This window comes from Poromitra crassiceps (assembly GCF_964638095.1).
Source record: "Poromitra crassiceps genome assembly, chromosome: 2".
Taxonomy (NCBI): Eukaryota; Metazoa; Chordata; class Actinopteri; order Beryciformes; family Melamphaidae; genus Poromitra; species Poromitra crassiceps.
Genome location: NC_139624.1, coordinates 38,567,762 through 38,639,850, shown reverse-complemented (window position 1 = coordinate 38,639,850; position 72,089 = coordinate 38,567,762). Strand labels below are relative to the sequence as shown.

General features: G+C 44.7%; 2 protein-coding genes, 1 long non-coding RNA gene and 1 pseudogene across 4 annotated transcripts; 1 reads left to right on the top strand and 3 right to left on the bottom strand.

Annotated features, from left to right (window-relative positions):
* Positions 1-17,591: 17,591 nt before the first annotated feature.
* LOC310799483 (uncharacterized protein) lies at positions 17,592-49,801 on the bottom strand (the record flags this gene model as incomplete). Its single annotated transcript, XM_083662074.1, has 11 exons — positions 17,592-19,233; positions 29,487-29,702; positions 30,216-30,339; positions 33,804-33,914; positions 34,092-34,184; positions 37,019-37,126; positions 45,013-45,215; positions 45,463-45,552; positions 45,897-46,847; positions 48,766-48,852; positions 48,961-49,801. The coding sequence occupies 11 exons, from the start codon at positions 49,799-49,801 to the stop codon at positions 18,326-18,328; spliced, it is 3,732 nt and encodes a 1,243-aa protein (XP_083518200.1). The 3' UTR covers positions 17,592-18,325.
* Positions 49,802-49,866: 65 nt separating this feature from the next.
* LOC310794471 lies at positions 49,867-52,862 on the bottom strand. Its single transcript, XR_014553567.1, has 3 exons — positions 52,729-52,862; positions 51,723-52,112; positions 49,867-49,980 (listed from the first exon to the last, which is right to left on the bottom strand). It is a non-coding gene; the product is annotated as an uncharacterized lncRNA (long non-coding RNA).
* Positions 52,863-56,371: 3,509 nt separating this feature from the next.
* Positions 56,372-67,503, bottom strand: LOC310790901 (uncharacterized protein). The gene is made up of 7 exons (XM_083652612.1): positions 67,405-67,503; positions 66,282-66,493; positions 64,744-64,836; positions 64,422-64,514; positions 62,510-62,620; positions 59,697-59,820; positions 56,372-59,158 (listed from the first exon to the last, which is right to left on the bottom strand). Exons 1-7 carry the CDS (start codon positions 67,427-67,429, stop codon positions 57,462-57,464), a joined length of 2,355 nt encoding a protein of 784 aa, XP_083508738.1. The 5' UTR covers positions 67,430-67,503; the 3' UTR covers positions 56,372-57,461.
* Positions 67,504-69,608: 2,105 nt separating this feature from the next.
* On the top strand, positions 69,609-69,893 carry LOC310789533 (mitochondrial import inner membrane translocase subunit TIM14 pseudogene; annotated as a pseudogene). Its single transcript has one exon. The product of its transcript is annotated as a mitochondrial import inner membrane translocase subunit TIM14 pseudogene (transcript).
* Positions 69,894-72,089: the final 2,196 nt, after the last annotated feature.

Here is a 72,089-nt window from a genome sequence, read left to right as displayed (position 1 = left end):
GTACTTGGCCAATTTCCCCCTGCTGCCCCAGTTGCTGCTCCATCCTCTGGCAATCTGGGGAGAGCCGTAGACTAGCACCATGCTTCCTCCGATACATGCACAGTTGCCAGACGATTCTTTTCACCTTACAGCAGGGAGCTTCACCGGCAGGACGTAGCACGTGGGAGGATCACGCTATTCCCACCAGTTCCCTTCCTCTCCAAACAGGTGCCCCGACCGACCAGAGGAGGCGCTAGTGCAGTGACCAGGACACATACCCTCAATCCAGCTTCCCACCCACAGACACAGCCAATCGTGCCTGTATGGAGGCCCGACCAAGCTAACACGGCGGCACAAACCTGCGACCCTCATGTTGGTAGGCAGGGAGTCTACCGCTACACTACCCGGATGTCGACAATAAGTAAAGCTACTTTTATACACTTTTATTGGAAAGTGTACCGAGACACATTAGTGTGATTTTGCACTAAAATAAAACTTTGATTGATTGATATGCCAAAAAGATCATATTGCAATTGTACTGACAGATATTCCGACTGTGATATGCGATACGATTTTAGTGGGAATGGTAATTTCTTTATTTCATTTTCTCACACACACAGTTATTTGATTTTTACTGCAGGAGTCTATACCATGGATCTATTGGGTCTATACCAAACAACCATGTTCCCTTATCTATCCCATAAGGCACTGACTGGGTCTGCCTCCACACCACTAGGCGGAGACAAAGACCCATGAAAATGCTATTTAAGCACTTCCTTGTAAATGTATTTTTCACTTGACACTGACGAAGGCCCGAATTGGGCCGAAACTGTTTGTCATCTCAATAAATGTCCGCCACGGGAGCTATCAAAAAATTGTGTTGCGAGCCCTTTTTTCGTTTATTTTCCTGTTTAGTACAGTTGAGCTCAGCACCAACCAGTGGATGTGGGTAAGTCTCTGGATGCTTACATTATACCTTTATCATAATTGCAGGCTTCTGCGATTTGGATATTGCACTTGGCCATATTGCAATTTCGATTTGATTAATTGTGCAGCCCTACTGCACAACCAGCAAATGGAAGTGTCAACGGCATCTATGTGCCGAAAGCCCGCAATGCCGATAGCCAACAAGCAGAACCAGCTGAGCGAGGCGGCGTGCAGCGTGTCGGTGGACCGGCTGGAGCTAACCTCTCCCAACCCCCACGCCTAAACCTAACCTCTCCCACCCCCCACGCCTAAACCTAACCTCCCCCAGACCCTAACCTCTCCCACCCCACCCCCCACACCTAAACCTAACCTCTCCCACCCCCCACACCTAAACCTAACCTCTCCCACCCCCCATGCCTAAACCTAACCTCCCCCAGACCTGTCCCTAACCCTAACCTCTACTACCACCCACGCCTAAACCTAACCTCCCCCAGAACCTAACCCCTCCCACCCCCCACACCTAACCCTAAACCTAACGTTGGACGCTTGACGAGTTGGGAGTGAGAAATGTGTTGGGCTGTCGGCATTGTGGGCTGTCGGCACTGCGGGTGGTCGGCATAGCAAGCGGACCCCATGTCAACACACATGTTCTGTGGTAGTAAATCCCTTGGTTATTTGAACCAAGTCTTCAAATAAGAGTGATGCAGCCATGGCTGAATGATGGTTTGCTTATTGTAGCAAACTATTTATATGATAGGCTATATATTATCCTAGCGCAGGGCTATTCAACTGGCGGCCCGCGGGCCAAATCCGGCACGCCAATCAAGTCAGACCGGCCTGCGGATGAGTTCTAAAAACAAAAACAAAAAAACAATTAAACTTAATTTTCTTATTACACCCAAATGGTTGTTTTTCAGATGTGATGTAGCTAAAGTGAGCTAAACAAGTCAGATGCACTATAAATGTTTTTTTCAGGAGATGCTGTGATGTAGCCACAATAAAGGTGCAATATTAATGTTTTTTTCAGGAGATGGCGCTGTGATGTAGCTAATCAAGAAAGATGCATTATAAATGTTTTTCAGGAGAAGTGTGATGTAGCTAGCTTCCATATAGGAAGATGGCGCCGGGAGAAGGCGACTCGCTAGGGAGCTCTAGTGACTTCATAGACAAATAGGCTTGTATTCCAGTGTAAACGCGTTTTGTTTTGATTTCGTTGCTTCGACTCGCTTTGTAAATACCTATTGTATATAACAGTGTAACTGAATAGTGTAGATAGTGGCGTCTTCGCACTTTTCTTTGCAAGAAACTGCGACGGCGGGGACCCGCTCTGCCCGCTTTGTCCGCTCGCACGCAAAAAAACAACAACAAACAACAGCCCCGCGCCCCCGCCATGGAGGCAGAGAACGGAGGCACGGACACCAGCGGATATAACACGGAAATCAGCGTCGGAATAAAATACAACAGGGACGCGCTGATCAAAATCAGGAAAGAACGGACATATCCCAACAGCAACTGGCAAGCTCCAGATCTTACGGATTTTCCTGAACTCAAAAAACAACGCTGGAGGAGGGGGAAGAGAGGGGGGCTTCTCGCCCGCTTGAGGAAGCGCGCGGATAAACCACCTCTCCCCAGCATTCTTCTGGCAAATGTTCAATCGTTGGAAAATAAACTCTGTGAACTAAGAGCGCGTGCACAATACCAAAAAGACATAGCGCGATGCAATGTTCTGTGCCTAACGGAAACCTGGCTTACTCCTGACACAACGGACCACTCTATCGCGCTACCAGGATTCAGTGTATTCAGAGGAGACAGAAACGAACAATCCGGTAAGAAGAAGGGAGGGGGCGTATGTCTTATGATTAATGAAAACTGGTGCGTGAACAACACAGTCATAGGAAGATACTGCTCGGAGGACCTAGAATATGTAATGCTCCAATGCGTGCCGTTCTGGAGTCCTCGAGAATTCAGTACAGGTCCTTGCACATAGAGTCCGTTTTTTCGTCCGAAATTGACGCACGAAAAAAATAAAAATACGACCTCATTTGTGTCAATCATCTTTGACACACCGAGTCCGACAATTACGTCCGTCATTTAAGTTTTCGGACGAGGTTCGATTTTCTGCGTTTTTCCGCATCCATGAAATCGTTTTGACAGGTGTTTGACCACCCAGAGCTGCCGTAGTGTTGCTATTCACAATGAAAAATGGCGTCTGAGAAGTTAATTCAGTTCGTCTCCCAGCACAAAGCATTTTATGGCAAAGCCGGAATACAGAGATTCGGAATTAAAAGACAGAATGTGCCGGGTGATTGCAGACCAGCTTGGAATGCGGGACGCGGTGTGTGTGTATGTGTGTGTGTGTGTGTATGGGGAAGGGGGGGGGGAGGAGAGAGACAGAGAGCCACACAGACACACTGCCAGTTGTGGATCAATAGGATCGCGGTAGTTTTCTTTTCGTTGCGAATCTTCGCAACGAATATTGGATAATTAACGCATCGGACTCAGTGGGCAAGGTATCTGTGCGTGACGTTTTTTCCGCGGATGACGGATTAAAAAAACGCAGCGAACAATTCGGACTCTGTGTGCAAGGACCCGTGATGGGTGTATACATCCCCCCACAGGCAAACACTACGGCTGCGCTGAAAGAGCTGCAACGAGCGATCAGCGCACATGAGACTAAACAACCTGAAATGGCCCTGGTAGTGACCGGGGATTTTAACAAAGCAAACCTGAAAGTAAGAATGCCAACGCTGCACCAGCATGTTCACTTCCCCACTCGAGTCAATAACACACTGGATAAATGTTATACAAATATCCGCCACAGCTACAAGGCCGTACCCCGTTCACCCTTTGGCAAATCAGATCACGCCTCCATTCTGCTGTTGCCCAGGTATCAACACAAACTGAAAAAACAGCCCCCAGCATTCCGAACCGCCCACTGCTGGTCAGACCAATCAGACGACATCCTGAGGGACTGTTTTGACCAAGTAGCATGGGAGGAGTTCAGAGTGGCAGGAGACCTGGGTGCGTACGCAGAGACGGTGTCATGCTTCATTAAGAAGTGCACCGACGACATAGTCCCGACAAAGAAAGTCAAAATAATGCCCAACCAGAAACCCTGGATCAACAGCGAGGTCAAGGCAGCCCTGCACGCCAGGACCACCGCCTACAGTTCTGGCACACCAGATCAATACAAGCAGGCACAATATGCCCTCCGGACCGCTATTAAAAAAGCACAGAGAGACTACGGAAGGCAGCTGGAGTCAAAACTGGACACAAACAACCCCAGACACCTGTGGAAAGGCCTCCATGCTGCTACAGACTTCAAAGAGGTGAAACGACAGAACCCCAGCACGTCACCCACCCTACCGGATGAACTCAACGCGTTCTACGCTAGATTCGACCCCTCTGCCAGAGCGCCTCCCATCCACCCCCCTCCCACCCCTCTCCCACTCCCCCCCCCCCCATCACCTCCCTCCCTCCCCTCACCCCCCCCCCCTCCTCCCCTCCCCCCCCTCCCCCCTCACCATCCCCCCCCTCTCCGTCCACCCTTCCTCCCCCCCCCCCGACCACCATCCCTCCTCCCCCCCCGACCACCACCCTCCCCCCTCTCCCCCCCCCCCCAGCTCCCCTCCCCCCCCTCAGCACCCCTTCCCATTCACACCCAACCACCAACCCCCCCCACCCCCCACCCCCACAGATCCAGACCACCCTCTCACCATCACTGAGGATGAAGTGTGCCGGTCGTTCCTGCGTATCAACCCACGCAAGGCGGCCGGCCCGGATGGCATCCCCGGGCGGGTCCTCAAGGCCTGCGCTCACCAGCTGGCACCCGTATACACAGACATCTTCAACCAGTCCCTCTCCCTCCGACGAGTCCCCCCCTGCTTCAAAGCAGCAACAATCATCCCCATTCCCAAACAACAAAAAGTGACCAGCCTCAACGACTGGCGCCCAATAGCCCTCACGCCAATAGCCAGCAAGTGCTTTGAGAAGCTGGTCATATCAAAGATCCGCCCCACACTCCCCCCGGACCACGACCCGCTGCAATTTGCATACCGCCCCAACAGGAGCACAGCGGATGCAGTAGCACACGTGCTCCACACCGCCCTGTCCCACCTGGAGGGGAAGGACACCTATGTAAGAATGCTGTTCGTGGACTACAGCTCAGCATTCAACACCATAGTACCCTCCAGGCTGGTAAGCAAACTCAGGGATCTGGGACTAAACACAGCAATGTGCGACTGGATCCTGGATTTCCTGACAGACCGCCGCCAGGTGGTGAGGGTGGGCAACCTCACCTCCTCCCCACTGACCATTAGCATAGGAGCGCCCCAGGGGTGCGTCTCCAGCCCCTTCTGGTACGACCTCTACACCCACGACTGCGTGGCGACTCAAACTTCAAACACAATTGTGAAGTTTGCAGACGACACAGCGGTCGTGGGGCTGATCTCGGGGGGCGACGAGACGGCCTACAGAGAGGAGGTGGGGGTACTGGAACAATGGTGCCAGGACAACCACCTCTCCCTGAACGTCTCCAAGACCAAGGAGATCATTGTAGACTACAGGAGAGGGGGGGGCGCACACCCCCCAATCACCATCAACGGCACAGTGGTGGAAAGGGTGGACAGCTTCAAGTACCTGGGAGTCAACATCCACCAGGACCTGACCTGGGCCGGCCACACCGCCACTGTTGTCAAAAAGGCCCAACAGCGACTACACGGACTCAGGCGCCTGAAGAAATTCGGGCTGAGGAAAGAAATCCTCGGGGACTTCTACAGAGGCACCATTGAAAGCCTGCTGACAGGCGGCTTCACCGCCTGGTACGGGAACTGTACCACCATGGACCGCAGAGCGCTACGGAGGGTGAGGCGCGCGGCCCAGCACGTAACAGGAGGTGAACTGCCAGAACTGCACGAACTGTACAACCAGCGGTGCCTCAGGAGGTCCCTGAAGATCATCAAAGACACAAACCATCCCCACAACAGCCTGTTCTCCCTGCTACCCTCAGGGAGGAGATACAGGGTTCCAAAAACATGCACAAATCGCTTGAGGAACAGTTTCTTCCCGCAGGCCACGAGACTCATAAATATGCACAAATAGTGCAGTAGTCGTACCGTACCGTACTGCAGCTGCTACTATTACGGATGCCTAACGCTTAATTGTAAATTTAAGTGTATGTTTAATAAGGTGCCTAACGTTTAATTGTAAATTTAAGTGTATGTTTAATAAGGTACATGCTATTTGCACATGTATGTATAAAACGTCGAATTTGGAATGTCTGAACACGTCTAACGTATGCACATGACATGTGCACCTATGTGCAATGAATATGCCACTGTCGTATAAGCCACCGACTTGTCTTATTGCTTATAGATGCCTATTTCTTATTGCCTTATTGCTGTCTTATTGCCTATTGATGCCTATTTCTTATTGCCTATTACTTATTGCTTGTTGCCTATTTGTACTATGTCGTAAACGGAGTCCACTGCACAAGAATTTCACACGTGGTACTTGTACCATGGAGTGACAATAAAAATCTTGAATCTTGAATCTTGAATCTAGGTTCTAAACAAGAAATATGGTTAAAATGTTTACAGTAGTTTTCCTTTCTTGCTGCAGTACGTTACAATGCTGTGAGACGTAGCTAAACACAAAAGATGCAATATTAATAGTTTTTCATAGATACTCAGTATTTAATACTGTGCTAGGTTCTAAATCAGAAAGAATGTTTACAGTTGTTTTCCTTTCCTGGTGCACTATAAATGTTTACAATGCTGTGGTGTAGCTAGGTAAGAGATGTCAGAATTGACCAAATTATATTTCAAATGGCTGACATGTGTTGTAGAATACTTAGATTTGTTTCAAATATGTGTTTACTTTTGGGGCTTTAACACAGCTTTTGTTGCACAGAAATTAAGCACTTTAAACGAAAATTTGCAATGTAGTGAAATAAAAGTTTTGAAAATGTGGTGGCGTGTTGTGTCAAGTGTACATATAATGGGATTAATAGCTCGGGGGACAGTTTTCTGACAATGTGGCGCCCTGAACAATTTCGTTGAATAGCCCTGTCCTAGCGTGATATCAGACTGAATTGTGAACTCGTTACACTCCATTCAACTTAGTGGAGTGGGCTGATTCGAGGGTCTGGATCCAAGCAAATATTATGCTGTCTTCAATAAAACCCATAGTGCCCCAGTAGTGGGCAATATTGATCCATAAACTCAATGAAAGAGGTAGGAGGAAGAAGACACATACAGTCTACCATCCACCGCATGTCTTGCACTGTCCCTTTGCAGGGTTTGAGGTCCTGTTGTCCTTGCACTATGTGTCAGGATGAACTGAAACACGTAGTATCTATGAGAAAATGGGGGAGCTGGCGTGCTCTGTCGTATGTGTGTCTGTTTGTTTGTTTGTTTGAGGTGCTCTTGGTGAGGGAACTATTAATAAATATAGTGCCAGAGGCCACTTACTTGTGCAGTGTGGTGGCCTCAAGCGCATCCAAGGCGACACTCGTTGAGGGAGGTAAGAGGAAGGAAAGTAGGAAAAGTAGGGAAAAGAACTACCGTAGTTGCCTACGCGTTTCGGCCGCTGTGGCCTTCGTCAGGGCAAATGTTGTGTGCTCAGGTGTGCACGGAACTTGTAGTGGTTTATGCTTCCAGTTAGGAAAATAAGTGTTTCCGGAATACGTGAAAAAAATGGTATCCAATTCCAAAATAAAAGTATGGAAAAAAATTGCGTGAAATAAATTAACATTAAAAATATTTTTGGTAATGGGACAGTATTTATAAAAAAGGTCTATAATCGATCTCTTCATTTAAGCCAGGGAGAGCCATAGCATCAAATTTGAAGATCCAGAAAGTTTCTCTCTGAAGAAGTTTCTTGAGGCGATCCTGCCCTCTTGTGGTCTGCTGTATGTGTTCAATTCCCTCTGCTCTGAGTAAAGTGTCATTGCTGTCATGTGATTCACTGAAGTGCCTAGCCATAGGGTAGTCTGTGTTCTTGGATCTGATAGCATATTTATGCTCGCTGACGCGGTCTTTGAGTCTACGTTTTGTTCGTCCAATATAGAAAAAACCACAAGGGCAGGTGAGACGGTATACAACATAAGTAGTGTTGCAGTTAAAGAAATGTCTATGTTGGTAGGTGTGGTTGGTTTTCAAGTCTGTGAAGGTTTTGGTACGTATGATGTTGTCACAGTGGTTGCAATGTCCACATCTGTAGTTGCCCATAGGTCTTCTGAGCCATGACTCTTTTTGTTCGCCCGGCAGGCAGGTAGCTGTGGACAAGTTTATCTCTGAGGGAGGGAGCTCTTCTGCAGGAAAAAATGGGAGGGGTGGGAAAAAGTTGTCTGAGCGTGCTGTCACAAGTGATGATGTTCCAATTGGATCTGATTATTTGGTTGATGTGAGGGGCCTGGGTGCTGTATGTTGTAGTGAAGAAGGTCCGGTTCTCATTCTCCTTGGTTGTTCTGGTGCTATATACTAGTGTGTCTCTGTTTAAGGTGGTAGCTGACACTCGTGCTCTTAACACATGGTGAGGTTTGTAATTGCGTTCAATAAAACGCTCTGCCATGTTGTGAGACTGTATAGTAAAATCTTGATCTTGATCACATATCCTTCTCAGTCTTAAGAACTGGCCCTGTGGAATATTTTTCTTGAGATGGGGAGGGTGGAAGCTGTCTGCATGTAGAATGGTGTTACGCTCTGTGGGTTTTTTTGTAGATGGTGGTGTGCAGCTGTTGATCTTCTCCCCTGGAAATAGTGAGGTCCAAGAAGTTAATCTTTTCTTTTGAGTATTCGAGGGACAGTCTGATGTTGTTGTTGGTGGAATTCAGGTATTTATGGAAATCTAGTAGATCAGACTCACTGCCTTTCCACAGGATAATGATATCGTCGATGTAACGTCCCCATCAAATGATGTTTTGAAAGTATTTGTTTTTAGCTGGATCCTGTATGTATTCCTTCTCCCAGAGGCCGAGAAAGAGGTTGGCGTAATTTGGGGCAAAGGCCGCCCCCATGGCTGTGCCTTTAAGTTGTTTGTAGTACTCGTCTCTGAAGAGGAAAACATTGTTGTAAAGAACCCAGCGGGTGAGGTCAATGATGAAGGAGTGAGGTGGGGAGGTTTCTTCATTCATGTTAAGGAAATGTTCCATAGCACGGAGGCCCTCGGTGTGTTCGATGTTGGTATAGAGGGAATTCACATCACAGGTAATGAGGAAGTCAAAGTTAACCGTTTTAAGGGAATGTATTTTTTGCAGAACCTGGTTTGTGTCTTTGATGTAAGACGGAAGGAGTGGGACCAGAGGTTTAATGAAGTGGTCAATGTACTGGGAGGCAGGTTCAGTGAGAGAGCCATTGGCGGAAATGATTGGCCGACCAGGAGGATTGTCTTTGGGTTCCTTGTGCACCTTGGGCAAGTAAGTGGCCTCTGGCACTATACGTAGTATCTATGGCTGAAACACTTATTTTTCCAATATGCCTCTGCACTACAAATTCCTGTACATTTATTGTACTGGGTTATTCCTGTAAGTGATTCCAGCTGAGTTTGTCCTGCCTGTACTGTACTTACACATCTTTAAAGGCTTTTGCTGATGGCGTTTCACAGAGAGGGTGTTGGCAGGTTTCTCACACACTGACTGGGCCTTTGTGCTTCTCCCTTCACTGTTCTTCCCAGCTTCCAGGCTGGAGCTACAACATCAAAAAAGCAATGATTGAGTGCTTCAGAAAACGTAATTTGCTTATTGGTGACAAGCAACACAAAGTATTTGTAGATATGGTTTTCAATTTACCACTCAATAGCTATTCCATCTCAGACATAAACTTGGCAGATAAAATATTTAACATGTTTAGGAAAAACACTATTGAAATAACATAATCATGGCTGCAACCCCATCACTTTAGATAGCCATGAATGGACTGAAATAAAAAATCTTACTCTCTTGACTTCGACAGAAACTTCTTGTAATACATCTTCCAGTTTTGAGGGAAACCATAAACAAACTTATCCAAAAGCCACATTGGCAGCTCATCTGCAAAAGAACAAAGACAAAAGGCAGCAAGGAAGACATTAGTCCATATCATATTTAGCATGAGTTATCTTGTTGTCTTGCAGTCTTGAATTTGTGGAATATATATTCTTCGGTTTACCAGAGGCATTTTTCATGTCCATCTTGCCACCCAATCTGTAAACGCTACCAGTGACTGTCTTCAGCTCATAATTGGAAACCCTCTCCACAATGGTGTTACTGTGCCATAATGTACTATCATCCCTAGGTGGAAAAGACAAGTAAAAAAACAGCAGTGTTCAAATGAATCAAAACAAACATAAAGAGCATTAAACAAAAAGTATTGCATTAGACTTTTGAGCATATCAGAGAACAGCAGCTACAGTATGTAGTTATAGACGGTTTTCACCAGCTGCAACCCCACGGCATTTCCTTTTTCTCAGCTTCTTCTTCTGTGTTTTACTGTATGGCGGTTGGCATCCTTGAATGTTGCATTACCGCAACCTGAATTGTATCAGCTTCACAGTGCTAACTATTTACAGTTTCTCCACTTTCTCAGCTATTCGGGGGGAAACACTGACATAGCCTACTTCTATATATTTTTTTTTATGTAAAGATAGGCGTGCAATAACGTACTGATAGTCAGCTTACTCTGTAACATGTTGTTTTTATTAGCCTCTCAGGCTACCTCCAGACCGGACAACAACGCTTCCTACTACCCAGCGTGTGCACGTCTTTCCGACGGGTGGTTGTTATGGCAACTATCATCAAAAACAACAACAACAACTACCGTACTACTAACTACTACAATACATAAAGACCGAAATAGGCTAACTTGTTAATGTGTCTGTCGGAGACACAGCGTAACGTTCAAATTTAATGAGCCGAATATCAGCCTGCGCTCAGCTATGTATACAGGAAGTAAACCGGATATCCAGGTGGGTTGTGATGGTTGTTATTGTTGTCAAGTTAAAACCGTCTATAAGCAGTTTGAAAACTAGCTCTAGCTTTCCTATGAAAAATAAACATCTAATTCTTCTAATTCCTTGTATTCCCTGTGGAAACTTCTCAGACCTTCACAAAAGGGTAACTCCTAAGTTATGGTACAGTTTCCAAATGTGCTTACCTGCGGAATCCTTCAACATAGAGCCCGTTAGAAGCAGAGCTCAGGAACCACTTTTTGAGATGAATGTCCTTCACCTGCCAAACAGAAAAATAAACACAACTCACTAAGGAAGACTGAACAAAAGCACAAATCCTTAATTATATTCATTCTCAACTGAGGCTCTACTCACCATAGCAGAGAAGCACGGTACTGATTTCACAGCAGCGTCGTCCATCTCGCCTGCATCTACAGTTGTGGAGGACCTGCCGTCTGGGCACAGATAGGTATGACCTACGGGGGGGTGGGGGGTTCGACCAGTAGAGCTTTTCTGCATGTCATCCCCTCTCTCTGCCCTGTCTTTCCTGTCTCTCTTTACTGAAATGGTCCAATAAAGAAGAACTGCTCAAAGAAATAGCATCTTCAAAAACAAAACTAAAAAACAAAAACAAAACAAGGGTGATGTGACTTCAGAAACAAGACAAGAGGGTCTGCAGCACATGGGAAAACCAAAACTTATGCTGCACATTACTTTGCTGGATTGTAATCGTAAACCACCGCCAGTATTTGTATTATGACACAATGTTCCCTCTCACACTCACCCCCACTCCTCAGTGTCCTTGTGCTATTGCTGACTTTGTGAACCTGTTGCTGCTGTCTCTTCCTCTCAAGCTTCTTCATGGCAGCAAACATTTTGGCAGGAGACATCGGAGGAAGTTTAGCCAGGGAGACACAACACCCTGTGCAAAAGGCAAGACCACATACACCAGTGAGGTGTGATTACCGGTACTTGACAGAATATTGCAATTGTGATTAATCTCAGAAACTTTCCTTCTCATAACATTTTTAGAACTTTAAAATTGTTGATTTTGGTTAAATAAATAAATACATACATATATAAATAAAGGATAGATGTCAGTGTGCATGATTTACTGACTAAAGGTTTTTGCACCGATACTATTTGATTCATGAAACAAAGATTGAAATCCATTTCCTCTGATTTCGAAATTGCAGAAGTCAGGGTTCCCACACCTTCCTCAACATCAAATTCAATGACCTTTCAAGGATTTTCAATGACCTTTTCCCCAAATTCAAGGACCCAACATGGCATAATTTGAGACATGGATCAAAGTTAATTACTGTTACAACAATAAGAATTTGTATGATGAGAACTAGCAGAAGCTCACAGACAATGAAAAAGAGAGAGGCTTGAATGTGTGAACACTTCTTCTCAACTGTGCTGTGTTAGTGATGGCAGAGCAGGTAGACTATGTGGTCTTTTTTGACACAAAATCGAATTGTGATTACCGGTAGTTGACAGAATATTGCAATCTCAGAAACTTTCCTTGTCATAACATTTTTAGAACTTTAAAATTGTTGGTTTTGGTTAAATAAATAAATAAATAAATAAAGAATGGGTGGAGGTGTGGGTGGGTGAGGAGAGAAATTGTTTCACAAACAAACAACAAATCAGCAGCAAACGCTTGCTGAATGAAGGCAGTCTCACATTTCTTTGAGACGGAGGTCCGCGGTGAGTCATGTTGCAAGACAGGACGTCGCTTCACCGTGGGTGCTGGTATGGTCCCAGGGTGGTGCTTCACCGTGGGTGCTGGTATGGTCCCAGGGTGGTGCTTCACCGTGGGTGCTGGTATGGTCCCAGGGTGGTGCTGGTCCATCTCGCCCGCATCTACAGTTGTGGAGGACGTGCTGTCTTGGCACAGATTATGACCCCCAGGGGGGTGGGGGGTTCGACCAGTAGAGCTTTTCTGCATGTCATCCCCTCTCTCTGCCCTGTCTTTCCTGTCTCCCTTTACTGAAAGACACATTCATCATATTTCATCCTACTTTTATCAAGTTAATGTAGGCTACACGAGGCTAGCAATAAAGTAAAACAAACTTAACATTATTGTTACAGTTTAACTTAGTGTTCATTACCGCCCTCGTCTGGTAACTAACGCTAACTTAAAAGTGACAACGATGTAGCCACCATCACACAATCACGTGTATTTTCTGTAATCATTTTACAGTATAGCATTGTACGGAAGCAGGCTAACGTTACATTACACAGCGTAGTTAGCTAACTATACTAGCTAGTATCAGTTTCTGATGCTAACAAGTACCTTTCAGATAACGCATGTATCGCTGACAGCTTCTTGTTGGTTTGCACATTTCAAATTTGAGGTTTACGGCAGCTTGCATATTTGCGCTACCACCATCTTCTGGATTTAATTAACATCCATCACTCACGTGCACATCATGAAACGCTCGGCGGCATGCCGGAGATAGAGCAAGACAGCCTATCAAGATGCAGCGTCAAAGCAAGGGCCTTTCACAGGAGGCATGCCGCCGAGCGTTTCATGTGTACGAGGCGTTAGAATACATCCATGGTTTAGAGAGGTAAAACATATCAGCCAGCAAAAACTGCTTTATTGTGGGTTTGGGGTTATAGGGTTGACATTTTGTTGTTATTCCCAGCCAAAAGCATTTGCATGTGTGATTGTGACAGCTACAGTATTACGACTTTCCGGATGTAGGAGTTTACGAACAGCACTTAAAGGCACCATAAGACAGCGTTGAGTTTCTCGTTTTGTGTGTGTGTGTGTGTGTGTGTGTGTGTGTGTGTGTGTGTGTGTGTGTGTGTGTGTGTGTGTGTGTGTGTGTGTGTGTGTGTGTGTGTGTGTGTGTGTGTGTGTGTGTGTGTGTGTGTGTGTGTGTGTGTGTGTGTGTGTGTGTGTGTGTGTGTGTGTTTTAGCGTTGAGGGCTGTTGAGGCGCCAATCCTCATGTGCGTTTTCGGTAGTCAGGGCAGGCCAGGGGATATTTTTTAACCACAAAAGATCAGCAACATCAGCATGCTGCATGGTGTCTGATGCTCCATAAGCTATATATTGTAACGTTCCTGGTAACTCATGAGGCAGAGGCTTCTTGCTGGTACAGGGTTCTTTATTATCAGTTAGCCATATTTACAACTCAGCGGTTGTCACGCTCATAGCTAGCAGCTTCCCCTCTAGGCAGTGTCTGGAGACTGACCGCGCATGCTCAGACTCCCCCGGAAGTATCCCCACAGCATAGTGTTCCCATGGATGTATTGAGTGTTCCCCAATATAACACTCCCACACACTGATTCGCTACAATATATACATGGACACGTGAGGATCATTAACCTACCTCAGTGTTTTTCCGTTTTATTAAAAATGAGTGAGCCTGTATTAGGCTATTTACAGGTGGTGCATTGTGCCTACAGCATGTCAGCATTTGGACTAGTTCACTTGATATTCTTCTTCTTACCACATTTTTAAGATTCTAATTTGATAGATCTAGACTGTTACTGAATTCTGTATGAAAGCCAAAGCATGTTAGCCTGATATTCAGACTGAATTGTCAACTCACACTCATTTCCATCTTCAAGGCAAGAGCAGCCAAACCAGAGACCTTAATATAGACGGTTTTCACGGAATTGTCAGTCCTGCTCTGCTTCTCTTTTTTCCTTTTTCCTGTCAATAGCAAACACTGCAACAGGAGGTGAGCTGGGGTTCAATTTAGAATGTTTTTGTTGTCAAGTTACAACCGAATAGACACCCCACGTCAGTGGGCGTGGTTCTCGGCTTGTGATTGGCTGTCTGTCAATGGTATGAAACTTCATTGACTGACCAGTCTCCTAAGGGGGCGTGGCAGTGGCGAAACCTCCATGGCAGATACAGGAAGTGACTGCAAGTTCGGGTGTCTCTATCTATCATCATCATCATCATCACCATCATCATCAGTATATAAATGGGAGCTAGGGCTCTGTCTCTCTGTCCCACTGTGATGTCATAAATCCCACTGTGACATCATCAGTGATGTCATAAATCCACTGTGACATCATCAGGTGATGTCATAAATCCCACTGTGACATCATCAGTGATGTCATAAATCCCACTGTGACATCATCAGATGTCATAAATCCCACTGATGAAATCCCACTGTGACATCATCAGTGATGTCATAAATCCCACTGTGACATCATCAGATGTCATAAATCCCACTGATGAAATCCCACTGTGACATCATCATTGATGCTCATTGGCCACACAGCAGCCGAGCTGTGGGCAAGGCCGCACAGCGGCCGAGCTGCGGATGCGAGCTGCAGGGCCAGTCCCTAGTATTATTAAAGGTTTCTGGCCAAACTCAACTCTGTGGAAGTGGACGGATTCGAGGGCCTGGACCAGGCTAAAACCATGGCGACCTAGCCTGCAACAGACAGTGAATTCAAGTCTAATGAGCAATGGTCTCGCCCCAAACTTGAGGACCCCAAACCATGCCCCAGGCCTAAACTGATCAACTTAAGGGCAGGGCCCTCATCTTTGGGGTTGTTTGGCAGGCTATTAGGCAGGCTATAGGCCTATGACTGGATTAACTATGTAGGCTATCCTAACGGTGAAGATGGTGAAATTCTGGTAACACTTTACAATAAGGGTAGCCTATAGCAGTGGTTCTCAAATGGGGGTCCGTGGCACTTTGCCAGGGGGTCCGCGAAAAGTTTTCAAGTAAAAAAATAAATAAAATAAAAAATGAATTAAAAAATAAAATGCTACATGTTACTTATTCCTTCTCAAACTACTTCCTACATGGTGCTAGTCTATCAAAATATCTTGGCTGTCATTGATTGTGTTGCATAGTGGTTTTCTGTACTGTTGACAAATTGTGATATTGAAGTCGCTTTGGACAAAACAAAAGTGTCTGCTAAATGACGTAATGTAAATGTAATGTAATAAAATATATATATATATATATATTTTGCAAAATCTTCATAGTTCAACGAAAATACTTTATGCTTTAAATCTAAAATGGTTCATTGATTACATTCTAATAACAAACCTATCAAATTAAAAGTCAAGCACGTTATCGTGGAAACAATTAAGCTTAGCCCAAAATAACAAATCAGAATGAGGGGGTCCCCGGTATATTTTCTATCTTGTAAGGGGTCCTTGGCTGAAAAACATTTGAGAACCTCTGGCCTATAGGCTACATCAGAGGTTTTAAAAATGGGAGGCGGGCCTCCCAGGCGGGGAAAGGGGGGGGGGGGGGGGGGGCAGCAGTTTAAGGGGAGGCTCAATGAATGAAAGTGAAAAAATATTGCATTAGAGATCTCATCGCCAATGTGTGTGATTTGGTTAAATAGATAGTTCAGAGATTCAGTCGTTTTGTGGAATTTTACAATTTCCCCCCACTTTCCCAGTCAGAAACAAATAAATGCCTTCAGACAGACATTTTTCTATTTGGTGTAGTCATGCCAAACAGCAATATCAGGCTATCTTGGCTCAATTGTTGAGTGTCTATATGGGATCAAATAACAATCATGATCCAGGCATCCAGGAATTGAGCGAGCGAGGGGGGTGGGGGTCCTTTTTCCAAGTTTTGTCTGGAGGGAGGCACACCGTCTCTGACTTTGAAAACCCCTGGGCTCAGTTCTCTAAACTAACCCAACCATCAACTAACTCTAAACTATAAATAATTATTAATACTTGTAAACACCATTAGTAAATGATTACTAGATGATATACATATAGTTGACTGTTAATTGAGGGTTAGTTAATTATTAGGTAACGCTTTAGAATACAGCCCGCAAATAAGCATGTAGTTAGAGTATAACAATGGGGTTTAGGGCTGTAGTTATAGTCTAACTACGGGGTTTAAGGAGTGAATTATAAGATCTGTACTTATAGTCTAACTACGGGGTTTAAGGAGTGTAGTTGTAGTATAACAACAGGGTTTAGTTATGGTATAACAACGGGGTTTAAGGAGTGTAGTTATAGTCTAACAACGGGGTTTAAGGAGTGTAGTTAGAGTATCACAACGGGGTTTAAGGAGTGTAGTTAGAGTATAACAACGGGGTTTAAGGAGTGAAAAAATACTTTAACTAGAGGGTAACAAGATCTGTACTTATAGTCTAACTACGGGGTCGCGGGCTGTATTATGAAGCAGGGGACAAATGTTTGTACTTATAAGCTAATTACGGGGTACCACACTATACTTACAGGGTAACTACGGGGTTTAAGGAGTGTAGTTAGAGTATAACAACAGGGTTTAAGGAGGGTAGTTAGAGTATAACAACAGGGTTTAAGGAGTGTAGTTAAGAGTATAACAACAGGGTTTAAGGAGTGTAGTTAGAGTATAACAACGGGGTTTAAGGAGTGTAGTTAGAGTATAACAACAGGGTTTAAGGAGTCTAGTTAGAGTATAACAACGGGGTTTAAGGAGTCTAGTTAGAGTATAACAACGGGGTTTAAGGAGTGTAGTTAGAGTATAACAACGGGGTTTAAGGAGTGTAGTTAGAGTATAACAACGGGGTTTAAGGAGTGTAGTTAGAGTATAACAACGGGGTTTAAGGAGTCTAGTTAGAGTATAACAACGGGGTTTAAGGAGTCTAGTTAGAGTATAACAACAGGGTTTAAGGAGTGTAGTTAGAGTATAACAACGGGGTTTAAGGAGTGTAGTTAGACTATAACTACAGCCACTTCACTACAATTCACTTCATTAAAAAAAAACTGCGACATTTCACACAACTTTAACATTACAAGAATAAACTCCTGCACACTGTCTCCACATGCAATTAAAAGTTTAATAAGTCAAAGAAAAAGAATAACGTTTCGGTCGTAAGACCTTCATCAGATTCCTTCTCACACAACTTTAACATGACATACATATATTATACATCAAACCCTTGAGCAACTTCTGCTCTAAACTCAGAATGTCAAAATATAAGTGATGTAGGCTATAGTTTTTGAGATATTAACATTTTGTTTGGCACAACCCATACTAGTTAACTGCCGATTCCTCCTATAAGCCACAAGATTTAACACACCAATCAATCAATGTCAAAGCAAAGCATCAATGCAAGTCCAGCAGCACTATTGATCCGATATCCTGGGAAGTTATTCTGGTAAGCAACAAATAAAGCATGTCTTTTCCAGCATGGGTGGCCAGGATATGACATGGCTGGTGTCTTTTACCAATCAGATTGCCTGTTGTTCTGCATAAAACAGAATCTATCATTTAACAGTGCTCCACTTATTTGCATCCAGTGTAGGGGGGGGGGGGGGGGGAATGGGGGCAAATGTTGCCCCATGGTCTAAAAAATGGGGGCATTAACAACATTTTGGGGACACTTAAAAAAGTAATTACTGCATAAAGTTGCTAAAGCAGATTGTGGACAACAGCGCACTGTTTGTGTGAGTAGGTTTTCTTTGTCTTCTTCTGGAAACCAGCTTGCAGGTGTTGAGTGTGTGTTAGAGATGGAAATTAAATTAATTGGATGAAAATAAAAATATCAAAATCATGGGGCAATTTCTGCCCCTGGATCATGGTTTTTGGGGGCATTCTGAGATTTCTTAGGGGCATTTTTGCCCTTGCCCCTGGCTAAATTCCTACACTGTTTGCGTCTCCGACTATGCAATTTCATATCTTGCGCTCGCTTGAATGCTTTCCCACATCTGACACACTTGAAGGGTCTTTTGTCGGAGTGGATGAACGTGTGTCTTTTCAGCGCTTGAGTCGTGGTAAAGGATCTTGCACACTGACTACAACTGTAAGGCCGCTCTCCTGTATGAGTTCGCATATGAATCGTCAAGCATGTATTTTTGTAAAAGCCTTTCCCACACTGCTTGCAGGTGATGGGCCGCTCGTTTTTGTGATACCTCATGTGATACTTCAGCTCGAAGGCAGAGAAAAAAGCCTTCCCGCATTCTGCACACAGGAAGTTCCTTTCCCCCTTGTGCTTCATTATGTGTCTCGACAGATGGTAATTCGCAGTCTTCCCGCATATGTGACATTTATAGCGTGGGACTCCCGTGTGAGTGCGAAGGTGCTTCCTGAGCGAGGCGGAGTCATTGAAGGCCTGGCCGCAGTGCGAACACAAGTACGGCTTCTCGCCCGTCCTATGAACGTGCTGGTGCTTCATCAGCAGCGACTTGTAGGAGAATCTCTTGTCGCACTGGTCGCAGTGGAATGGCAGAGTGTGGGTTCCCATGTGGCGAGTCAGGTAACTCAGATACTCAAACACCTTCCCGCATTGTTTGCATGTGTGCAGTGTGTCGATGGGCTCCGCCTGGCTGGGCTCCGCCTGGCTGGCCTCCTGGACCAGATGCTCCCTCTTGATGTGCTGCAGAAGATCTGCCACTTGGCTGTGAAAGTAGGGGCACAAAGAGCAGGTGTGCACTCTTAATGGTGCCAGGCCACAGGTGTCTGGAAGAAATAAGATTATAATAAGATTGAGGTTATAGAAATGAGCTTTGTGTTCAATATAAATAATCAGGGTTCATACACATTTTGACCAATGGATTTCCATGACTTTAAACCAAATTTCCATGACCAAACATTTTGTAAAGTAGTAAGTAAAGTAAAAATATTCTATGTAATGTAACTACTAACAGATGACAATAATTGAAAAATGAACATGGTAAAGGTCATTTAGTACTAAAACACGTTACTAGCTCCAACACTGACGACAACAAAGATCTTGAGTAGGGCTGGGTGATATGGACCAAAAATCATATCTCAGTATTTTTAGGCTGAATGGCGAAAGATGATATATCTCGGTATTTTCCACAAAGTGGACTAGATTTTCAATTGTAAATTGGGCTGGGCGATATGGACTCTTACAAAATATATTTACACAATGTGATTTTTGATAAATAATCATCAGTGAATAATGATATAATGAATAACGTTAAGTGGGTAAAGGCAAATAATAGAACAGCTAGAACAGTCTGGTAAGCTCAGAAAATGAGTTCACTTTAGTGTAGCCTTTAAAACCAGGAAAAGACAACTATGCAATATCACGATATTACCATAACAAAACGAGATCTAGGTCTAATCTAGTCACAATATTGGCCAGCCCTAACCTTAAGTGTCATGCTGAAACGCTGAGACACAATTTGCAGGAAAAACATTAAAGTTGATTATCAATCTGCTTCTTTAAATGGTATAGTGACGATCAATAATTTTGTTTGAGACACAAGCGCGCACACACATGCACCTCTCTGATTGCTGTGTTGACTGACTGGTATTTATTATGGAGCTGACATTCTGGTTCACTGTGGATTTATTTAACGCTACCGTAGTTTGACTGTCAAAATCCCTTTACCTCATCTTTTGTTGAAACGTCCAAACTTGTCTATTTCTTTGCTGTGGTAAGGCAGGGGCGCTAAGGATAGCATCGGTGATGAATAGGGGTGCTTGCAACAGCAGCTCTCGTGCTTTTCCGCTTCACAGCAGCATTTTAGAGCACACATTGCATTTAGCGCGTTGTCTGTCTTTCGCGAGCCATAATTGGTACCATAAATTCCGGACTATAAGCCGCGGCTTTTTCCCCGTTTTTTGGCCTTTTTTGGCCCCTGCGGCTTATATAACGGTGCGGCTTATCTATGGATTTTTTCAAAAAAAAAAAAAAAAAAAAAAAAATCTCTCTTTTTTAGCACTCTTTCTAACTATAAATCCACTTCTGTTTTAATTTCCTCTCTTGCCCTCTTTTCACCACACCACGGACACTGTGTGCACTGTAAAAAAAAACACAGGTGGTGTTGTGTTATGTTGTTTTGTTGAAATGTTAACTCATTGAGTGCCATGGACGAACATGTTCGTCATTTCAAATAGTAACGTAGAGTGCCAAGGACGGACATGTTCGTCAATTGCGTTTTTTGACGGGGGGGTGTCGATCTAAGCCTCTTACATCGCCTCTTACAATATGAGAGCTATTGGATGTGTCTAACCTATTTTACAGAACCCTTAGGTGGCGACAGTGCTCTCCACATAACAGAAAGGCAAGGAAAAAACAAAGAAGAAGTCGTTATGGAAACGGAAATCGCATCGCATCCGTATGCATCGATATGCTGAAGCACGTTACTGCAGCTGTGCCTGCAGCAGCCAATCTGCTCCCACAATTGAGCCGCTCCGTGTCGGTTGCGACAGCACATCCGCACATTAGTCCGGGAGCCAAAGGCTGTTTTTTTGATGAACCTTGTTTCGTCTGATAAAGTTTTTTTCTCTGCTGATTCTTGTACCTTGGGGCTACCTATTCAAAATACAGGAGGGTGCCCGGTGAGCACCCTTGAGCATTTTTAGATATTAACCCCTTATGTGCCAAAATCCCATAAAAATCGGGATTTATGAGATTTCATGCAAAATCAAATGCATCAAATTTGCTTTCTCCAATGTTTATTCATAAAGGAGCAACGAGGTCATGTATAATGTAGCCTATTTGATTCCCGCGCCATGTGCCCCCCCACCCCCAATAAAAACATGAAATAAGCAGAGGACTTTTAGTCTGATAAATCACTCCCAGGTGTTGAAGCAGTGAATGTTTGCGCAAGTCAGACCCTTCTCCCCCACTCGCCTCTCCCTGGCACTGTGTGTGTGTGTGTGTGTGTGTGTGTGTGTGTGTGTGCATGTGCGCATGTTTCACTGGCTTTGAGCTGCGACACTTTCTGTCTCCACTCTCAATTCCTTGTACAGCCGGGTGGAGGGGTCTAGGTGCACTGCTCAAATCCTGTGTGCACATCTCGGCAGGGGAGTTTCTAGGGAGTGGCCAGGGGTGGCACTGGCCACTCCTGAAATCTATTGGCCACCCCAAAATCTTGAGGATGCTGGCATCTGTGGCCAACAATACTGTCTTTCAGAGGCTGTAGCGGGCTTATTTTTAAGCTAGAGTGAAGTTAGGCTAAATTTTGGTGAGGGAAAACTTTCTACATCCTTCCTAAATGCCACAATCAGTGCTACCCTTGCTTGAGTCTGTGCCCCACTTGGGCCACCCCAGTCAAGATGGCTGGGACACTGCATGTCGCCTCACACACATCTCGCCTCAAACAGACACACGTCACTTATAGATGCGGATGTGCCGCTTAAAACGTCTTTGGGGTAGAGATGTAACGGTATGAAAATTTCACATCATGATTATCGTGACTAAAATGCTCACGATTTGATTTGATTTGATTTGATTTGATACTTTATTGTCCACCATGGTGGAAATTTTTCTTTGGCTTCTCTTCCCATCAAGATACATTGTGCACAGTCAGCACACCATAAAACATAAAGACATAGAACATAAAACACACATGTACAAGTTAAGACATAGATAGTGCAAATAAACATATGATTCCAAATACAAACACCTAACTAAAAATGGCTTCCTACCTATCTAAAATACCAGTCATATACCTACCTACCTAAAATATTACAAATACAATACCTAACTAAAATGGCTTCCTAATTCCTAACTATCTAAAATACCAATCATATACCTACCTATCTAAAATATTACATAGCGCAGCAGTGACAGCACACAGGACAGTTCATTTATTTAATGACCGTATGGCACAGGGGATAAATGAGTTTTTGTAAATGTTCCGGTTGGCCCTTGGGACCCTGAATCGACGACCGGATGGAAGCAGCTGGAATGCAGAGTTCAGTGGGTGCGAGGCATCACCACTGATCTTCCTTCCTTTCCTGATAACAGCCTTTTCAAAAATGTTGGAAAGCTGTTTTTGTGTTTTGCCAACAATTTTACTTGCTATTTTAACTATTCTAGAAAGTTTGTTTTTGCTCTTTACGTTCAGGTTGCCGTACCAGGCGGTCATATTAAAAGACAGGACTGATTCGACCAGACTGCTGTATGCCGTTTGGAGAATGTGTTGGCTGACACCAAAACTCCTCAGCTTCCTGATTAAAAACAGACGCTGATTGGCTTTCTTATATATATAGTCTGTGTTCTCATTAAAGGTCAAAGTCTGGTCAAAGATTGTCCCCAGATACTTGAACTGTTTGACCTTTTCCACAGGCTGGTTACTGAGCATGATAGGGACCATGTTACTTTCCCCTGGTTTTGTTTGCATAATGAGTTCCTTTGTTTTGGACACGTTAATTTCTAGTTTGCATGCTCGGCACCAGTCCTGCAGTGCAGTGGCCTGCTTGAGGTATGCCTCTTCATAGATGGCATCATCTTCCCTAAGAAGACCAACAAGGGCCATATCGTCTGCGTATTTAAGCAGCTTCAGGTTACAGTTATTTACACACATCATGTTTACATAAATTGAGAACAGCAGTGCGGACAGTACACAACCTTGAGGTGCCCCAGTGTTTAAGACAAGTTCATCTGAGTACAGTCCGTTCATCAGGACTCTCTGAGGGCGGTCCGTTAGGAAGCTCCTAATTAGATGAATGAGACCCCCATTCACATTCATCTCTAATAGTCGTTCCAACAGAATATCAATTTGCATAGTGTTAAATGCGGAACAGAAATCAATAAACAAAATACGAACGACTGCTTTTGGTAGCTGTAGGTGATTAGCTACTAAATCGACTAAAGTGAGAGTCGCATCCTCAGTTCCCCTCTTGGATCTATACGCGAATTGTAGGGGGTCAAGTTGATCTTCTACAGAGGATATAAGGTGCTTAATAATGACTCTCTCCATACATTTGGATAAGATTGACGTAAGAGCCACTGGTCTAAAATCCTTAAAAGCTGTTGCTCTAGGAACTTTAGGCACAGGAATAACTGTAGAGTGTTTCCATGGGTTTGGCCACACTAGATTATTGAGCAGGGTTTGGTTTAGCTTGGTGACAGCCCCTTTGAGCTGTTGGGAACATACTTTAAGGACCTTTCCGCCTAGGCCATCAGGCCCGGGTGCCTTGTTAAGTTTAAGTTTGGACAGGACAGTGGCTACCTCATCCTCTGATAACTGAATAGGTTCAAAACTACCTATCTGATTGCAGATGTTATTGCAGCCTGACATTGGATTCACCACATCAAACCTACTATAATATGTATTCAGGTCATTTACAAATTTACTGTCCACTGTATTCACACTTTTTGTCTTCCTTTCCTTGCCCATCATTTTATCTAGACCTGCCCATGCTTGCTTTATATTGCCTGTGCAAAATTTTTGTTCAACTTTATTTTTAAAATCTATTTTTTCAGTACAAACCCTGCGTCTAAACTCCTTCTCTTTCTCCTTCACTAAATCCATATCACCATTTAGGAATGCAGACCTTTTTTCATTTAGACACACTTTCAGATTTTTGGACAGCCATGGCTTGTTGTTACTAAACACCCTGACTGTCTTCGTTTTAATAACAGACTCCTCACAGAACTTAATATAACATGTGATTGTGTCCGTCAGTTCATCAGGGTCAGGGCATGCGTCAAAAAATACATCCCAGTCTGTTGTCTCAAAGAAATATTTAAGCTCCTCTTCTCCATCGTCAGACCATTGATGAACAGTTTTCAAGCGTGGTATCTCCCGCTTGACTCTCTGTCTATATGTTGGGAGAAGATGAATGACATTATGATCCGACTTTCCGAGAGGAGGTCGGCTCACAGACTTGTATGCGCCCGGGATGTTCCCGAAGCACTGGTCCAGTATGCGAGTAGAGCGGGTGGGCGTGGTTACATATTGCTGCAGAGTTGGGAGGTAAGGTGACAGCTCACATGTGTTCATGTCACCCAACACAAAAACAGGCTGATCTGGCGATCGAGAGAGCGCAGCATTGTAGCTGTCAGTTATAGATTCTGCAGCGTCCTTATTATTTGGCCCTGGAACATAGACGAGTATTACGGTGATTTGCCCAAACTCCCGTGGGAGATAGAACGGTCTGAAAGATACCGACAGCAGCTCGTAGTCTTTAGTGCACACCTTTTCGTGCACTTTAAATTGAGTGGCCCAAGCATTGTCCATCAGGATACAGAGCCCTCCACCGATGGACTTGTTTGATGACATTTTATCGCGGTCTGCCCTTATCATAGTATAGCCATCAAAGCCGATGTCTGCACTGCTCTCATGGAGCCATGTCTCAGTAAAGCAGATCAGGTTACTCCGAAAATATTCCTCATGTTGGATACGCGCCGCGATCTCATCGACTTTATTACTCAGTGATCTGACGTTTGATAGAGTAATAACTGGGAGCGGGTGTCTGCTTCCTCTTCTCCTCAGTCTGTTTCGGACTCCCCCACGTGAGCCTCTTTTTTACGTGATTATTGTATTGTCACTGTATTCATATAGAAAATGTTCAAAAAGTACTGAGAGACTCACTGAAATCATTTTACAACATTTTTATATTGAAAACTCAGATCCAAAAAGGATTGATACACTCACTGAAATCATTTCTCAAAGGCTGCACGTTTGCATCTGGGAGACTGTTGCCAACTTTGGTTGATGATGGACAGTATTTACCATGTTTTTCAAAGCACTGTAATCACGGTACCACGGTAATCACGGTACCACGGTTTTAATGAGAATGAAAATTTTAAACGGTACGGTTATTGTAAGGAATGTTATCATGGTTATCATTAAACCGGTTATCGTTACATCCCTACTTGGGGGTATGCACACATTGATGAGTTTTGTTGGGGCTACATGTTCACTGATGGCTGATAGTGGGCTCTCTGGAGTTCCGGTAAGACATTTCCAGAAAGCAGATGACCTGATGACAGCCTTGGATCAGATTACGAGTCAGACCAGAACAGCCAGACTTTGGGTTTAGGTCTTGGTGAAAGCAATGATGCTGATGATGTCATACATCTGGGCTGAACGTGAGGGTGACTGGCTTCTCCATCTGATCACATTCCAGAGGATGCTTACCTACTACTTTGCAGCTGGCCATGTCAACCATGTCAGGTATGGCCTCTACTATCTTCATTCCATGGAGAAGCTTCCTCCACAAAGCAATTTTCTCCAGGAGCAGCATGTGATGTGACACATTAGTGGAATATGGATGGCCTGTGGAGCAACCAATTCATAGAGTCCAGTTTCATGAGGTATGGCCACAGTGATGGAGGGATCATTGGATTACTGTGAAGCCATAGGCACTGAAGATCTGGGCCCTGAGCCACCACATATGCTGCAAGATTGTGTCAGACATGAAGGAGATAGAAGAGGATAAGACGGATAGGTTCATCTCTATCACAAGGTGGAGGCTAAAGCCATGGGTTAAGCACATGCCAAAGTCAAGGACTTTGTCAGAAACTGGAAACCTGCCTCCATCCATTGGATCCCAATGAACATCCAGGGGAAAGCATCATGAACATCAAGATCACCCTACCAACTGTCTATTGTAGACAGTGCCATAAAGATTGAGGAGGCAATGTTAGAAGATGATGAGAAGACCTGGTCAGAGGGATCTTACAACACCATCTCAAACAAAGTCTCACCATCTCAAACAAAGTGAAGACAATGACAACAACCAAATCAATCCAAGTTGCCATCTCCACAATTTATGACCTAAATGCCATCGATTCAAGGGTAATCACACTGTTGTCTAGTGACCATGAAGTTGACATGAAGGATGTCCTCGCCTATGAGCTGGCATCAGTCCCAACTGCCATGTTTACCGAGGACGGAATGTGAATTTGTAAATCCAAGTCTACACTGAAGAAGTCACTCCAAGTCAAAATCTCCAGGAGGAATGCCAGTGTTGCAGATGTCACTGTCATTGATGGATCAGCCCTTCTTTGGACCATCCACTGGCCAGCTGATGGCACCATAGCTGATTTAATCAAAAATGTTATGACACGGGCGACGGCTGACTTTATATCTATCAGACAGTGACGTCTACCTCATCTTAGACAGGTGCTATGATTACAGTATCAAGTCCATCACCTGAGATGTCACAGAGATAGGGCTCAGCTAGAAACACCATCTCTTAGCTCTTATGTGAGGAACTGACCCAAGATCGGCTTTTCCATCTACAAGTTGGTGGTGAGAGGGGAGGAGCCATGTGACAGGGGAGGAGCCATGTCCCATTGAGATCAGGTTGGAAGAAAGAAGGAGCCGATATGATCTACAAAATCAGCAGGAAGAAGCTGACACCATCATTGTCCAAAAGGTCTGGTGTGCTGGAGAAGCACATCAAATCTCAGTGGTTTCTGATGACACAGATGTGTTCATCTTACTCCTTCACCATTACCATCAGGAAGGACTGGATGTCCCACACATCTTGGAATCGCCCCACAAGGAAAGGGCAATAGTGGACATCAAGTCAACACTGGCCAAGCATTCACAAGTTGTGAAGAACCTTTTACCAGCCCATGCCATATTGGGATGCGACACTGTAGCGTCTTACTATGGAAAAGGCTCTGTCATCAAAGTCCTCAAAACTGTACGAACTATCGCCCATTGACAATGTGGTTGCACTGTTCCAGTAGGTCCTCGACCAAGTCACTGCCTTCATCTCAGCCTGTTCCAAACTTAGCTGCTCTACCGCCATCGAATGAAGCATTCATTGAGAATGTTAAGAAGGGCCCACTTTCATGCAATCTTGTGGTGAAATATCAATGTAAATCTGCCACTAGCATTGAATACTGAGGAATTTGGATGCAAAAAAAGACACATGCAGCAGGTCACTGAGCCCAACCACTCTACCGGAAGATTGCAAACTTGTCCCAGACACATTTTGGAGATGAAAACCCTTTTAACTCCAATAAGTGCAACTGTGTGAAGTGCATGGTTTGCCATGCACAATGTTCTGTGCATGTTTCAGAGTAGGATGCTCAAGATCCAAATAGGCTTAACTACCATGAAGACCTTCAGCAAAATGTGCCCTTCACTTCAGACCTCCCAATGTGTATCATCTACTCTGAATCTCTACTTGAGATGAGCAAAGGCTCATTGAGCCACAGGCTCAATGGTTTTGCTGGCACGGCCTAAAAGGGTTAATGTTATGTAATTTGGAATTAAATACATTGTACATGACCTCCTTTATGAATAGACATTGGAGAAAACAAATGTGATGCATTTGATTTGAGTATTCTGCGTGAAATCTCATAAATCCTTATTTTTCTGCGTTTTTGGCACTTAAGGGGTTAATATCTGAAAATGCTCAAGGGTACTCACCGGGCACCCTCCTGTATTTTGAATAGGTACCCCCAAACTACAAGAATCAGCAGAGAAAAAAACTTTATCGGACGAAGCGAGGTTCAACCCCATGGCTCCCGGACTACATCCACACCGTGGAGTTGTTATTATTCTCAACTGGAAGCATCGTTGCCGGTGACAAACACACGCGGAACGCTGTAAAAAAGCTGTTGCGCACCCTTCACTGTGCGCACAGCAAACTCAGCAGAGAGCCACCACAGACAGGAGGAGGAGTGTGCAGTTGAGGCGAGGCGGGGCGGGGCGGGGGGGGGGGGGGGGGGGGGGGCACGCAGAGCAGCACGCAACACCCAGACAGACCCAGGCAGCAGGACAGGATTGACAAACGCAAGCCAGAATATCCGATGCCCACCAGCAGCAAATCAAGACCAGCAAGAAGCTGCAACCAGCAGCGCACGCAGGGGCCAGCGCTGCTGGTTGTAGCTAAAAATATTATTCTGCCAAACAAAATTCCCTGGCCTTCACTGTTTTATTGAAGGAAATTATTTTTGAGGTGTGACTACATTAGAAAAGATTAGCTTCAGAGTCAGTGATGTGCTTGAAATGTTTAATTTCACAAAAGGCCAATTATCTCAGCTTCTAGAAAAAAATTGCTGTTTTTGGATGAATCAAGCTATCTTCTCCGGCTCATAACTAAAGAACGGAAAATGGGATCAATAAACTTTTTTTTGCAGATGATAGAATAGAGTCTCATCGTTCTTTCTGCGTGTTCAGTGTTTACATAGTAATATCACACAATATTCTGTGGGCCTCGAGAAATCACTGAAAACGCTCTGAAACTCTGGCACTGGGAGCGTCCGTTCTCCAAAAGTGGCTGGCACTCAATGAGTTAATAAATGGGAGCTTCCTCAAACAGCCATCTCTTTCCCGACAATCCCCTCTGTGCATGAACCCTTACATATGGTAATTAAACATTAAAACACAATAAAAAAAAAAAAAAAAAAAAAACATTAAAACACCCGCGGCTTATAGTCCGGTGCGGCTTATATATGTAACAAACAGGCAATTTTGCAGGTGCGGCTTATACTCCGGTGCGCCTTATAGTGCGGAATTTACGGTACTTATCTTTGAAATGCCACATATTGTTGAAGCTGCACTTCCCTGGCATGTGTCCAGCGGCATAGTACAACTTTGCTAACTGCTAACATTACCTCAGCTGCAGCCACAGGCAGATGTAGGCTAGTGGGCGTGCCTGTAACTCACTGAATTCACTTCTCACACACGTTACCTGCCGTGCCAATTTACACTGTACTATTTTTATGCTCTGAACTCGGTGTAAATGAACATCATGAAAATATTTATTAAACTAATTTCCATTACTTTTCCAAAGGCTTGTCGGATTTTATTTTTTCCCAAAACTTTTCCATGACCTAGAAATTGAATTTAAATTTCCATGATTTTCCAGGCTTTTCCATGACCGTACAAACCCTGAATATTATTTACATTTAATCTTTGAATTTTTGTCCATCCTTTGTATGATCAGCCTGCATGAAACTATAAAGAAACTGGTGTGTACAATTTCGGTGGGGAAGCAAAATATTTTTCATGGGTGTCTTCAAGTAGGTGCTGCCATACCTGGGTGCTTCACAGGGACCAGATCCTTCCCCAGGACTTCACTTCTTCTGCTAGAGCCCTCTGGAGTCCATTCATCATCGCTCTGCTCTGCTTCATCAGCCTCCTCCTCTCTGCTGTGATCAGATTCTCCTTCACTCCTGTACTTCTGCCTTGGTTTTGCTTTGTGAGGAAGAGACTGTGTGGACAAAACCGTATCCTGAGTAGGAGAGGAGTAGCCTGTGAGGAGGAAAAACAAATTAAGATAGTTGCAATCAAAATAGTTTCCTCTTGCAGGAAGGATAACCTCAGCCAAATGAGCATGTACTGGTCTACAGCGTGGTTAGAACAGTGGGCAAGCTCTGCCTCTGCCCCTTTCCCACAAGGATGTACCCGAAAGCTGTAATTCCTCGAATGTCCACTTGAGGCAGGGCTCAGAAGTCCCCCTCATTCCCGTTCACTCCCCATGTTGAAATGACCCAATTTTAAGCATCTTTACAGCCTGGGCATTAACACGGTTTTGGACTATATAGCTACCGTAATTTCACCTTTTCATAACAACTGTAGGGGGGTCATTTCTTACGTAACTCGCCCGTTTGGAGTAAAATAGACGATAGAAAAGGGGGTGATTGACAGGTTTATTTTCATTTTTCATCAAATATAATGAGAAGCTATTACCCAAGGGACATTTCTTTGTCTTCGTGTTAATAGTCTAAATATTCTCAAACAAAAGCAGTTCAGATTTAGACTTACATTTGTCCATGTTTCCTTGCTGTCTGTGATGGTAGAGCAGCAGTGTCTGCAGTTGATCTGGTTCCAAAACCAGTTGTCCACATTCTTCCATGACATCAGGGGCAGTGCTGAGCCACTCTGCAGCCTGGAAATTATATGAAGAACACATAATGCAAACCTAAGAAAAAATAACCCTGCACTAGGGTTATACAGCATTACTATAAACCATTTCTTAAAGGTTTTATTGGTTTTCTTTATAGCTTATTAAGGTCTACCTCTACTACTCTGAACACTCTGGCCACCAAGCAGATATGGGAGAGGGACCTTGAGGTGGAGATTGATGACGAGGACTGGTGTGATATATTTGATAATGCCAAAAGAATTTCTGTGTAACCCTAACCCTAACAGACTGTGGTCGATGCAGCTAAGAATTATACATAGATTGCAAATATCACCCAGCCTTCGTCATAAAATGAATGCTAGCCTGTCTCCCCTCTGCCTTAAGTGTAAGATAGAGGTGGGAGATTACACTCACTGCATATGGTCATGTCCTAAGATAGAACGATACTGGTCAGACATAGTGCAGCAGTTGAGTGTCATCTTCGGTGTGGAGTTGGACCCAGACCCTGTCAGCCTTATTCTTGGTCTTCCCCATAAGAAACTCGTTTATAAACATCACAAACGGCTATTTAATTTATTAACTTTTGCTGCTAGAAAAAATATTCTTTTATTTTGGATTAAAGACAAACCTCCAACAAAGAGGAACTGGCACCAGATAATTATGCAGCTTATGCCTCTGGAGTTCATGACATGTATGCTACACTCAACAACCGATGTCTTTTATAAAGTGTGGGAGCCCTACCTGAAATATATCGACCCTAACCTAGCAGAGACACTGACTATTGGATACCTCAACCGAAGTGATACTGCCACCTGAGTACTGCCTTTTGCCTTGTACATCTAATTTAATTTAATTTATTTTATCGTATTCTCATTCATCTGTCCATCCTTTTCTTCATTGTTGTCCACATCTATGTCTTTGTGAAGTGTTTAAGCTTCCCTGTCTTTTTGTTTTTTTGTCTTTGTCGTTGTCTTGTCTTGTAAAATTTAAAATTGAATAAAATTATTATTGAAAAAAAAATAAACCATTTCTTGACTCTATTCAGTATCTCACATATCTGACAAATATGTTTCTCTTATATTGGGGTCTCATTATAAAAAGAAAAGGAAGCATTTAAGATACCGTAAATTCCGGACTATAAGGCGCACCGGTCTATAAGCCGCACCTTCAAAGTTGACTATTTTTTTCTTATATAAGCCGCACCGGTCTATAAGCCGCGGGTGTTTTGATGTTTAATTACCATATGTAAGGGTTCGTGCACAGAGGGGATTGTCGGAAAAGAGATGGCTGTTTGGGGAAGCTCCCATTTATTAACATTTCAACAAAACAAGTTGCATATTTGCATAACGTATTCAAGTGTTACCATTTAGTGCAATAGTAGCTACAGAACATGTACTGTGCTGTGTAAATTTAGGGGTCCTTGGCATGAAAAAGGTTGAAAACCACTGATCTACATTATAGCCTACAGTAGTACCATAACAAAAAACAAAGCTTACAGCGCTTGACGAGGCAATATCAATGGCTAAATTAAATGTGTTTTTTTTAAAGTGCAAAATAAAGTGCCTGTAACACGACAGTAAGCGCGTAAGCCTAAAGTTGCAGTAACACGGCTGCTTAAAATATACGGTAATCAGCCTACCAGAAAAGTCATTAATCCTCGTCTTCATCTTTTAGGCTAAGGTGCAGTACACGGCTGTAACCAGAAAAGTCAAGTCATTAATCCTCATCTTCGTCTTCTTCCTGCGTACTAAAACCACCAAAGTCCTCATCTTCAGTGTCGGAAACGAACAGGCTCAGGGTGGCTTCGTCAGCCACTCTCCTCTCTCCTTCGTTGTCGCTCTCAAAACCAACGAACTCCTCTTCGTCACTGTCGGAATCGAACAGCCTCTGAAGGCCCTCAGCTGGCGGCGTCCTCCTCTTCATCACGCAGCAGTCCAGCCTTTCGGAACCCGTTGTTGATCGTGGATGTTTTGACACTCCTCCACGCTGTCAGGATCCACTGGCAAACTTGAGCCTTCAGTCGGATCTGAACGGCACCTCGGCCGTCTGCTCTCTGTGTCAACACCCTGATGCCAAGGTTACGTGCTGCTACTCGATTTCCTTCTTTCCTTCTTCTTCTCGCCGCCATCGTCGTAACACAGCCAGTTCTCCATCTTTTGAAGCATGATGTTAGATTACAACGAGCTAGTTGTGTGGCTTAGCCTTCCAAAATGTTGCTGTTAGTTTTTTAGAATGTAATACATAGAATTGGGAATGTTACATTCAATTTCATTCTTTCAGGCTCAATCGCTGCCTTTTTCCCCCCGGAGCGAGGGAGGAGGGAGGGTGTTTTACCGTAGTGGCTGAGAGAGCGTAGTGGCACAGTGCTCCAATCAGGTCGCGAGACACATTTTTTGCAACATCATCCAATCAGGGTCTCGCTCTCGTAATGTCTGTCTTGCTCTCGTTCTGCCTCATACCAACATCCATAGATTTTGGAGGTTCCCGAGTGGCCGTTTGCTGAAAAAATCCATAGATAAGACGCACCGTTATATAAGCCGCAGGGGCCAAAAAAGGCCAAAAAACGGGAAAAAAGCCGCGGCTTATAGTCCGGAATTTACGGTAATTTGTTTTATTTATTTTTTCATCCTTCTGCAATGTTTGCCACTCTTTTGTTAGCCTGAAGTGGTTTGTTGTAGACATTCATTGACAGAGACTCTACCTAGTCACCACACCTGTTAACCATTTTCACTATTTGCTATTTTCAGCATTTTTCACTATTTGCATCGGCCCTCACAAGGTTTCTTCCATTTTTCCTACAAAAATAGATTTTGGGATAGTTTTTTCTTGCGTGCATCTAGGGACCCTGGCATGCCAAGCCCTCACGGTCAGGTTGCGGTGTGCGGCCACACAGGTTGGCCAGGCTGTGGCCCGGGCCCAGGTCTCGGCAGCGGGGTTAAGACGAAAAGGGTCTCTGCATAAAAACTGCAAACTTACGTTGCATTCTGGGCTTTGGAGATTTTCACTCACGTCACGTCCATCAATTTCCTTAAGTGCTGCAAAGAAAACAGGCCTTTTTATAGGGCTTTACTGGGTTTATCTATCTTAACTATAATGCCAGCACTGTCTGTCTGTCCTTCGCATATCTCGAAACAGACAGACGATTGGAGGATCGTCTGTCTCTCTCTCTCTCTGTCCTTCGCGTATCTCGAGAACCGTTGGTCGGATCGACTTCAAACTTCGGGGGACCTGACAGAGTGCAGTGCCCTGTTTTCGTGCAACTCGGACGCGAAACACGTTCAATATTTGAACATTTGAGCATGCACTATGGCCCACTGTGGAAGAACTCTCTCTGTCTCTCTGTCCTTCGCGTATCTTGAGAACTGTTGGTTGGATCGACTTCAAACTTCGGGAGTACAATGATGGGATCTCAACACAGTGCAGTGCCAAATTTCATGCAATTCGATTTCCCCCATCCCCATAGTCTACTATATAATTTATTAATGTACCTGTTTGACATCTGGTATAGGCAGCAGTTTATCCAGTCTGGAGACGAATTTCCACACTAATGTATGCAGTGTCGATTCATACTCTTGGCCATAGTGAATGGGGAAGTCCTCCTAAATAAAAGGTACACAGACAGAGAGAGACAGAGAGGGCAGAAGTAATGCATTTACTAATTCACAACTCATGATGCACAATATAATGCTATAGCATTAGTATCTGTTGCTAGCAGCAACACACAATCCATTATCAGATACTCTTTTAGATTAACAACTGTGTTAAGAATGTCTGACCTTGAAAAAAGTCTGCCTCTCCTCTGGGTCCTTCAGCAACTTATGAACAATCTCCAGAAAGTTTGACTTTGAGTTCTCCAACTCCTCACTGTCCTATTGACATGAAATGAATGAATGAATAAATGAACAAACGAACAGTAAACATGTTGCAGAAGAAAGATGCAGGAACCCCCTTGGATCAATCAGTAGTAAGCATAATCGCTTGTTGTACTAGAAATGGAACTGGTGATGTATACAGCTGCTACTAATTCAGCAGAGAGGCAGGCAATATTGTAATAAAGTATAGGGGATGGCATGCAAAGGTCCCATGCCAGCTTTTATGTTTCACACAATTAACTAGAACGACCGCAAGGCGGACTTATGCCTCCGCCATTAGTTCATTCTGGGGTCCAAATCACCATTTGAGGCAAATTGGAAGAGATTCCGTCAAGGCGCTCCTGTGATGTTGCGTTACAGAGCTTGGAAATTGGGTGTGTGAGAGGTCACAGTGACCTTGAACTTTGACCACCAAAATGTAATCAGTTCATCCTTGAGTCCAAGTCGGTGTTTGAGACAAGTTTGATTAAATTCCGTCAAGGCATTCCTGAGATATCGCGTTAACAAGCTTGAAAATGGCGTTCGAGAGCTCACCTTGACCTTTGACCACCAAAGTCTAATCAGATCATCCTTGAGTCTAAGGCGATGTTTGAGGCAAATTTGATGAAAGTCCGCCAAGGCATTTGTAAGATATCGCGTTAACAAGCTGGAAAATGGCGTTTGAGAGGTCACAGTGACCATGACCTTTGACCAGCAAAATGTAATCAGTTCATCCTTGAGTCTAAGTAGATGTTTGAGGCAAATTTGATGAAATTCCGTCAAGGTATTCATGAGATATCGCGTTAACAAGCTGGAAAATGGCGTTTGAGAGGTCACAGTGACCTTGACCTTGACCTTTGACCACCAAAATGTAATCAGTTCATCCTTGAGTCCAAGTCGATGTTTGAGACAAGTTTGATTAAATTCCGTCAAGGCACTGTCCATTAAAGCACTCAATAGTAAGAGATAACGCAGACCAACTTAGTACAGCTCATCATGTTCTATTCTTAGGGAAGCGGTGCAATACTTAATAATTTTTCATTTCAACATTTTCTCTTTTTTTGTGGAGGGCTGGTGCAATATTTTACCACTGGGTATGCTTGATGTATATGTACACTGTAGGAATTTAATGTGAATTGTCATCTGATTGCACTGTCTATATGTCAATATGTATATGTCTAAACGCTGTGTCTCTTGATGCCCAAAAAGAATTTCTCCCAAGGGAGACAATAAAGGCTAATTCAATTCAATTCAATTCAATTCAATTCCTGAGATATCGCGTTAACAAGCTTGAAAATGGCATTCGAGAGGTCACAGTGACCTTGACCTTTGACCACCAAAATCTAATCAGTTCATCCTTGAGTCCAAGTCGATGTTTGAGACAAGTTTGATTAAATTCCGTCAAGGCATTCCTGAGATATCGCGTTAACAAGCTTGAAAATGGCGTTCGAGAGGTCACAGTGACCTTGAACTTTGACCTTTGACCACCAAAATCTAATCAAATCATCCTTGAGTCTAAGTCGTTGTTTGAGGCAAATTTGATGAAATTCCGTCCAGGCGTTCCTCAGATATCGCGTTAACAAACATCGTACGGACGGACGTACGGCCGTACGGACGGACGGCCGTACGGCCGTACGGACGGACAACCCGGATCCATAATGCCTCCGGCCTGGCTATCGCCGGCGGAGGCATAAAAATGGTGGGAGAAATGAAAACGCGTATGTGCAATGAATTTTCTTTTATTTTTTAACATTATTTTTGGGGCAGGAAAGGTGGGGAGAGAGAGAGGGGATAACATGTAGCAGAAAGGACCGCAGGTCGGATTCAAACCCGGGTCGGCGGCACGAAGGGCCGAGCCTTCGTGGTATGCATGCTACCAGGTGAGCTACCAGGACGCAGCTATGTGCAATGGATTTACCGTGAGTCAAAGAATCTGATAACACACTAATGATTTCACAGATGGTTCCGTGAAACAAACCATTTGGCAGCGTCAGGTTACCTTGTGCAAGCATTTCAGCAAAAAAACAAATCCATGGATTGTGGAAATTATGTAGAGAATTGTTATTAAATTCCAGAATCAAGAATACATCTCCCACAAAATGTCCATATCAATTTCTTGATTTCAATAATAACCAAATCCATTCATGACTATACTTCCGGGGTGGACCCTGCTCTCCTGCCCCCTGCCGTCCCTGGAGCTTGGCCTCATGCCTCCCGTTTTTGTCCTTCCTTACTGTTTTGTTTTGTCTGATCATTCGCCACTCGCTCTCGTTTCTGCCTCAGGGTTGGGCAGTTGTGCCCCCCTGCCGTATTGCCTGGCCCGTGGGTGGGCCTGGCGTCCGCTGGTCGCTAGACAGGGCCTCCCGCCCCCTTCTGGACATGATGACCAAGGGCCTTGCAATGTCAATTTATAACCCCACTAGACCCAATTCACATATCATCACTACTATTACATCTCTTTTTACCTCTTTGCTTTGTCATTAGTCTTTAGCCGCCAAATAATCCAGCCACATAACTACGTCCGTTCATGAAATTATGAAATAGCACGGGAACATTTAATGGTTTGTATGTGCTCGCTTAGCACATCATCAACGCCCCCACCCGTCTGCCCCCTCCACAGCACCGGAGCATAAGCTGCGACCTGCTAAACTAGAGCCGCTCTGCCAGCGATGCGGATCTTAGACTAGGAGCTGGGGTGGATATGATCCGCATTCACGGGAGCACGCCCACAACGGAGAATTGGTTCTAAACATGCAACCCATTTGACTAAGGGGTGGTTATGATCAGGAGTTCACTACATTTTTAGAAACAGCTTAAGAAGAAGGATTACTCAATAACATACTACAGCCTACCTCCTGGTCACAGTTGGAGCCTATCGCCAGGTCGTGTATCACATTCAGGTGTGGCTGGATAACCAGCAGGTTAGCTGTGCTCTCACTGCGACACAACTCCAACACCAGCTGAAACACACACATCAACAACAACTTTACCTTTATTCCCCCAGTCTAATATCTTTTGTTTTATTTTATTTTTTGTTTGTCAGCTGATGCCAAGTTGTACTTTTAGGCTCTGCTGTCTGCTTTGCATTGTCTGTTTAGTGCTGACAATTGTAGATAAGTGGCGTTTACTGTAATAAAATGTGGTCCAAATACAAAGAAGTAAGAACATCAGGAGAAGGATCAGAGGCAATCTATTCAGGGACATTTCTTGTTATTTGATTGTTGACTGGGTCAATTACACCTAATCTCTCGAGACAGACTTTCGACTTGCTTCGGCAAGCTCTGTGAAAAGCAGAATAACAGCGCTCGTAGGGGGCAGGCTCACGTGCTGTGCTTTACCCAATCAAAATGGAGTGGACGTGACCAAGTGTCAAACAGTGCAGGGTGGGAATTGCACGGCCTCCGTTGCCTCCCTCTGCCTGTGATGCCCTGAGACCCCTAAGGCCACCATGGGAGTGCCCTGCTACCAGCCTGCTATTGTCAGTTGCTTTAAAAGTGTCAGTGGTCATAGTTTAATGTAGCCTACCCTATGCAAAGGATGTGTAATTGGCTCATTTTAACACAAATTTCAATAAAAGCGCTCTTCATGATGTCAATAGAGCAATGGCCTTTGTGCCCTGGCATGTGGCCTTGTGCCCTAAAACAATATGCGATGCCGAAGGCCAAATGGCCTTGCCCCTAAAATGATGAAATTCCCACTCTGAACCAGTGTGTAGTCAAAATGACCATTTTCAGCATGTAGCAAGTTGCTACTTGCTACTAGCAACAAGCTAGCGTTATTGTTGTTTCATAGCAAAGGAGGGATTTGAGAGCGACACACAGGGAGCGGAAGGGAAATCCATCAATGGTCAGAGCCGGTCGGTCGGAGCCAATAGCAGAGCTTGCAGGGAGCGGAAAGGGTTCTATTTCATCTCTCATTCGGTGTCTCACCTATGGGAACGCCCTCGCGTGACCGACTTATGGAAGCTCCAATTGCACCACGTCTGCCAACCGGCAGACCAATCACCTTACAGGTGATACGGGACGGGCCGGCCCTCTATATTAGGCCGCGGAAGTCGCCCGGAACTTCATTCAAGCTCTCTTCCCCGTGAAGACCACTGCTCCTACAGTATACCAGCGTATCCTTATCAGAGTTTCACTCAACTGTCCACAGACGAGCCAGCTCGGTAGTCGAAGGACGTGTTATTCTGTTGGAATAAGCTGCCGTATTTTCACTGTCAATCTACGTCCGGGTGAGTCTTTGCCGACAAGCCCGTTCGTCTCTGTGTGTCTAGCTTAACCATCGAAAGTTAAAGCGGACTTTTACAAACAGCTTAACGAGTCGGATAGGCAGTATTAGCGCAAGCGTGCTGTAATACGGTCTCGGTATTTAATGTTAGTCGGCTGACATTAGCGAAAGCGTGTTAGACCGTCTAAAAAGCTGTTGTTCCCCTGCCTAGCCGCTGCTACCAGGGTGAATATTGAGCGAACGGTTATCTGCAAAAAGTGTTGATAAACCTAGTAGTTTGAATTAACGTTGGTCGGCTGTCATTAGCGCAAGCGTGCCAGTTTGTCCAAACGTTGTTTACTAAACTTTCCTCTGTCTAGCCGCTGCTAACAGGGGGAAATTAATTTAGCTTGCCTGCTAGTCGGGTTATCCACTGTGCCTCACCAGCCAGGGGACCCGTCTATATTAGCGTGACTTGCCGCCTCAGACGTGTCAAGACTCAAGAGCTAACTGCTAGCTGCGGGCGTAACTAAATAAAATAAAAAAGGGCGACCATGTCAACTAGCTCACTCCCCGAGGCCTCGGGCAGCAGAGCCAAGAAACAGCGTACAGAGGTGGGCATAGACACGGGGCCCCGTGCCTGCCCTACCGCGTGTGGCAACACGCTGGGCAAGAGGGATACACATCCCGTTTGCGTCGCTTGCATGGGCATTAAGCACGCACAGGAGTCTGTCATGGACCCCAGTAGCTGCAGTGACTGCATTACCATGCCCCCCAGAAACTTGCAGCGGCGTCTAAAGATTGCAGCGGCCCCAAAACCCGCTCCACGTCTTTCTGACACTGCAGCACAGCCGCTGGGGGAGGAGACCATAAGGCCTCTAGATTGGGAGATGGAGACATCTCAGTATGACTACCTCCTCGAGTCGGAAGGCGAACAGGAGGAGGAAGAGGGGCTCATTGATCAGCTCAGCAATGAGTCTGATGATGATAGCTTCCCCCCCCTTGGTGCACTTGACCCGCTCTCACGGGCGGGCAGTGCAGCTAGCGGGGACATTCAGCAGGCTGCCTCTCTGCACGATGTTGACATACATGAGGTATGCAAGAGAGCAGCCACTAGACTGGAGATCGCCTGGCCTAGCACGCAGGCGAGCGAGAGCCAGGAGAAAGATCTTTACGATGGTAAAGTCCTACCCTCTCGCCCCGCTGCCACAAAACAACTTCTCCCTGCTGTCCCCGCGTGCGTTAAAGAAGTTGGACGTTTTTGGGATCAACCCCTGCGTCACAGAGTGCCTGTCAAGGGTTACTCAAACCTGGAGATGGCGAATGCGGAGGCTTTGGGGCTGTCAGAACCCCCACCAGTAGAGAGGGCTGTGGCTCACCACCTCAACCCCTCTCGGGCTACCTTGGCCAAGGCTAGCCCAGCCCTCCCAGGCAAAGCGGACCGCTTCACAGCGTCCATGTACCAGAAAGTGTACAGATCAGCAGGACAATCAGTGAGTAATGTCAATGTTGTCACCCTGCTAGCAGCCTACCAAGCTGAGCTCTTCCAAGACATGGGGCTCATGCTGGATAAGGGTACTCCTGACATCGCTATCTGGAAGGAGATGTGTGTCGTCACCGACCTCATCCTCCGTGCATCCAGGGGAGCGGTGCAGGGCTGCGGCCGTGTCATGGGCCTGGCAGTGGCAGGAGAGAGAGCCCTCTGGCTTAATCTCACTAGCCTGCCAGACATGGACAAACAGGCCATAATGAACTCACCCTACGACCCGAACAAGGCTAGGGGTTTGTTTGGCGAAGCTGTCACGGCGATGCAACAAACGAGTGACATGAGGAAGCAGCAGGGAGAGGCACTGAACCTGTGTCTCCCCCGCAAAGCGGTCCCCTTCCCGCGACCCCCTGCCCGCGAGGGATTTGCGGCAGTGGCCGAGAAGGGACGCGGCGGCTATCCAAAGGGACCTAAACCCCAGACGGCGAGCACCCCACAGCCTCAACAGCGTGGGGGCCAGCAAAAGAGGTGGCCTAAGAAGTCCTTCGCTGCCGTGGCCGCTGCCACCAACAGCTCTGGTCCGAGCCGTCCTGCCCGTCCGCGGGACGTGAGCAAGAAGAGGCCGGCCTAACGGTGGTGGTGGAAGGGGAGGTAGATTCTCAGAGGTCAGCACTAGAGGAGTTACCTGCTCTGAGCCTCCCCGGGACAGACTGGCTTTCCCCGCCTTCCAAGAGGCGCAGAAGGGACGTTTCAAGCCTACAGTCGTCCCAAGGCGAACTGTTCGAGGGCCCGACGAGGTCAAGCTGCCGTTCCTGCAGTTACGCAAAAGCACATGTTCCCCCCGTGCTTCCCATTCAGTTGGGTACAGTGTCACAAAGCACTTTTCACAGTTTCACAGAAATAAAACTGAAACCACTGACGCATCCAGGCCCCCCAATAAGGCTGAGGGCGCAGTGGAACAAAAACTGTCAAAAAGAAAAAGTGGGGAGCGACCTGTGGCCGCCAGATGGCACAGTCGTTCCGTCTCTGGGCTTCAGCCCGCCAGGTCCTCTTGCTGTCATGGCAGAGGCGTGGCGCGCGTGCGCGGTTCATCCCTGGGTTCTGACCACTGTCACAAAGGGTTACAGGCTCCAGTTTGCGATGAAACCGCCCTCCTTCAATGGAGTGCAAGCCTCGGAGGTGACAGGGGAGGCGGCCCAGGCTCTAGAGGACGAAATCTCGTCTCTCCTAGACAAGGGCGCAGTGCGAATTGTACCGGAGGGGGAGAGAAATACAGGGTTTTACTCCCGTTATTTTCTCATCCCAAAGAAAGGAGGCTCGCTACGTCCTATCCTGGATTTGCGTATCCTCAACTTGCACCTCCGAAAGTACAAGTTCAGGATGCTCACGCACAACGTGCTGTTCCGCTCGATTCAACGGGGCGACTGGTTCACGTCAGTCGATTTGCAGGACGCTTATTTCCACATAAGCATCTGCCCGGGTCACAGGAAATTTCTGAGGTTCGCCTTCAGAGGCATAGCCTACGAATTTCAGACTCTACCGTTTGGGCTATCACTAGCTCCCAGAGTGTTCAGCAAATGTGTGGAGGCAGCCTTGAACCCGATGCGAGCCAAGGGCATCAGGGTGCTGGCCTATCTAGACGATTTCCTGCTATGCGCACCAAGCAAAGAGGAATCGGAGAGAGACACTCAGACACTTATGAACAGGCTAAACAGCTTGGGGTTCAGTGTCAATCACGCAAAGAGCGTGTTGTCTCCCACTCAAAATATTGTGTATTTAGGACTTGAGCTAAACACTGTTTTGTTTCGAGCTTTCCTGTCACAAGCACGAGTGGAAACTTTTCGCCAGCACCTGGCTCTGTTTCACCGGAGGAGCCCAGTTTCATTACGGGTCTGCCTCCGCATGACGGGGCTCATGGCATCAGTCATTTCAGTAGTGCCTCAGGGTTTACTGAAAATGAGAGCTCTCCAGAGGTGGGTGTCCTCACTACGCCTAAACGTGCGTCATCACCTGAGGCGACTAGTGGAGGTTTCCCCGGGGTGCCTCACGGCCCTTCGTCCATGGCGGGACCCGGAGGTGTTTACCGCCGGTGTCCCAATGGGGACGATTGTGTTGAGAAAGACTGTGACGACAGACGCCTCACTCACAGGGTGGGGGGGAGTGTTCGAGGGCAGGGCCGTCAATGGGACATGGCCCCCCGAACTCAGTCTAGCTCACATAAATTTCTTGGAACTGTCAGCGGTCTTCCTAGCCCTGAAACGGTTCCTCCCCTTCTTGGGGAAGTGTCATGTGTTAGTCAGGTCAGACAACACGACAACGGTGGCATACATAAACAGGCAAGGGGGCACTCGCTCCCTGAAGTTGCACACGCTGGCCCAGAGCCTGATCATGTGGAGCAGCGAGCACCTGTTATCACTGCGAGCGATTCACCTCCCGGGTGTCCAGAACACCGGGGCGGATCTGCTCTCCAGGGGAAATCTCCTCTACGGAGAGTGGAGACTCAACCCCCAGGTATGCCACCAGATATGGGAGAGATTCGGTCAGGCATCCGTAGATCTCTTCGCATCGAAAGAAAACGCACAATGTCCGCTGTTCTTTTCCATGAGAGGCGGGGGTGCGTCACTGGGGATAGACGCGCTGGCCCAGCAGTGGCCAGACGTGTTGCTGTATGCTTTTCCCCCGATCAGTCTCATCTCCCCGGTGTTGCTCCGGGTGAGAGAGCAGCGGCTATCACTGATACTGATAACCCCATATTGGCCGAGCAGACCCTGGATACCGGAGTTGATACGTCTCCTCCGAGGGCAGCCATGGCCTCTGCCGTTACGCAGGGACTTAGTGTCCCAAGCAGACGGGCAGGTGTTTCATCCCCACATCGAGCGGCTGGCTCTATGGGCTTGGCCCGTGAAAGGATGAATTTGGAACAGTTGGGTCTCCCTCAAGCGGTGATCGAAACTATCCAGAGCGCTAGAGCGCCTTCTACGCGGTCCTTGTATGGCAACAAGTGGCGCGTATTTGAGAAATGGTGTGAGGACAAATCGGTTACTCCGTTCCAGTGTTCTGTCCGGGAGCTGCTGTGCTTCTTGCAGGACTTAAAGGATGGGGGCAGAGCTTTCTCCACCATAAAAGTCTATCTGGCCGCTATCTCTGCCTGTCACTTAGGCATAGGAGATATGCCGACTGGACAGCATAAACTTGTCAAGAAGTTTATGAAGGGAGCACGCTACTTACAACCAGTGCGTAAGCGTTTGGTTCCTTCTTGGGATTTGCCTACCATATTGGAGGCACTCTCTAGCCGGCCCTTTGAACCTTTGGAGAGTGTGGGGTTAAGGCTCCTCTCTCTTAAGACTATCCTTCTGCTGGCGTTAACTTCAACGAAGCGGATAAGTGAGTTGCACGCGCTATCCGTGCATGAGTCTTGCTTACGCTTCACCCCGGACTGGGGGAAGGTAGTGCTGCGCCCTAACCCGGCCTTCGTGCCTAAGGTTAGAGACTCGGCATATAGCTGTGCCACGCTGGAGCTACAGGCTTTCCATCCTCCACCTTTCACAGGGGAGGAGGAGGCTCGGCTTAACCTGCTTTGTCCAGTCAGAGCGTTGCGCTTCTATGTGGACAGGTCTAGGGAATACAGGAAAAGCAACCAGCTTTTCGTGTCCTGGGGGCCCCCGCGTAAGGGGGGGCCCCTGACGTGCCAGCGTCTATCACACTGGGTGGTGGAGGCCATCGTCCTGGCTTACGAGAGCCGTGGACTGAGACCTCCTGAGGGCCTGCGGGCCCATTCCACCAGAGGCATGGCCACCTCATGGGCCCTTTTTCAAGGTGTCGCTGTGAGGGACATATGTGCTGCCGCCAGCTGGGCATCCCCACATACTTTCATCCGGTTCTACCGCCTGGACGTCACTGAGCCTTCGGTGGCTCATTCGGTCCTGAGTGTGGGGTCTGGCTAATTGTGTGCTGAAGTCCACAGGTTGGGATCGTGGATTCAACCTGTCACAGGTTATGGTCAGGTGGGCTTCGGAGCATGCAATCCGGGAGTGGGCCATATCTCCCATAGGTGAGACACCGAATGAGAGATGAAATAGAACGTAAGGTTACTTGACGTAACCCCGGTTCTATGAATCTCGAGTGAGGTGTCTCACAACTCTGCCCTTCTTGCGAAAGTTGTGGTACGTGGAAGAGAGCCTTATGGAATGAAGTTCCGGGCGACTTCCGCGGCCTAATATAGAGGGCCGGCCCGTCCCGTATCACCTGTAAGGTGATTGGTCTGCCGGTTGGCAGACGTGGTGCAATTGGAGCTTCCATAAGTCGGTCACGCGAGGGCGTTCCCATAGGTGAGACACCTCACTCGAGATTCATAGAACCGGGGTTACGTCAAGTAACCTTACGATTTTCTTCTGTTGCCGACTGGAGTTCCTTGAGTTCCGGTTATTCATGCATTCAAACAGAGCCCCCAGAGGTTAGAGAAAAAAAAATTTAACTGCTGGATTCCCAGATTGATTACACCTCAAATGTGGGTTAGTTAATGTGAGATGCACTGATACCTCACTGCTAATATAAATTCTTAGTGCTTAATATCATAGCTTGGCTGATACAGAGTATCAAAATTACTGAACAATACATCAGTTTGAATGAGTGATACTTTTTTCCTCTCTCTCTCGAATAGAAAGATACAGTATAACCTCCTTATCTTAGTCTTTCTATTGAGTTACACAAGACTCCTGGTAATGCATTTTAGTATTGGGGAAACTTGCCAATACAAATTGCCTGTTTTAGACTGACACTCGTTTGGTATCTGAAAATAATACCAGTACACTCAAAGTTACCACTCCAACTAGAGTTCTTTGCGTGCTAACATTCAGGAAAATGTAAAATAGAAGTATAATTTAGTGGACATATTTATTGATTGATTTATTCATTTGTCCATTTATTTGTTTACTTTTAGTTTTAGAATCTAGAGTGTATTTATTCGGACATACTGTATATAAAAATGTTTAAATACACAGATAAAAATGTGCGAGTGAGATAGATAAACAAACAAACAAAAAACAGAAAACCACCTCACCTCAAAAGAAAAATAACATAAAAAAACAACAATTGGAAAGTAAAAACTAAACTCATAGTATAACAAAAACACAATGAAGGTTTAATGACTCTTACCCTTGTCCTTAGTCTGAGCAGCAGCTGAACTTTCTCTCTCAGAGTCAGCAGCTCTGGAACCAACTCCGTCACCAGTCTCACCAGCTCCTCCACCTTCCCATAATGCATCACATTACAATGCTGAACCACTTGCCATGCAAATGCGCACATCAGCCGCAAGGTTGGAACCAGAAGAGACAAGGTTGAGAGGGACAAGCGACCACCTGCAAATGGAATTGAAGATCCAGACCCATTTTGACATTAAAAAAAGGGCAAAGGAATCTCCATATTTCTCATATGGGCAGAATAATGACACTAGTTCATGCTGTGGTCCTGTATAACTCAATTGGTAGAACATTAACACTGCCAAAAGGTTTTTAGGGGTTTGATTCTTCTCACTGGGGAAACCCGTAGCAAAATGTATAGTTTTGTAAGGTGTCTTGGATAAAAGTAATCATACGTTATTATTACCAGATTTGTCAAATCCTAAAAAAGGGCTGGAAGGCTGAGCTGAGTCCATAAACCGCTGGGATGCTGAACTTGAGTCTACAGGTGCCTCACCTGCTGAAGTGGAAGAACACAAGTCCTTTAGTTCCGTTAGAAATATAACAGAAGATGGACAAGCAACATTACTGAAGTCAAAATGCCCCTTGCCTACCTACAAACTGAGAACCGCTGTCGAACACCTGCATTCTGAAGCTCTTGGTGCATGACACGCGCTACACACACTTTATTTGCCTAGTACTTTTCGAAAGTTTTATGTTAGTGCGTTAGTACTTTGCATACAACCAGAAATAAAGACATGTCTAAAATACAGCTAATTTAGACTGCCTGCCATACAGATGAATGCAATAAATAAAGGCTGAAATGTCAGCCCACCATTTGTTTTTTTGAGGCAATCTTACCAGAACGGCCTGGGGAGCTGTTACCACAGACTTTGCTAGTGTATCCATCAGCTGGAGGCTTGTCTTGCGTTTTTCTTTTCTTGACTCGCTTGGTCCTGCTGCCAGTCAACCTGGGTGGAGGAACTGATGGCAAGGCTGGGAGTGAGAGGGCTTTATTAGCAATTTGTGACACCCACTGGTGCAATGTGACTCGAGCCTTTTGCTGACCGTCTCCTGCTCCAGCGCCGCCGGGACTCTGCAAGGTGGAAACATTTTTGATCGGCATTTGAACTATCTTGAAAGGGATTGACTTCAAGGGCGGTCGTGGTGGCTCCGGTTTATCTGGTGTTGATCCAAGTTGGGGTGGTGGTGGCAGTGTTGTATCTACACCGCTATTCTGGAGAGTGGTAGACTGCTCTGCTGTGGATACCTCTGCACTCTTCTCCACACCGCTGCTTTCTCCTGGTGCTGTAGAGATGCCTCTCGTTCTGTTCACAGTATCATCACCAGATCCTGTCTCACTGTATCTCGCTCTCTTCTGCACTGGAGTTTCAGAGGTTGCTGGGTCGTCTGAGTCATCTGACATCATTCCCAAGTCTTCTGTGTCACTGAGGGAGGCCGGGCTTGCTGCGTTCCGGGTGACCTCCAATCGGCTCTGCGATTCTGGTGGTTCTGCTGGTCCGTCTGACTGGGGATCAAGCACGCGGGCCATGATGACAAACCATCTTCTCTCTTCTTCGTTGGGTCCGCCAAGGCTCTTCATTAGGCTATATTCTTGCTTCAGCTTTTTAATCTTTTCCCTGCAGTGGTTCGGTGCCTTGTAAAAGCCCTGGGAGGCGAGCTCTGAACTCAGTCGGGTGAAAATCTTGTTCTTTTTCAGTGTCAACGGAAGCTCAGCTTGAACACTTCTGTCAGCCCAGAGTTCCACCAACGCCTGAACTTCATCGGGCGACCAGATGGACTGCGGCTTATCTGTGGAAACACCATACTTAACATAATTTTTCTGCAGGGATGGGCTCAACGTGCAATTTGAACAATAACTGTTAAGTTATGCAGCACCATAGCAAAAAAAAAGGCAAAAAAATAGTTATAAAAACAGTATTATTTTCCAAATTTGTAGTAATTAATCCTTCAAGATCTTAGTGAAGCTTTTGACACTATAGACCACAACATCGTAATTGATCATCCTCCTCAGCAGACATTAATTATGGGGTTCTTCAAGGTTCAATTTTAGGTCACATTCTATATGCACACTCCCTCTTGATCACATCATCCATATACACAATATATCCTACTGCTACGCTGACATCTGCCATCTTGAACTATGCATGTCTTTAACTACTTCACCTTATAGTCTTTAGATAACCCAGTCTTTAGGGACCCCAGGAAGAATAGTCTGAATAGTCAGACTAATGGGGATCCATATTAAACAACTACAACGAGACTTAAAAAGACAAGCTTTCTCAAAATGTATGTTCAGATTAACATCGTTCTTAACTCATTGAGTGCCAGCCACTTTTGGAGAACGGACGCTCCCAGTGCCAGAGTTTCAGAGCGTTTTCAGTGATTTCTCGAGGCCCACAGAATATTGTGTGATATTACTATGTAAACACCGAACACGCACAAAGAACGATGAGACTCTCTTCTATCATCTGCAAAAAAAAGTTTATTGATACCATTTTCCGTTCTTTAGTTATGAGCCGGAGAAGATAGGCTGTTTTGAGCAAAAAGACAGGTTTCAAATTATAAGCTGAGATATTCAGCCTTTTGTGAAATGAAGCATTTCAAGCACATTCACTGACTCTAGCTAATATTTTCTGATGTAGTGACGTGGTGTAGTTGTGTGGTGCCTGCGTGCCCCACCCCCCTCTCCCCCCTCTCAGCTGCAAACTCCTCCCCACACTAACACACAGCCTACACGCACCCAGTCTATTTTCGGAGCGCTTCGTTTTTGTGCGCCGGGCGGCTCCCAGCGCGACAAGGAAATGCCAAACCGGACTGCAGGGAAAGGTTTGGCCCTTCGGCGTCGGGTGCTGCCTTTCTGGCAGGTAATCGTGTGGAGAAACTATATGCAGACAGACAGACAGAGGCAGAGGAGCTCAGTTGTGTGCGCGGATTGACTGCGGTTCGCAGACAACGTCAGCTGCAGACAGAGCAATCTATATGGCTCTGGCTGCAGCATGCATCGGTTTCTCTTTGATCACGGCTTTTTCCTCCTGTTTTCCGGACCTTTCTGTAATCTGGAGAGCACTGTCGCCACCTAATGAGTCCGTAAAATAGGTTATACACCTTCAATAGCTCCCATATTTGTACAGGAGATGCCTGAGCCTTTGATCCACGTCCCACCGTCAAAAAACACAATTGACGAACATACTCGTCCTTGGCACTCAATGAGTTAATCAGGTTTAAACATTTGTCACTACAGTGCACACACACGCATCACTCATGAAACACTGATACCACTCAAACAAACAAAGCATAGTACAACCATGCCCAGTAAAACTTTCAAAGTCATTCCGGTTCATTCCAGTCATTGAACTCAAGGGCACAATGAAATTGAACACTTTTAAAAGTGGCTCTAATCCCAAAGTGCCTGGTTGGTAATCTTGAACTTCAGTAGGTGATCAACATGGACTTTTCTCTGCGCAAAACAACCAACCATCAATATGACTGTTTTGTCTGCATTGTCTTTGGATGATTTGCCTTTTAATGGTTTAATTAGGGGGGGGGGAATAATGCCTATATATGTTGTTCATCATTCAAAGGAAAATAAATTCCTTAGAGCACTAACACTGCCAAGATTAGGGGTTTGATTCTCACTGGGGAAACCCATCCCAAAATGTCTACTTTTGTAAGGTGTTTCAGATAAGAACTTATACATTATCATTACCAGATTTGTCAAATCCTAAAGAAGGGCTGGAAGGTTGAGCTGAGTCCATAAGCCTGGATGCTGAAGTTGAGTCTACAGGCGCCTCACCTGCTGAAGTGGAGGAAGTCCTTTAGTTCAAGTAGAAATATAACAATACAATACAGAAGACGCATGGATGGAGAAACAAACACTGAAATCAAGATGCACCTCGCCTACCTGCAAACTGAGGACCGCTGTGGACATGCATGTGCTCCCTCAAGCCCTGCGATTTGTCCACCATGCTGTGGGTCTTCAGGTGGTTGTTGAAGAATGCCTGCGTTCTGAAGCTCTTGTTGCATGACGCGCACGTCAACGGCTTCTGTCCACTGTGAATGAGCTGGTGAACGGTTAGCATAGCCTGGTAGGGGAAGCTCTTATCACAGATGATGCAAGTGTATCGGTCAGCTGGAGACTTGACTTGCTCTTTTCTTCTCGTGCTTTGCTTAGCAACGCTTGCTGAAGTCAACTTGGGGGGAGGAAGTGGCGGAAGGTCTGGGAGTGAGGGGGCGTTATCTGCAATTTGTGACACCCACTGGTGCACCGTGACTCGAGCCTTTTGCTGACCTGCTCCTGCGCCGCCAGGACTCTGCAAGACGGAAACCTTTTTGATCGGCATTTGAACTACCTTGAAAGGGATTGACTTCAAGGGCGGTCGTGGTGGCTCCGGTTTATCTGGTGTTGATCCAAGTTGGGTTGGTAGTGGCAGTGTTGTATCTACACCGCTATCCTGGAGAGTGGTAGACTGCTCTGCTGTGGATACCTCTGCACTCTTCTCCACACCGCTGCTTTCTCCTGGTGCTGAAGGGATGCCTCTCATTCTGTTCACAGTATCATCACCAGATCCTGTCTCACTGTATCTGGCTCTCTTCTGCACTGGAGTTTCAGAGGTTGCTGGGCTGCCCGAGTGATCTGACTGAGGATCAAGCACACGGTCCATGACGACAAACCATCTTCTCTCTCGTTCGTTGGGTCCACCAAAGCTCTTAATTCTTTTATATTCTCGCTTCAGGTGTTTCATCTTTTCCATACAGCGGTTCGGTGCCTTGTAAAAGCCCAAGGAGGCGAGCTCTGAACTCAGTTGGGTGAAAATCTTGTTCTTCCTCAGCGTCAATGGAAACTGCCCTTGAACACTTTTGTCGGCCCAGAGTGTCACAAACGCCTGAACCTCATTAGCTGACCAGATGAACTGCGGTGTACCTGTGAAAACACCATAGTTAACAAGTTTACTGCAGGGTTGTGCTCAATATGCGAGTTGAACAATGACTGGTGTGTGTGTGTGTGTTGGATCTTCAGGGGAAAAGCGAATGGGGTTTTATACTGGGGATTTCCCTTAAATGCATAACATAAGGTCTGTGGTTAACAAAAGTTTATGGGAATGGTCATTTGTGTTCAGCAGGATAATCTTCACAAACGTGAATCACTTTTATGACCTTTGAAACTTTTTTAAACAAGATTTTCAGAAAATGCTTGAAGTCATAAAAGTGATTCGCGTTTGTGAAGATGATCCTGCTGAATACAAATTACCACTCCCATAAACTTTTGTTAACCACAGACCTTATTTTATGCATTTAAGCAAAATCCCTATTCACTTTTACCCCTGAAGATCCAACATGTCCGGGACTTCCGCCTTCCAACCACAAAAATACATCATTCCTGCTAGAGCTGGGTATTGGTTCAAATTTCAAGAATCGATTCGATTCCGATTCACAAGGTTGCGAATCGATTAATTTCGATTCGATTCGATTCCGATTCGATCAATTTCAATATGTTTCAAAATGTTTTTTGAGCTGTACCCTGAATTACATGTCCAGTTATGTAACACAGGGGTTCCCAACCAGCCAAGTAGATACATGGGGAAAAAAGTTGCAGACCTGTTGTCAATTTTAATGGTTTTAGTTACACATATATTTACTCACCAGGTGGTGACAACATGTAAATAACAGCCTTTTCATCTGTCAATAAAGACACTTTCACAATTATGCACAGTGATTTGATTTCAGCCTATATAATTTCTAAAAGTAGATATTATTGATCAAACATTTCCATTCATGTAGCCTACAGTATTTATGTTTTTGTTTCAACTACAAACATAAATAAACGTCAACTTGAAACTATGTTTCAACTACCACACACAGCATAATATTTTAGCCTGTTTATTAAAAATAATAATAATAATAATAATTTAAAAAAATCAATCTCTGGACATATGAATCGATAATCGAGGATTAAAATAAAAATCGATTAAAAATCAGAGAACCGATTTTTTGAACCCAGCCCTAATTCCTGCGGTTCTCTCTCTAAATGGTAAAATGGCTTTTTTACTTACAAAGTGCCAAAAATGAGCCAACGAGATACAGCAGCGATACTTGGTGCATGTCTCTCTGTATATGGAGAAATCACGGCATCTCTGTATGTCTGTCTGTGTTTGAAACAGCTGGAGGCCTAACTTACTGTATGGATTTTTAAGTCAATCAGTACGCTAAATAGCGAAGCTATTATCTTGCCAAATTTACCTGCAGAATACAAAAAAGTGTAGTACTACTTACCGTATGTTTGGAATTAATGTATCTAAAGTACAAGTTTTTTAACACTGCAACCTGCAGTAAAGCTACAGCTGAACCAAAACAGGGAAGTAATTAAATTGTAGAACAGAGGAAACCGCAGCCCTAAGTTCCTATTATAGCTTTCCTTTTAGCAACCCTAACCCCCCCCCCCCCGACACATAACATGCTGGATAAAGACATTTTAAATCAACAGCCAGATACGTTTAATCAACTGTCTGCTTCTAGATGGTAGTGGAACTGCTGTTGGGTGTTTATTTGCCACAGTTGCAGGTACAGTAGACAAACTTTCACAATACAAAGTTAACTAGAATTTGGCAATTGGCTGCTGGAAATGTCCCATCATTAATTTGATTTGGATGAGTCAAATCCACTTACCGGCCTCCATGTTAAACGATTGTGGATGAGTGGCCAGTGTAGCCTCTGTAGACGATGGCTCCATTGTTTCGGAATGTGCTGCCGTACCAGGCTGGTAGTTAAGGAGATCATCCATAATTGCAAACCACACAGTTTCATAATAATTGTTGGTGCCCCTTCTGTAATTGCAGGTCTTGATCCTCTTGTAGGCTCTTTTCAGCCTTTTGATTTTATCCCTGCACATATGTGGTCCCTTGTTGAATCCGAGTGATGCTAGTGCGTCGCTGAGGCCAGCGAAGACTTTCTCATTCCTCAGTTTGGGGAGAAGCTGTTGTTGGACACTTGGATTTGCCCAAAGTGTCACCAGTGCCTGGGTCTCTTCCTGCGACCACCAGGAGGACTTAGACACATCTGTGAAAGCAAGAAATCATAATGCACCAAGTCAGGAAATGGTGGAAGCTAAACTAAGTATTTAGTTATTGAAGGCAACACACCTTAACCTTAGGAAATGCAACTATTACTAAATAGTTTTTTCCTATCATTACTCTACACTTTATTTGCCTAGAACTCTTCAAAAGTGTTTTATGTTGCTTTAGTATTTACAATGTAGTAACAGATGAGCAAAAGTCAAACAGCAATAAAGATGTGTAAAACAAATACAGATAATTTAGGCTGCCTGCCATACAGATGAATGTAATAACATAAAGGCTGAAATGTCAGCCCACCATGAGATTCTATGCATTAAGGTATTTTTATTAATTTGAGGCCATCTTTTAAATTTTACTTTTTGCATGCTTTTAGCGGGGGTTTCTATCTGGAGGAGACCCCAGGGGAGCACGGGGAGAACATGCAAACTCCACACAAAAAGGCCCTTTTTGACGACTCCACCTGGGCCGTAGGCACTGACGACATGGGAATGGGGACACACCCTCAGCGTCCCAGGTGGGAATCGAACCCAGGACCTTCTTGCTATGAGGCGACAGCGCTACCACTGCACCATCGTGCCCCTTATTTGAGGCAATCTTACCAGAACAGCCTGGGGAGCTGTTATCACAGACTTTGCTAGTGTATCCGTCAGTTGGAGGCTTGTCTTGCGTTTTTCTTTTCTTGACTTGGTTGGCGCTGTCCCCTGGAATCAAGTTGGGTGGAGGAACTGGTGGCAAGGCTGGGAGTGAGAGGGCTTTATTGGCAATTTGTGACACCCACTGCTGCAATGTGACTCGAGCCTTTTGCTGACCGTCTCCTGCTCCAGCGCCGCTGGGACTCTGCAAGGTGGAAACATTTTTGATCGGCATTTGAACTATCTTGAAAGGGGTTGACTTCAAGGGCAGCCGTTGTGGCTCCGGTTTATCTGCTGTTGCTCCAAGTTGGGGTGGTGGTGGCAGTGTTGTATCTACGCTGCTATCCTGGAGAGTGGTAGGCTGCTCAGCTGTGGCTACCTCTCCACTCTTCTCCACACTGCTGCTTTCTCCTGGTGCTGAAGCGATGCCCCTCATTCTCCTTACAGTATCGCAACTAGATCCTGCCTCACTGTACCTCGCTCTTTTCTGCACTCGAGTTTGTGAGGTTGCCGGGCCGTTTGACATCTTTCCCAAGTCTTCTGTGTCACTGAGGGAGGCCGGGCTCGTGGCATTCAGGTCGACCTCCAATGGACCCGGTGACTCTGCCATTGGACTGGGCCGGAGGGGGAGTGAGGAGAGCACGCAGTCACCCACAGAGGACGAGATAGTTGCTGCGCAGAAGGGGGAGAGTCAATAAGTTTTTCAAATGCATCACTTAATTCAACGACTTTTTAAATGTCAAACTGTTTATAAAATCAAGTTTTCAAATTATTTGCCTATCTCTATTAGCTAAACTATATATTCAGTCATGGAAGTCTTCAAGTCAACACACCTTAACCCAGGCATGTCCAAAGTCTCTCAAAATATACTATATTTGGCCCTCTACACAGTATTAGTTAATCAAGCAAGTTCGATTTGCAATTTTCCCCTTCCCCTAACGATAACAGCACTATCATACAGTTTGTACAAGCACCAAGTAGGAACAGCACATGCAGAACTAATGTTTTCAGATGGTAAACAAAATCTTTAGAGTACATTTGTATGTGATTTTGTATTTTTTTATTTTTATAACCCATATGATGTGAGAAGCAGCTGGCCCCCTAGCCCCATAACGTGACGCTGCTACTGTACTCCGATATTATCGTACAGCAGTCAGCGTCACACAGCGTTCGATTCGTCAATGGGTGGGAAACGCTGTTAAAAAAGCTCTCCTACCCGTATCCGACCTCCGATTGCAGATCCGAAGATATGATAGTAACCCTAGTGAAGCCAGTAATTTGACCAGCGCTGTTAAAATGATACTGCTGCGTGAAACAACCTTTAAAACCAGTCTTTCCACAGCCTGTGCCGTATTGAGGACAGGAGAAGCTTATAGTGCCGACAGGAACCTTGGGAGTTTGAGTATTTCATGACATGTTTTGCTTCTCAGGTGCGCTGGATTTGCGTTTCACTGACAGCTGCCGTCTCCATGTGACTGCATGTGTTGTTTGCTCGCCGCATGCAAGCGGTGCACCATGATAGGGAGATCAAACACACCCTGCTGTAATTTCAGCGCAGGCTGTGGAAAGACTCTTCTAAACGCTTGTTTCAGGCAGCAGTATCATTTTAACAGCGCCGGTCAAATTACTGGCTTCAGTAGGTGGACTATCATATCTTCGGATCTGCGATATCAGAGGTCGGATACCGGTAGGAGAGCTTTTTTAACAGCGTTTCCCACCCATTGACGAATCGAACGCTATATGATGCTGACTACTGTAGGAGGATATCGGAGTACAGCAGCAGCGTCACGTTATGGGGCTACTGGCCCCCCGGCATTTTCACATTATCTAATCTGGCCCCCATTCAAAAAAGTTTGGACACCTGCCCTGGGCCCTGCCTTAACCTTATGTATGAAATGCAACTGTAAGTAAATAGTGTTGTCCTATCATTACAGTACACTTTGTCTCTAGTACGTTTCAAAAGTGGTTTCATGTTGTTGCTTTTGTGCATTGCATACAATAATACAATACAATTAGTAGCTAATAACAGAGGAGCATAAGACAACCAGAAATAAATAACGCTAATATATTAAGAGCTTTATTTCCTATTTGAAGCAATCTTACCAGAACAGCCTGGGGAGCCGTTAGACCGGTGTTGATCCATTGTGTAAAATCCTCCACCGTTGATGAGGAGAATGGCCTTATATCCTCTCTGCACTGCTCACTTGTTGTCTTTATGTTGCTGCCAGAGGCTACGTTAGCTAGCGTTAACTGGCTTGGTTTTCTCACGCTGATTCCCTGCTGACTCAGCTAGCTTAACACCCAGGAACTGATATGAGGACGAATATGTTTTTTAATGCGTATCGTAGTTGTCTGGTAGACGCATACATTCCTTTGTTTTTGGCGATTACATTTTCATATGCTATCTTCTTCTTCTTTTTTAGTGTTTAATGGCGGTTGGCACCATGGGTTGGCTGGTTGGCTTCGGCACTTTGTCTACTTCCGGGTCAGGTTCGCAAACTTTAATCTGCATACCGCCACCTACTGTACACTAATGTGTAACAATATCTTACTAGTGCAAACTATTTACAATGATCTTCATGTGTGCACCTAGTGTGCACCCAATGTGCTCCCATTCATAGCAATGTCCATTCTACGACTCAGACACACTTGTCCGATCCGAGTCTCAGCAAATTCATCCCTCAAAGTCTTCTCAATCTCCTCTCCAGAAATGTCTATAATGTTCAGGAACCTCCTGGCCACCACCATCTTTAATTTTTCCATTTTCCCTTGTACCTGATCTGCACAATTTACTAGCATGGCCATGAATGTCAAAAAGCTCTTTTTATCCATGTTTTGTTCATCTCCATTTGTCTTTGGTTCAGATACTGCCTCTGCCACTGCCTCCACTTCCACTACATCATTTCTCTCCACTCTTCATTATTTTCCTTTATCCGTTTTGGCATTGCGCCGACCCTACATGGTGTAATCCCCCACAGTGCAGACACTTTACTTCCTCTGTAGTCTTCCTCCTGACAACTCTCCACTCCACACTTTCCCCAAGTCATGTCAAAATATGTGTCAAAAGAAGAAGCATAAGCACATTAATAAATAAAAAAAAATCATGCCTTCAATACTCTGGTAAAGTGCTCATTTATTATGTGGGTCAACAAAACCAACAAAAAGAGATATCCAAAATTCCCTCTGTAAAAACCTTTGTCTCCAAGAATTTTGAACCTGGCTTTATCCAATCTTCAAATTTCTGTTCTGGAAATGACATGCAAAATATTTATGCCTCATTTGTACAATTAAACATACAATTTCAGAAAACTTGTAATCCAAAAAATTATTGTTTTAATGTAAGTAATCAAATGGGGGAAGTTTCAGGGTTATATCTATAAATTAAAATTTTTACCCTATTGACCTGTCATGTGTTTTGGTATGATCATTTAGGTGATTTCCAACTTTCCCCTCATAGGATGCCTGGACTAATTGACCTGCTAAAATGTTAGCCATGGTATGCACTAGATATTCAGCAGTTTCCTTTCTTTAGCCTACTGTAAACATGGTCTAATTAAACTAAGATTTTCACATGATCAAGAAAGCAATACAACAACAGTTCTTTCCTTAAACGTTTATTTTTCTGTAGAACTTCAAAAACTGAAGGGCGGAAATCAAATCATATATCAGTTACAAACGATAATGTTACTTAAAGCTTGTTTACTTTGCATGGCTCCTCAAATAATATAAGCAATGGGATAGATTAGGATGCACAGCACAACAACATCAACCTATTTTGTATATCATATTTGACAAATGTTTGTGTCCAAGCTAAATTCAGATTATTTTAAAGTTTCTTCTATTATATTCAGCAGTGGTGCATCAATACGGCAAGAAAATACTATTACTGTTAGATAAAATGTGAAATCGAAACAATATCGACTATTTTTGCACAAAAACAAATGTAGATTAGTTGCAATGTTTACAATTAAGGATTACATGAAGAAGAAGAAACAGCATCTGGTGATGTTTTTAGCACTACACCCAGGGACTATGGATGAAAAGTAGCCTCTTGGCCAGCGAGACTACCTCTTTGCTAACTCTGACCAATTTACAGTAATGTGCACTGGCCATGTTAAATAATAATAACCTGACACTGCCAGATGGTTTGTTTTCAGTGTGATTGTGATCTCATGATCTCACACAAATCCAGCTTGACTTGCAAGGTTACTTAAATAAACCAATGAACTAAGCAAAGCTAAAAATGTTCCCAAGCACCACTGCTACATTCAATTATAGAGACGCGCTATCTACATAGCCACATACACATTAACACTTTGAAATACTGATGCTACGTATTTACATGATGTTCAGACAGCTTCTTCAACAGCCTGACGTTTTTTTGTTTTTTTACATCTTTCAAAGGTTCAAAACTCAAAATATAGGTGTGTTATGTTCAATCTTTACAAAGAATGAAAACGTAAAAATGTATATCAATACGTAATGGAAAAAAATCTTAATTAAATGTATTACTCAAAATCTGACAAATGAGGGTAATTTCAGCCTCAAACTAACTGATATTTTGTAAGCAAAGCTCTTAGTTTGGCTAACAAGTTACATTTTCAAAGAGAAACTATCAGTCATACAGTGAAACAGGACAGGACTGAAAAAATAGCACAGCCTGGATAAAAAAAAAAAAAGAAAAGAAAAAGAAAAAAAGATTAATAGTCGTCGCTACCATCGTCGTCGTCGTCGTACTTCCTCTTGAGGGAGTGCTTCTTGTGCTTACTCCGGTGTCGCCGTTTGGCGGGATACCCGGCACTCTCCCTCGAGTGCAACACCTCGTGCTTCTTCAGCAGGCCCGGGACGGAGAATCCCTTCCCGCATGTGTCACACGTCCAGGGCTTCTTGCACGTGTGAGTCCTTTTGTGGACATTCAGATGCGAGGCCAGCTTGTAGGTCTTCCCGCACACATCGCAGCTGTAAGGGCGCTCATTGGTGTGTAACCTGATGTGCACCTTCAGATTCCCAATCTGCGTGAAGGTCTTTTCGCATATGGAGCATATATAGGGTCTCTCTCTGGTGTGGATCCTTAGGTGAACCCTCAGGCAGTACTTGCTGGAGAACTTCTTTTGGCAAATGGGGCATGGGAGCTTGGTCTTGGGCGCGTGATCCACCTGGTGCCGCTTCAAGTCAGATAAATAGACAAAGGTCTTCCCACACTGGGAGCACAGGTACTGACGGTCGCCGATGTGATAGCCCATGTGTCTCTTCAACAAGCTGGAATGGAGGAATCGCTTTCCACAGCGCTCGCACATGTGGGGGCGATCCCTGGTGTGCCAGCGCAGGTGGTTCGACAGCTTGAATTCCGTCGGGAAGGTTTTGGTGCAGTGCTTGCAGGGGAAAGTCACTTCGCTTGTGTGGCAATCCATGTGTCTTTTGAAGTAAGTTGACTGGGTGAAGCCCTTACTACAGATGTGGCAGTAGAAGGGTTTTTGACCGCTGTGGACGAGCAAGTGCTTGTTCAAGCTCGGCAATTTGTGGAAACACCTGCCACACTGGCCGCAAACGTATGGCCGTGCCGTGTTGTGGGTCTTCAGGTGGTTGTTGAGGAACGTCTGTGTTCTGAAGCTCTTGTTGCATGACACGCACGAAAATGGCTTCTCTCCTGTGTGAATGCGCTGGTGATCTGCTAGCTGAGACTGGTAGGGGAAACTCTTATCACAGACGTTGCAACTGTATCGGCCACTTGGAGGCCTGGCTTGCCTTTTTCTTCTCAAGTTTTGCTTGGCGCCACCTGCTGAAGTCAACTTGGGTGGAGGAAGTGGTGGCAAGGCTGGGAGTGAGATGGTGTTATTGGCAATTTGTGACACCCACTGGTGCAACGTGACTCGAGCCTTTTGCTGACCGTCTCCTGCTCCAGCGCCGCCGGGACTCTGCAAGACGGAAACGTTTTTGATCGGCATTTGAACTACCTTGAAAGGGATTGACTTCAAGGGGGGCCGTTGTGACTCCAGTTTATCTGGTGTTGCTCCAAGTTGGGTTGGTGGTGGCAGTGTTGTATCTACACCGCTATCCTGGAGAGTGGTAGACTGCTCTGCTGTGGATACCTCTCCACTCGTCTCCACACCGCTGCTTTCTCCTGGTGCTGTAGAGATGCCTCTCGTTCTGTTCACAGTATCGTCACCAGATCCTGTCTCACTGTATCGCGCTCTCTTCTGCACTGGAGTTTCAGAGGTTGCTGGGTCATCTGAGTCGTCTGATATCATTCCCAAATCTTCTGCGTCACTGAGGGAGGCCGGGCTTGTGGCATTCAGGGCGACCTCCAATCGACCTGGTGATTCTGGTGGTTCTGCTGGACTGGGCCGGAAAGAGAGTGATGACAGCACGCAGTCACCCACAGAGGATGAGATAGTTGCTGCGCAAAGGGAGAAGAGGGAGAGTCAATGACTTTCTAAATGTTAAACTGATTTTAATCAAGTTTCCAAACAAACAAACAATTTATCTAGTATCTGACTACCCCGTTATCACAAGATTTTTTTTTTAAATATATATAAAATATAGGTTGATAGAAATATGATTTTATTTTATAGTTTATCTTATGTTACTATGTGCTGCTGTTTCTGGGACAGATTTTAATCACAATGGGAATTAAATGGTGGATGGTGAATGAAAAAGAGTTGACTTTTTACATTTACACTTTAGGTACTTAGCTGACACTCTTACTAAGAGCAATTTTCAATGAGTGCAACAGTAGTTTAAATGCCAAGATCACATAGGCAACCAATAGCGAGGAGTAGACAAATAAATAATTACATTGAAATAAGCCTATTGCTTGTATTTTGATTTTTGAGTTGATTCTTTTTCTAATGATTCCTCACCTACATAATAAATCTGCAGTTTGTTTTGCACCATTTTGCATTTTCTATGTGCAAATAACCTAAATGTGAGCTTACCTTTTGTATTCAGGAGCCCCTTGGCTTGCTGGTGCAGGAGGAGGGTCTTCAGGTCCCCAGACTCCGGGATGAAGCGTCCACACCCCTCCAGGACAGAGGGCTCCGATGAGATCATGGCACCAAGCTGAGGTTAGGAGACATGCAAGGGAAACAATGAGCAAGTTTACATACACACAGTGCGGTACGGCACACAGTTTACCTGCATTTAACTGTGCACATCCCCATTAACTCATTGAGTGCCAGCCACTTTTGGAGAACAGACGCTCCCAGTGCCAGAGTTTCAGAGCGTTTTCAGTGATTTCTCGAGGCCCACAGAATATTGTGTGATATTACTATGTAAACACCGAACACGCACAAAGAACGAGCTGACTCTATTGTATCATCAGCAAAAAAAAGTTTATTGATACCATTTTCCGTTCTTTAGTTATGAGCCGGAGAAGATAGGTTGTTTTGAGCAAAAACATGCGTTTCAAATTAGAAGCTGAGATATTCCGCCTTTTGTGAAATTAAGCATTTCAAGCACATTCACTGAGTCTGAAGCTAATATTTTCTGATGTAGTGACGTGGTGTAGGTGTGTGGTGCCCTGCGTGCCCCACCCCCCTCTCCCCCCCTCAGCTGCAAACTCCTCCCCACACTAACACACAGCCTAACACGCACCCAGTCTATTTTCGGAGTGCTCCGTTTTTGTGCGCCGGCTCCCAGCGCGACATGGAAAAGCCAAACCGGACTGCTGAGAATGGTTTGGCCCTTCGGCGTCGGGTGCTGCTTTTCTGGCGGCTAATCGTGTGGAGAAACTATGCAGACAGACAGACAGAGGCAGAGGGGCTCAGTTGTGGGCGCGGATTGACTGCTGTTCGCAGCCAACGTCAGCTCCAGACAGAGCAATCTATATGGCTCTGGCTGCAGCATGAGCAGTTTCTCTTTCATCACGGGGCTTTTTCCTGCTGTTTTTCGGATCTTTCTCTAATCTGGAGAGCACTGTCGCCACCTAATGAGTCCATAAAATAGGTTATACACCTTCAATAGCTACAATATTTGTACAGGAGATGCCTGAGGCTTTGATCCACGTCCCACCGTCAAAAAACGCAATTGACGAACATACTCGTCCTTGGCACTCTACGTTAGTATCTGAATTGACGAACATACTCGTCCTTGGCACTCAATGAGTTAAGGTCTTAGTTGAGGTATATTGTATACATTTTCAATCACAATCACAAATATCCCTTATACATATGTTGTATACACAATATATGAATATACTATTCATATGTATATATACAGTATATGAATACATATATTGACATGGAAACTGAGGAAACACGGAATGTGAAAACCAACAATGATGGCGATAAAATGTATCCATTCCTGACTGACTAATACTGGCATTTCCCAGCTACCTTATTAGGCCTTGCTTAATTGGGATTAGTCTTGCTTGCCAAGACCTTACTCCACATTACTGTGCCAGCGTAGGAGAGATCTGGCAGGACCCGTTATCATTGGGGAATAATGGGGGGGAAACGCTCTGGGTGTTCGTATCTCCAAACCAATCACACACATCAGGAGTGGCGCTTAAGTCTAGGTGCTGGGTTAGTATCGTTGGTGGAACATTATGCATGTGTTATGAAAATGGATGAATCACTGCCAAAATCACAGATGTATGATGTCTATGTGAGTTGTAAAGATAAATGCAACAAACTATTTGATAATCAGTGCTCCAAAATGTAAGCCTGAGGACACTTTTGCTCTAGAGATGTTCACTGAACCGATTAAGACCAGTGACGGTTTTCTAATCATATGCGTCTCTTGCGTAACATTGTTAAGTCAGTATCACAGAAGCAAGATTGAAGTGGAGAAGGTCGGTGCATTGTCACTGCAGCATGCCGCTGCCAGAATTAATCAACGTGCCCGTGGAACCCCGACTGGCTGTAGATAGTTTAATTGGGTGGGATGTCAGTGGTAAGTATTTGTTGCAACATCAGATGGGGATGAAAAGCATTCTGCCGAAACTGGGGCCCCAACACATAAACAAAAACTTGAAAAAGAAAAGGTATTGCATTGAACTTCATGTTGCCAAGCTTGATGCAAGCCAAGGTTTGAAAGTGGCCCAGGTGGAGGCCGCCTTATCCCACCTGCCAAGTTGCTGCAAGTCAGACTGCATTGGGACAAGACCTCACCCGGGCTACTGGAAAAGGGAAAAGGCATTTACATGTGCCAGCTCAAAAATATTACAGCCCCCCTCCAGTAAGTTTTTCCTACCTGTTTCTAGAGATGGAACGATATGAAAATTTCATATCACGATTATATTGACTAAAATTATCACGGTTATCAGTATTATCACGGTTTGTTAAAATGTGCTGAAAATGTTCAAAAAGTTCACCAAATTTTACATTGAAAAAATCCAAAAAGGATTGATGCACTCACTGAAATCATTTCTCCAAGGCTGCGTGTCTGTATCTGGGAGACGGTTGCCAACTTTGGTTGATGATGGACAGTATTTACCATGTTTTTCAAAGCACTGTAATCATGGTAACACGGCAATCACAGTACCATGGTTTTAATGATAATGAAAATTTGAAACGGTATGTTATCGCAAGGAATTTTATCACAGTTTTTTTATCATTAAAACTGGTTATCGTTAAGGAATTTTATCACCGGTTTTTTATCATTAAAACCGGTTATCGTTACATCCCTACTGGAGGGTGCTTTAAGTCCCCAAAGTAGTATACTAATGTGCATCTAAAAACACGTTTAAGTGCTGTATGTTTCCGTGCACTCAGTTGTCATAAAGTCCTACTTAGATACATGTACCCACCCGGGAGAGATTGGGAACAGGAAGAAGTTGCTCCAGCTTGCACACTAGGCCGGCCGTCAGAGCCTGCAGCGCTGTATCAAACTTGGAGCCGTACTGCACAGGGAACACTTCCTGCAGAGAGAGAGAGAGAGATGTGCATCTTTAACAGTGTTGCCCTGTGAACTGTAAGGGTCAATCTAACACTTTGGTCAAAAGAAAAGAGTGAGTTATGTGTGCCGTGAATCTCTATCTCTCTGATCTTTACATTAGGACAGAGTTTGATTTTTAGAAAATACGTGAGTGGGTAAGAAAAAAAAAGCCATATTAAATTCTGTTTCTGCCCCAGGATAAATAAAATCTGTAAAGTACAACTAAAGTTTATTAGTTTTGTTGTATGGGTGTGTGTATGTGTGTTGCAGCAGCACTGTGCTATTCAATTGTGTCAGTTTAAGAGAATGGCATGCACATTTCATTACTTTTGCCCATTATTACATCTACAATGTAAGCAACATATTGTACTGAGGAACAAAGGACATCACAGATGTCAAATCACAAATACAAATCAAAAAAGCTCATTCTTGCATGTGCACATAGTGTATGATGAGATGAACATCTTAAGACAGGGATACTCAACTTGCTTTGCCCGGGGGCCACTTTTGTGAAATGATAGAAGGCCAGGGGCCAGTTAATAAACAATCAATATACATTTTTCTGTAGCGGATTGTAGGTTTTTGGGGTGTCAGCCGGAGTTTAGTCTGACAATGTTGTGCACACCGGATAGTTAGTTAGGTTAAGTACATACATAAGTGCCTGGGTAGTGAGCAGACGGCGGTATTTGACAATTTAGCAGCTAAATCATAGATTATTGAAAGATATTCCATATTCCAGACTGAAATGCTATAACAGAAGTGTGAGTATTGGCCAGAATGACACTTATTCAGCGGGTATCTTGCATGTTGCGTTCAGGTGCACTGTAAAAAAATAAAAAATAAATAAAAAAAATTGCAATTCCATTGGGGGCCACACAGGGGGCGCCAGTTGAGTATCACTGCCTTAAGACAACTAACCGTCATCTTCCGCTACTTTCTTTTTACATTAAAGCAACTTAAAGGAGAATTTCAGTATTTTTCAACCTGGACCCTATTGACATTTTCTTTAATCTATAAAGTAATGTGAACAGAAATTGAAATTGGTGCAGTATTAACCAAAGATCGCTTCAGTTGGCAGCCACTTTTCCCACATGCCCCTACTGCACTAAATAATCTTGTTTTGTTTTTACCACTGACAGGATCAAATTATTCCATCATGACATTATTTTCAAGAGATATAATTTTCCTTCCGCTTGATCCAAGTCTCGCTCAAGTCTCACGAGAGTTGCATTGTTTGCCGGAAGCTGGCTGTGGTGGGGCGGAAAACTGGGACCTGCCATGTTTGTTCGGGGTAACAGCTAGCATAGCTGCATTATTTTGTAAGTTATGCTATGGCTGAATATTTATCTGATTTTGAGAATATGGACTAGGCATTTGAATGCGATGGCTGTCCGTATTTATTTGAGCCTGACTAGCGTTATATGGATTACAAACTGAAGAGTGGGGTCAACGGCAGCTTCTATCCCTACCAATGTGTCAGAGAGCAGACAGAGAGAGGGTGAACATGCTGCTGCAAGGTAAATACAAGCGTTCATTTCTGTCTCTCTTTTACAATCAAAATTTGAGCCTGTGTCCATTGCAAAAACAAGCTTGTTTAGTGGCCGTACAAGGCAAAAGGGGCATGTGGGAAAAGCGACTGAAGCGATCTTGGTCAATACTGCACCAATCTCAAAAATGTTTGCTTACATGACTTAGTTATACATAAACAAATATGAAAATAGGGTCCATGTTGAAAATACAGAAATTCTCCTTTAATTCACATCAGTTTAAATACTAAAGCATACCTGGAAGAAGCGCTTCCTCTCAGCAGGGTTTTTAAGCAGATTCTGGACTAACACCATGAAGTTAGTTTCACAGTTCTCCACTTCAGAATCCTTCTGCAACACAAAATGTAACTTGGTCTTATTTCATTCATTAAGCTGTTCAACTGCAGTGAAATACTTGTATTCCTTGAAGCTTGACTGTGTTGAATAGAAATATAACGAGCCCCTTAGGAAAGCCACTTTCCAAACTGCGAAACTTTTACTCATTTGCACTGATCAATTTGTATGAATGAAGATTGTTTCAATAAATCATGTTCCTGACAAACTGTGTTCAGGTTCTTACCCCTATGGATGCAGAGATCTTCAACCTATTTATGAGGTGTTGGATAGCCCGGGAATCTGGTTCACCCTCTTTGCGGAGCAACTCCAAAATGATCTACAAGACAAACAATAGCACAAATTATAGTAATAAGTAACAAAAACCTTATAAAGAAATCAAAACTCAACAAAAACAATGTTAATCCTCACAAAGAACAGTAGAACCAGTTAGCTCACAGTTGTTTGGGGGAGAATGAAGTGTTCTCTACACATAATGAAACAATATTCCTGCTACCAATCAATGAAAATGGAGCTTGCACAGGCTGCAAAGTAAATAAGGTTCATGAGTTTGACGAGGAACAACTAAATTGAAGGTAACAGAGAGGCAAGCTAAAAAGTTAAACAATCTCTGTTATTGTGGGTCTCGATTTGTGTGACCTGTGAGGCGAACATCAGCATAATGGGGTGAGACAGACTAGCGCCCATGTTGATGTCCAATAATCACAGATAGACATCTTAGGAAGGAATGCCACTGAAGTCGCATAGCCCGGAGAGCAGTGAGCACAGCTCGAGGTGGCAGGATTGAGGGCCTTTTGATTACAAGGCATCATAGGCATAGCGAGGGGGCAGGGTGACCTAGGCTAAAAAGACCACAGCGTAACTGGAGGGTCACAGATTCCATCCCGACAGCAGCCTGGGTTCTTGCACCATTTTAAAGTCAAATTTAATGCTTTTTAAGACTTATTAATACCTTAACAAATAGAATTTAAGACCCAAAAATGTCAAAACTCGAAACAATTTTAGAAAAAAGACAACTTAATGAGTGCTGCTCCAGACTGCCACAAATGTAGTGACTGAAATTGTGTATAGGCTGTCAAGGCTGATATACTTGTTACTTCCCAATCTGGTTAATACACATAATAAAGGTGAGTGTCCAGATTAGAATAAAGAGGGCGAGAGGTAGATGCGAGTCTACACAGTCACAATTTTTCAGTGTGCAATATACTAGGGGCTGATAAAAGAGAGAGAGAGGCCCTTGGTTTGCAAAATGCGTGAATATGAATGATTGGCGAGACATTACCATAATACCTCCATTAAGGCGGACTCTCTCATTGTCTAATTACAAAAAATAAATGCTATTTAGATGTTTTACGGTACACCACTGAGTCACTTTTCCATCAGTCTTAAAAACAGCATATTTGCAGCAAATTTAAGACCTTAATTTCCATTATTTTGATTTAAGACATTTTAAGACTTTTTAATGAACCGCGGGAACCCTGTACATGTGTGATCTGGGACACCCCCTACCCGTATAAGTATGGATAAGTATGCTTTTTGGCTCTTTCATCGCGCGCACGCGCGCACACACACACACACACAAACAAACACAGAAAAATAATTAAAAATGAAGGATCCAACTGCGCTTCAGCTGTAGGAACTGGCAGGTCCGGTGCATCACAGGAGGACGTCGAAACGTTGTCTGATATTATGCACCTTAAATAAAAGGCATCAATTGATCCGAGCTGCTCCAGACTTTTTCCTTTACAGAAAAATTATTCTCACCCTTGCCCTCAACCCCAAGATGAGCTGGGTAGTCTGCTTCAAACTCATGAGCTCAGGAACGGTCCGGGTCACCATAGTCACAAAGTCCTCCACTCTACCGTACTGCTGCACGTTTCTCTGCAGGATAACCTGCCATATATATGAATATGTCAGCTGCAGAGGCGAAGCCAACAGGCGAAGGGAGGCCAGGGGAAGGGAGGCTCCAGCCACACCTGTGTAACACAATGCCATAATAACAAAGTTAAGTAGTGCAGAAATTGTGTTAAATAAACAAAAGTCCAATGATATGGAATGAACACAGGAGTATTTTGCTATCGGGCTTTCCCCCCAGGTCTGGTTTACTTAGTCCATGCCTGGTATTCAATACATATTCCTTCAACCATAGACCCATTTCACGGGGGCCATTTTGTGCCGAAAAGACAGGGTAAACACAGGTGCAAGCAAAACACTAATGAGGGTTTCCAACTTCCAATGATTGGAATTTGGAAACCCTCATTAGTGTGTTGCTGCACCTGTGTTTACCCTGTCTTTTCGGCACAAAATGGCCCCCATGAAATGGGTCTATTAGCTTGATTAGCTAGGCTAGGAAGCAGAATATGCTGTAGGCAGGGGGCGCTGCACTGCAAGTGGCATGTTTTGATCATTCATTACGTGCTTCCTACATATTTGAATGTGTGTGTGTGTGTGTGTGTGTGTGTGTGTGTGTGTGTGTGTGTGTGTGTGTGTGTGTGTGTGTGTGTGTGTGTGAGTGAGTGAATTAATTAATCGTGTCATGTAGAGAATGTGCGTTAAAGTACAGTCGATCAGATCGTGTTTGAGCAGACAATGTGCGAGCAAATTATTTGTGATGTGATTTGATCAGTGATAACAGATGATGCTGCACGGTGCAGTGGCCGTTCGGGGCCGTGTGGGCCGAAGTGCAGCCCCGATCCAGAAAATTAAATTAATTACCCCCCTCCCCCGAAATAAATGAACAGCTTTCGCTAGAAGAGGCTACAGCTACGGTTAGGTTAAGGTAGCTAGCTAGCTATTGTGGCTAGGCTACAGCCAGTGTGTTCTTGGCGGGCATTACAGGATTGCTAACGTTAGCTGGATAGGCTAGTTAGCTAGCTTAGCAACTTACCTGCAGTCTCAGATCGTTTATCCATTTTCTGCAGACGATCTACAGCTCATGAGATGAGGAGCCGAATGCACAAATTGGTGGATGGCTTTCTAGATTACCCCCGATTTAACGTTAATCGTCGTTATATTATATAATTTGGACCGTCAAGCCAGGCAGAATAATGGCGCGACCTCTGATCGAGGCTTCCAAAGCAAAAGTCTGAGTCTTTCCGGCGGATGTCCCCTTACAAAATAAAAGCACAGAATCGTCTTCTGTTCTTCTTCTTCTGTTTGGTTTTACGGCGGTTGTTGCATTACCGCCTCCTTCTGGACTAATCCATCCAATGTTTCCCTACTCCATTACAGTCTTGTTAACAGTCCAGTTCCTCTCAAAAAACTGACAACTATTTTCTTCCCCTCCACTACCCCCACACATCCCATTATACAGAATCGTCTTTCAGAGGAATCGAAATGTAGTGCTCCTCTCACAGGTAATGGATAACGCACAAAAAATAGATTCCATTCCAATATATAGGCTCCAAAAGCAGTAAGACTTCCTATGAGGGGTACATTGAAAAATGCTCCTTGTAGCCTACATTACACCACTCTAGGACATTTAATTTTATTTTATTTCAAGTAGCTACAAATTACAAATTCCATTCCCCTGGAGGGGAGGGGGTATTTTATTGACGTAAATGTCATAAACAGGGCATAGCTGCATCAAACCCTCCTGATCAGTGAACCTGTCTTCATCCCTTTGGAATGGCATGAGGAAGCCTGAAAGATGACTTGATAAAATCTGTCTGAATGTGTTTCAAGATTTAAGATTATTTTATTTGTCCCGAGGGAAATTTGTCTTGGACATACAGAAGTTTGAAGTCCATAATATCTTGATGATGGGTAACATAGCCCAAATATTTAAAAACGAGAATAAGCAAGCCCATAGTTGTCTTCTTCCTGGAATTGAACAGTAGCCAGGCAGCATATTCGGTAGCCTATATATAGGTCCATCTAATTTACCATAGCTATATTCTCTGTAAGTAAGATTAGCATCCCACTGGAACATTTAGACCCAATTGCTGTGCCAGTTATCCCAGTAATAATGATGATAATAGTTGTATTCTCTTTCTTTCTTTTACAGCACTGTCCATTAGTAGGCCGATCAGAATATATTTATAAAACAATGACAAAACAGTGTTGCTCATGGACCACTTACATAAAAGGCCTACTTTACATCTGAAATATTAGACTGACTGGGGAAAAATACATTTTAGAAGTGGTCTACCTTGTAACAAACAGTACAACGTCAAAATCCCATGCACACATACACAAATTCACAAAATATAACAACGAAATATAACAATGACAATAATACAAATTGATCGATGAAAAGACAAAACAATTTAAGTTATATGCTATATTAAGACATTTGTTGGGATGTGTATACAAAAAAGATTAATTCACTTTGGGTAACATTCCAAACTTCATTGATTGTGTTGTGGAATGAAACACTTCAAATACATTAAATTGTTATTGAAATACTCCCCAACTTCCACAGATGAGACGAAGAACCCTGTGGTCTGGAAAGATTCTTCGGCTGTTGATTCATAGGGATCTGCCGACATCAGTCCTGTTTGTAATTGCCATTTCCTCCAGCCTACGGCCAGTTCTTTTGTGATGAGAACAAGCCCTCCTTATGCTTCTGACTGAGCTCATCCATCCATCTCTCTATCTCTTTCACTTGCTATCGTCCTGTCTGTCCCTGCCTGTCTGTCTGTCTCTCACTCCCTCTCTCTGACACATACAAGAACACTCACACTCGGAGAGTCATCTTCTCATGACTGAACATGATTGACTCAGTGAATAAGACGTAAAAATCCAAACAGCACCCTAATAGCAGCTATAGTTCTCTTGGCAACAACTTTGGAATACAATGACTGGATTGAAAGCGGTCCGGCAATCTGCCATCTGGTCAGATCTTTGATACAGAAAGTAGGACATTTGTGGCAGGCCCCGGTTAACACAGTGTGAGTGTGGTGCCCTAGGATGACCTCACTTCATGCTCCCCCTCCCACTTTACATGCAAATAAGTGAAATTTACTATCGCAATAAAGAGCGTAAATTTACATGACCTTAAACTATACAGGCTTAAAACACATACAGACAAATTGCTTTACGCCATACTGTAGATTGACTTGACACTCCAGCACACGGCAAACCTAACCCATGCAGGCCATGAAACACATGGAGCCTCAGATGAAACAGGCCATTCAGAGCTTCCCCAAGACGGCTTTTGGTGGAGGATACTATAAAGGTGGATTTGAACCAAAGATGAACAGCAAAGAAGCTGCTCTGGTTTTAGGGGTCAGTCCCACAGCCAACAAGAATAAGATCAGAGAAGCCCACAGAAAACTGATGATCCTAAACCACCCAGACAGAGGTGGCTCTCCCTACCTAGCCGCAAAGATAAATGAAGCTAAGGATCTGATGGACGGACAGGTTAAGAAATAGAGGTGATGATGTTGAAGTGGATTGTTGATCAAGTCTTTTCTAACTCTTGATTGTGCCCAAATAAACAATGACATCACAATTGCTTGAGTGACATCACTGATGACATCATCACTATCAGCCTATAGTACAGCCATTATACGATATGACCTCCCACAAATTGCAACAGAAACTCTTTCAACTGTTCTAGTCTTAGAAATATGTATATTATAACATATAAAAAGTCCTAAGAAATCCCAGTTGGGGAAAGTATTGAAAAATACTGAAATCAGTGATGCCACAATTTGCCTGTATGTAGGCTAGTATGTATGTACTGTATGCCTGTCTGTCCTTCACATAGCTCGAGAACCGTTGGTCCGATCGACTTCAAACTCAGGGAGTGCGCTTAGGGGGGCCTGTGGGAGTGCAGTGGTGAATTTCGCGCAGTTCGGATGTGCGCATGGTTATAGCGCCACCCACTGGCAACAGGAAAAGCAGTTCTTGAGAACCGTTTGCCCGATTGACTTCAAACTTGGGGAGTGCACTGCTGGGAACCTGAAGGAGTGCGGTGCCGAATTTCAGAGACATGCATAGTCATAGCGCCACCTAATGGCAACAACAAAAAGTGGTTTATCTCAAGAACCGTCCGATTGACTTGGTGGGTGCGCTGCTGGGAACCTAAGAAAGTGCAGTTTCAGATTTTGTGCAATTTGACCAATTGGGGGAGCGTTGCCAGCAGGGGGAGAATGGAATGAATCCAGATGTTTACCAGAGATTTGAAGAGGGATTGCATGTGGTCAGACGAAGTGATCGCCTATGGGCTGGCCTATCCATAGATCTTGTCATTGAGCAGGTGCTGATGAGAAGTCTTAAAACAAGTGGTCGCTTCACGAGAGGGCAAGGGATGACGGAGCTGCAACGTTTGACATGGCTGCTCTCCATGCCAGCTTGCACTGAAGTCAACAATGCCATGCAAGAGCTGACAGGGGTGAACCACAACACTGGTGAGCAGAACCATGACATGACAGATGTAAGACAATCACGTGACATGAAGGACACACAGTTCTACACTATCTCCAAGAAAGAAACCCCTTCTGCTCAGATCCAAGCTTGTGTCGTGTGTCAACTGGGGTCCCTTCTGTGAATGTTGATAAGGCAAAGGCCATCGGAAACACCATCTTGCTCAGCATGGACAGACAGACTAGTGCCGAAGAGGGATCAGGCCATCACCATGAGTACGAAATTCTCAGTGAAGATTGATGGTGAAGCAGTGCAGGTGGATCCTCACCTACTTTTCCAGTGACTCACTATTGCAGCAAAAGCTTCACAAGACCTGGCATCAGTGTTCAAGTATCAGCTGTGTAGTCATTCTCCAGCGCCGTTTGACACTTCCCTCCTGATTCGATGCCATCTGGGCGCTCCACACACCTGACCTTCAAGGAGTCACAGGCCATGTTCAGTATGTGCTGGATGGTGGAGCACTTATTCAGCGCATCCCATGGACACGTGGACCCAGAAGGTGGATCGAGCAGGTGGGAGGACTGGACAAACCATAACCATGGATGAGGATATGCCTGTTACAATGAACAAATCTGAGTTCCTTGCAAACAGCACAAACAAGCAGCAGTTCATCAACATGCTGAGTGGTCACCTACAGAAAAAGAACTGTCAGATGTACCATGCCCCAAGTGATGCTGATCTCCTCATAGTGCAAAAAGCAGTGGAGTCTGAAACCATAACAAACACTGCTCATTGGAGATGATACAGATCTGCTCCTCCTCATCTACCACACCAACCTCAAGTCACATGACCTCTTCTTCAAACCTGAGCTAAAGAAGGGCATGAAGAAGCCACGTGTCTGGAACATCAAGGCTGTCAAGCAGCAGCTGGGTCCCAATATGTGCACCCACATCCTTTTCATCAATGCAATAGCTGGGTGTGACACTACCTCCCGCCTGTATGGCATAGGGAAAGGAGCTCCCCTCAAGAAATTCACAACCAGCGGTGACTTCCGTGAGCAAGCTACAGTGTTTGACACACAGTCAGCTTCCACAGCAGATGTTGTGTCAGCAGGAGAGAATGCTTTGCTGTGCCTCTACAATAGGAAGCCTGGGGAGGGACTCAACACACTACGACACAAGCGCTTTTGTGAGAAGGTGGCTCCTTACTTCTCATGTAGAACCACAGAGTCTGCCACCACCAACATTAGCAGCAGCAGCA

Bases quoted from the DNA above. Each gene is read 5' to 3' on its own strand.
- LOC310790901 (XM_083652612.1), bottom strand. From the start codon at position 67,429: ATGGATAAACGATCTGAGACTGCAG. The intron at 64,515-64,743 runs GTAAGAACCTGA...TTTGTGTTGCAG, and splicing joins AGATCTCTGCATCCATAGGG to AAGGATTCTGAAGTGGAGAA. The intron at 62,621-64,421 runs GTATGCTTTAGT...CTCTCTCTGCAG, and splicing joins AGAGGAAGCGCTTCTTCCAG to GAAGTGTTCCCTGTGCAGTA.